The sequence below is a fragment of the Arachis ipaensis genome, chromosome B10 (assembly GCF_059453495.1).
Source record: "Arachis ipaensis isolate K30076 ecotype BB chromosome B10, ASM5945349v1, whole genome shotgun sequence".
Lineage (NCBI taxonomy): Eukaryota > Viridiplantae > Streptophyta > Magnoliopsida > Fabales > Fabaceae > Arachis > Arachis ipaensis.
The window spans coordinates 124,922,630-124,994,718 of record NC_142435.1 but is presented as its reverse complement, the minus strand read 5'-3'; the positions used below and the strand labels follow the sequence as shown (position 1 = coordinate 124,994,718).

At 33.5% G+C, this 72,089-nt stretch overlaps 3 protein-coding genes, 2 long non-coding RNA genes and 1 pseudogene across 11 annotated transcripts; 2 read left to right on the top strand and 4 right to left on the bottom strand.

Annotated features, from left to right (window-relative positions):
• Positions 1-12,571: 12,571 nt before the first annotated feature.
• Positions 12,572-17,506, bottom strand: LOC148581610 (protein FAR1-RELATED SEQUENCE 5-like; annotated as a pseudogene).
• A 4,120-nt stretch (positions 17,507-21,626) lies between these two features.
• Positions 21,627-29,016, top strand: LOC148581609 (uncharacterized). 2 transcript variants are annotated; one of them, XR_015907764.1, is made up of 2 exons: positions 21,627-26,838; positions 26,943-29,016. It is a non-coding gene; the product is annotated as an uncharacterized LOC148581609 (long non-coding RNA). The 2 variants fall into 2 exon arrangements; XR_015907760.1 differs by having other exon boundaries at positions 26,926-29,016.
• An 8,691-nt stretch (positions 29,017-37,707) lies between these two features.
• LOC110268168 (uncharacterized) lies at positions 37,708-40,539 on the bottom strand. The gene is made up of 3 exons (XR_002356268.2): positions 40,368-40,539; positions 40,223-40,277; positions 37,708-37,906 (listed from the first exon to the last, which is right to left on the bottom strand). It is a non-coding gene; the product is annotated as an uncharacterized LOC110268168 (long non-coding RNA).
• A 1,210-nt stretch (positions 40,540-41,749) lies between these two features.
• DCL3 (dicer-like 3) lies at positions 41,750-53,148 on the top strand. The gene is made up of 25 exons (XM_088510241.1): positions 41,750-42,224; positions 42,473-42,653; positions 42,762-42,875; positions 43,220-43,354; positions 43,469-43,538; positions 43,623-43,687; positions 43,802-43,933; positions 44,031-44,183; positions 44,436-44,565; positions 44,858-44,963; positions 45,079-45,271; positions 45,390-45,550; positions 45,754-45,972; positions 46,084-46,355; positions 47,656-47,927; positions 48,040-48,572; positions 48,684-48,778; positions 49,202-49,428; positions 49,539-49,748; positions 50,258-50,734; positions 50,889-51,161; positions 51,476-51,802; positions 51,913-52,156; positions 52,254-52,365; positions 52,558-53,148. The coding sequence occupies exons 1-25, from the start codon at positions 42,094-42,096 to the stop codon at positions 52,763-52,765; spliced, it is 5,040 nt and encodes a 1,679-aa protein (XP_088366367.1). The 5' UTR covers positions 41,750-42,093; the 3' UTR covers positions 52,766-53,148.
• On the bottom strand, positions 53,121-58,465 carry LOC107621512 (BRCT domain DNA repair protein). 6 transcript variants are annotated; one of them, XM_088510258.1, is made up of 11 exons: positions 58,220-58,419; positions 57,195-57,301; positions 56,466-56,557; positions 56,006-56,108; positions 55,557-55,816; positions 55,250-55,381; positions 54,922-55,044; positions 54,392-54,520; positions 53,921-54,141; positions 53,665-53,818; positions 53,121-53,531 (listed from the first exon to the last, which is right to left on the bottom strand). In XM_088510258.1, exons 1-11 carry the CDS (start codon positions 58,243-58,245, stop codon positions 53,313-53,315), a joined length of 1,566 nt encoding a protein of 521 aa, XP_088366384.1. In that variant the 5' UTR covers positions 58,246-58,419; the 3' UTR covers positions 53,121-53,312. The 6 variants fall into 6 exon arrangements, with proteins under 6 accessions (XP_088366384.1, XP_088366374.1, XP_088366377.1 ...); XM_088510248.1 differs by having other exon boundaries at positions 57,195-57,386; positions 58,220-58,361; XM_088510251.1 differs by having other exon boundaries at positions 57,195-57,389; positions 58,220-58,340.
• Positions 58,466-62,210: 3,745 nt separating this feature from the next.
• Positions 62,211-71,145, bottom strand: LOC107620896 (uncharacterized). The gene is made up of 3 exons (XM_088492807.1): positions 70,602-71,145; positions 70,446-70,520; positions 62,211-62,479 (listed from the first exon to the last, which is right to left on the bottom strand). Exons 1-3 carry the CDS (start codon positions 71,143-71,145, stop codon positions 62,211-62,213), a joined length of 888 nt encoding a protein of 295 aa, XP_088348933.1.
• Between the last annotated feature and the right edge of the window lie 944 nt (positions 71,146-72,089).

Below are 72,089 nucleotides of genomic sequence, written 5' to 3'. Positions count from 1 at the left end.
CATTCCTTCCCAACTGAAAATTCACATCTGGAATTATTTGCTTCTCAATTACCCACCCAAAGAATTGATTCGGATGGAAAAGTGAGAGAAATTTGCGTTCATTGTAGTTTGGTGCACTAAAAGTTGCTGACTCCTTTGTCTTGCTCTTCTTTAAGCTTCATGTTTTTGAATTCTTAGGTGGTGCCATTTGTGAGTGTTGCTTTGTGATGGTGAAAATAAAAGGGAAGAAAAAAAGAGGAGCAGGAAGAAAAAAGAGCAAAATGACTTTTGCTCACCAACACCAAATTTGAACCTTGTTTGTCCCAAACAAGAAGAGAAAAATGCTCGAAAGGGAAGAATGAGAAGTGTGTTGAAAAAGGGAGGAAGAGGTCTCTTTATAATGCTGGGAATGAAGGGGGTTCAGTTGGGGTGGGTCCCACTTGCGTGTATTTACAGTTTCCCAATGTGCATTTTGAATTGGCGTTTTGGCGCCCAGCGTGAGAAGAAGTGCCACTTTAAGGTGGCTTCACTTTCTGCTTCTTTCCAATGTGTACTTTACACCCTAGTTTTTGTGCCTTGATGAGAGAAGATGTATCATCCCTTAGATATTTTCCTGAAAAGTGCACAATTAGAATTTTTATTAATGACAAGGGGATAATTCATATTCCTATTATCTTTCTTGATTGGAATTTAAGTTTAGGTAGGACACCAAATTTAGTCTCTTAGCATCTTGTAACTGGCGCTTATGCGTTTCGATTGCTGAGAGCATCAAGCCAAATAGGAATAAAATTGAACAGGCGATGATCGTAAATTCGTAATTAAAATTCCAGAAATGCAAAGTGCACTTGCAAACTAATACTGGTTTAAAGTCGGTTTGGTAAGATAAAAATTAAGTACAACAACCGCTGAACAATAATCCACTCAATTGAGCTCGCAAAATTCTAAAGAACTGGTAACTTAACGTAAAGATATTAAGTCGGGCATAATCTTACTGAAGTTCTATTAAGATAAAATTAGGTTGTTCGTTCTATTAAGATAAAATTAAGTTGAACAACCGCTGAACAATAATAACCCAATGCTAAAAGATATATTGAATTCACGAAACTCCAAAGAAACTGGTAACTTCATTAACAATTCTAGCGGTAATGGTTTAACCAAGATAAAATCCTACTTCGAAGAAGGTTTAATCATTATTGTGAGGATCATCTTCCTTTATTCTTTTAATTTTATGCTATATTTATTTAATATTGAATTTTTGTGAATATCAACTGAAGTTTTTAATTAAAAATATCAAAATTTTTTATTTAAAATTACTGAACTACAAAGGAATATATATTCACATGGCGTTAATACATGAATTTATTCCAAGATTCTCAAAAACAAATCTTGCTCTTTTAAAAACTAAAAATAATGAATGATGAGGAAAAAATAAAATTTAACAATTTAATTTGTAAACATAAAGCTCTTGTAGCACCGCACTAAATCTTCGCATATGTAGCTGAAAGGGTTAGAAAAGGGGTAATAACTGAGGAGTTTTTAGTAGGGTCGGGAGAGTTAGTTAAGTCGGGATTATCACAGCTTAATTTAATTCACAGCTCAGCACAAAAATTTAGAACAATAAACAGTTATAGAAGTTCAAATTAACAAGCAATGAAAATCACAAATACACTCAAGCAATCACAAGCAATTCACAACACCGAATCAAATGTAAAACATGCAAACAGGGATGATGCATGCCTATTCCTATCGCAAGTAATGAGCTCATTTGTCGGTTTCGACCCGTATCCGACGCAATTCAACTCGCAAGTCGGATAAGGCATTCCAGCGACATAACTTCTGCAAGTTTTTACTTCTTGCAGGTGCTAATTCTCCAGCTGAAGCATATGACCCCTTCTCCTAGAAGCCATTCCATGTTTACAGGCGTCCTCGTACAATCACAAACAAAGCCCACGGCTTATTAAAATTTCAAAAAAAGTCTTAAATTTTATAACGAAATTTCGACAGCATCTCCATAAAACTCTGACTTTGTCACCCTTTTCGCGTCCTATCCAAACCATTTTTCAAATTCTTTCAAATCTCTTCTAATAAATCAAAACCATTTCTAATATCAAAAAAATTGATAAAAGTAAACCAATTAAAAATTCAACCGCTTTCAAAATCAAACCATTTTCATATCTCAAAGCATGTCATCAATTCATTTCATATTAAATTTCAATGTCATCATCAAATTTCACCAATTTCACTTGATTAATAACAACATTTTAGCTCCGAATTCATGAAAATAATTCGATTCTTAGCTGCACTTAAACTGACCGAACTCCAAACTAATCACAAATATCAATATATCACAAAAATTTAACATAAATTCAGTCAAATTCAGTTAATAATTAATCAAACGAACATTCACTTATTAAATTCACATTCAATTATTATAAAATTATCAAATCCTACATTCGTACAGAAATCACAACAACTGAAATTTTGAAGAAGCTTTTTGACCGAGCTGCTGAAGAAAAAAACGTCAGAAATTGTCTGTGCCTCCTAGAACTTCAATTGGCCGAACTCAAGGAGAAGGGAAGTTATGCCGTCGTCCATTTCTACCAAACAAAAGTAACATCAATGTGAAGAGAAAGAAGATACAAACACTTTTATCGGATTAGATTTTTTATTGGAGTTACAGATCTCAAGAAATCGAATGCCGAAGGTTTGTGGCTTCCATGGAGTTTCTCGTGCTTTCTCTCTTTTCCTTTCTTGGCCTCGGTCAAAATGAAGGGAAGGATGAGATTAAATGAGATTATATGTGTTGTAAGGGCATGTGTCACATTAGGAGACACATGTCATGTTCTTAAGCTACTGAGTTAGCGATTCAAGTTATAAATATCTTAAATGGATAATTATGAAAGTTAAATATATTAAAACACAAGTAATAATATATATGAGTTACTAATATAAATGACATTAGCAATATAACAATAAAAAATATATGATAAAGCATTAACAAAGCTATGTTCACCGAGAAGTACCAATATTTATTCATATCGGCGAATATCGAACTCGATAATAATATTATTAACTAAAATTTGTTTTTAAATTAAAAATATCAATTACTTAAATTAAAATATATATAATTTTTATTATTTATAAATTAATAAAATTATAGTTTTAATTATGTAAAAATTTTATCATAATAAAAATATATATAAGAATCTAAATTTAATCGAACTCAAATAGTTATAAAATTAATTTAATTATTTATAATAAAATAACTTTTAAAATATGAAACTCCAATTTATGAAATGAATTATAATTTTTTTATATTTATATTTTTAAAATTGTGGATCGTTACAAGAGAGGATTCTCACGCGAGAGAGAGGAAAGGGGAAAGAAAAAAGGGGTAGCAGGTTTTTGATTTTATTGTGTGTTTGGGTTGGTGTTTGTTAAGAAATTTGAATGAAAGTGATTTTATAAAATTGATTTTCGATAGAAGTGAATTTGTATCAACATGATTTATGTTTGACAATTCTATACTGAAATTAATTTTGATAAAATGAATATTACTTGGATAATATTAGTTAAGGTGTAAAAATCAAATCGGTATCGGAAAGATTTTGACGCTAATAAAATGGTATCTGACTTTTGTTATTGACAAAATGGTCCCTGAATGATTTTAAAATTTGACAATGTGCTTTTGAGTTTGTCAGAGCATATCTCTGACGAGAATACTGCTGAGCTGGCTATCGTATTTTACTGAGATGGCAACATTCCTAAACTAATTATTTAGGTGTAATTAATGATTAAATTAAAACAATGGGTAAAAATTCTCCAAGTCAAATTAAGTTTATCCTAATTTCTCCAAGTCCTCCCTCTCGAATGCATACTCTCACTTTCTAGAACCTTGAAAAATTGTCCCGAACCTGAAAAAAATTCCTCAAAAATTATCCTTAAAATGGATATCTCTTCCAGTCGCAATGACCCGTCCTCCTTGACTTCTTGAAAATTTTTCTGTGCTGGTGGATGTAGATTCTCTATTGTTGAAATAGAGATAGCAATAACAGTCTCTTCAATAACCTCAATGATTTTTGCACTACCATCATCAATGGATGGAGCATTCACCATCTTTTCTTCAACTTCAACCACTGCAGTTTCTTTCACTTCACTCCCTCAACCTTCTTGTCTATTTTCGTGGCAGGTTTAGGTTCAGAAGTTTTTTTCTTCCTCTTTCTTTTCATTTTCTTTCTCAGTAGTTATAGCTTCTTTAAGCTTGTCTTGTTGCTTGGATTGATTAGAGACAGAGAAGTGGTGGTTATTAAGAGCTTTCTGAATAATAAATCTCTTGAGTTGTTGTGTATGAATCTGTTTGCTTTTTCTTCTACATGAATTTTATTGTTATTAATTTTTTTAATTATAAATTAATCTGTAATTGGCAATTTTTAGTGAATCAAAGTTTTGAACTGATGAATTTTTTTAATCTATAAATTTGGGACAATTAGCGTTTAAGAAAATTTTCTAGTCTATAATTAACTTAATTAGAGTTCAATGAAATTATCAGGTTTGGGACAATTTTTGGGGTTTTAGAGAGAGACGAAAGTGCGCTGCGGAAGAGAGTATGTGTTAGGGAGGAAAATTTGGGAAAATTAGAGTAAACGTAGTGTGATTTAAAAAAATTCTACCTATTGTTGTTTTAATTTTTAGATAATGACACATAAGTAATTAGTTTAAGGATATTGCCATCTCAGCAAAATACGATGGCCAGCTCAGCAGTATTCTCGTCAGAGATGTGCTCTGACGAGCTCGATGGCCCGTTTTTCAAAATTTAAAATAATTTAGGGACCGTTTTATCAATAGCAAAAGTCAGATATCATTTTATCAGCGGCAAAATTTTTTGGGTACCATTTTGTATTTACCTCTATTAGTTAAAATCACTTTTAGATAAATTACTAAAAAAGACATGATATTAAATTATAATATTATTTTTTTAATTATGTTTAATTTTTTTATTTTTTCTGGTATATTTTTTATGTAGTACTTTTTTTCTAATACTCTTGGTACTCTTAGTACGTTATAATTTTTTACTATTATTATTTATGGTTAATTTTTTTTTTTAATTTATTTTACCTAATTAAACAATAAAAAAGCATAATTTGACCACTTATTGTGTAAAAATAAATAAATAAAAATTTAATTTACAGTTGGATTTATCGAGAGTAAAATATGACGGTAATTAGGCGAGAAAGAAAATAGTGGAGTGCTAAAATTACCGGCAGAATTTTTTCGACAGTTCGACGGATTAAATAAAGAAAATCCGTCGCAGAATCCGATAATACCTACCGGCGGATTGAAAAATCTGATAGTAATTAGTCACTGACAAGTAAATATATCACCAACGGATTATTTTCTCAATCTCCTGGTAAATTCGACGACACTTAGCGTTTTTTTTTTGTAGTATAATGGGATCAATAAATTATATTATAAAAAGATAATAACAAATATAATACACAAAAATCACAATTATAAAAGTGTATAATGTCAAACTAAACCAAAATTAACAAAAAAAATAAAAATAATAAATAATCGAAAAAGAGAATTCATATAAAGAGAAACAATAAAATTTTCATAAATAAAATAATAACATGTATGATAGGTAGGGTTGGAAAGAAAAAATTAAAGATTTAGAATTAATAGCTGAACGCTAGTTAGTGAACGCAAAAGCTAAGATTTTTTGCTTCATGTGAAAATGGGTTTGAGAACAAAAATCTCATCTACGTTCATAAGAAAAAAAGTAACCAAACAAAAAATTAAAGCATCTAAGAAATCTGAACATGTTTTTTACCTCTCCAATGACAAAACAAATACATCCTAAATATATTTTAGTAATTTTATTTATTTAAGTCTCTATTTTTATCTTAAACAAATTAAATATCGAGTTATCTTGTCTCTTCTTCCTTTCAAACGCTACCCTAAACGGTAAAAACTGGTCAAATCCAGTGAAAACCGGACCGAATCGAATTGCTCGGGTCGCAGTTGAAGGAAAACCTACAACGCACTAGCGTTCTGCAAGTCCATTGTGTTCCATATGCTCCAGCGTTACCAAGTGTCAAGACATGTGAATTTTGGAAAATTTTTTAAAATGGATAAAATGGAGTTCAAACCCTTTCACTCTAGAATGCAACAAAGATGATTTGTACCACCAAGCTGCAATGCTTCTTACTAATATATATACAAATTATAATACATATAGCAATTTTTTATTTTATTTATATTCAATTTATTTTAATGTTAAAGTCACTCATTTTTAAATTAATTATATTTTATTTAACTATAAATTTTATTGAATATATATAAATTAAAAAGATAAACAAAAAATTTTATTAATCGCAATTTATTTTTTCTTTTCATGATTATATGATATCTATTAATATTATTTTTTCAATAAATACTTATAGTATATAATAATAGGTAAAGATTCACATGCAATTGTCTTCATATGAAGTTGATAGTTGAAAATCGTTAGATGATATTTAGTCAAACTTATCAAATCATCTCACGATTCTTAAATATCAACTTCATATAAAGACATATGTATGTGAGTTTTTACCTATAATAACATAATCATAAAATAAATATAAACTAATTAATAAAGTATTAAAATTTAAAAATGATAATTATTTTTATAAAAACAAAATAAAAGAACTTATAATAAAAAATAATTAAATTTTATATAATTATTTAATTATACCGGATTAACCGGTTTGACTAGTAACCCACCAATTGAACCAGTGACCTAGTGATCCAGTAACCTGACCGGTTCCATCACCAGTTCGATTTTGACAACTATGCTTGCTACCTAATTCTTATTCTTATTCTCTTATGTCCTTTTGAATATTGGTAATTTATGTAATTATTAGGGGTGTAATTGATTCGGTTCGGTTTTGGACAAAAAACTGACCAAACCGACCTGTTCGGTTCTACAATGATGCCAACCGTTCAGTTTGCTGCTTTTTAGACAACCGAATCGAACTAACAGCGATTTGGTTTGGTTAGTTTTTTCGATTTTTTTAAACCTAATAATTAGAATTTAAATTACCATAAAATGAAGTTTAAAATCGTCAAAAAACTAGAATAACAAGAGTATATCCCATCCAAATTCAATACAAATTCAACTTGTCCCAACAATTAAACATAAAAAAAGACAATTAAAAAAGTCTAGCAAACAACAAAAACAAACACACTTTAAAACATACTAAAAATCAAAACAGCCACTTTAAACCAAATAAAAACCAAACAGCCACTATGCTTAATCTGAATCCACACTTGATTCATCATCATCTTCCTCAGTTGGTGTAATTTCTACAAAAATAAAACAAAAAATTCAATATATATTATAAACATAAACATAATATAAATTATAAATTATAAACATAAAATGTTGTTTTATTAAAGTGACTTGTCATGCCTTAAAAAACCATATAAAATCACAAGGTCCACATATAAATTGAAGAAGACAGATACTAGATAGATAGTATAAATTGAAGAGAGTTTTAAAGAAGTCACATCTGAAGCAAAGAAACATTGGATGCATCAAAAGCCTTAGATTTTTCCAAATATATTACTCGCTATCAAGCAAAGCTAATTTGGTTTCATATCATTTTATATCACCATACGTTGTTATCATCACTCACCGAGTACATAATTTTTTCTTCTCATTGCTTTCTAATTCTCTACATCTAAGATCCCAAATGGGTCGTTATAAACTTGGGGCTTGGTAATTTCTAACAGCTGTATTTCAGTCGTAGCAAAAAAATGTTACAGTAAAAGCAACATTAATAAAAATTCTGCAAGATGTAATTAATTCATTTTTAAAGTCAATAAACAGAATTTAAATGACCATAAACAATCAGAGACAACAACAAAAATCAGAGACAATAATTTTAGTCAAACTCGTCTTTCTAATAATTAAGCACAAACCAGCAACAATAATCCGAAACAATAATTTTAGTCAAACTCATCTCCCTAATTAAGCACAGACCAGTAACAACATACAGGGACAATAATTTTAGTCAAACTTATCTTCCTAATTAAGAACAAACCAGTAACAACAATCAGAGACAAAATTAGAAATCAAACTCATCTTCCTAATTAAGAAGAGACCAGCAACAACAATCAGGGATAAATTAATTTGGTCAATTACTTTAAAGTTGATTTATTTTGAAAATGTAAGAGGCACTTTCCATGTACAGACTACAGAGAGCGTTTGTTAACTTCTGTGAAATTAAAAAAATGGATTATTCTTCGCAAAATAGCTGAACAATATAATGATTTGTGAATTTAACTAATATATGTGCCTTTAATCAACTATAAAAATTTGAAAATCATATTCTAACCTCCGAAGAAGACATTGTTCAGTTGCTTTTTGCAGAAGAGGGCTCAGCAACCAGAGTGCTGCTTGGCGACAAGAGTGCTGCTCCGCTTAGGGTTTGTTGCCACGGCTTAGGGTTTGTTGTGACGGCTTATGACTGGATGACAGCGTGGACTCAGGACTGTACAAGGGCGCGAACTGGACGATGCTGCTGGCTACACGACAGCGCTGCTCTTTGCTATGCCTGCGAGTATGTGACGGAGATGAATGGATGACTTGCGACGGCTTCGAGCGATGATGGAGGACTTCCTTGATGGTGGAGGACTTCCTTGATGGTGGATGACACTCTCTGGCTCTCATTCTCTCAGGCATGGCCGCATGGAGAAGGAAGAATGGAAGATGGAAGTGAGCTGTGGGTGAGTGGGTGTCATTCGGTTTAATTCAAAAAAACTGGTTTAATTCAAAAAAACAAAAAAAAAATTGGTTTTTTTGCTTTTTCATTCGGTTGTTGTAATCTTCGGTTCGGTTTTGCGGTATTTTTCAGTCCATTTCGGTAACTTACACCCCTAGTAATTATTTAGTAGTTCAAATCAGATTCCCTAATGAATTTGTATGGATACTACTAGTTTTGTCCATCCGTTGAAATGAAATAGGATTATGGATGTTAAATACTAACTTTAATAATGTTTAGAGAATTTCAATGATTTCATTTCAAGCTCAATACAATACAGGAGGATAATGTGATAGTTGAAATGATACAATATGATGTTATTAAGAGTAAACTACCATTTTTACCTATGAAAGTTGAAAATGCTGATGAATCTATCCATGAAAAAATGAAATTACTAAATGTACCCATTAATAATGACTTTCGTTTGTTGAAACTACCCAATCATTACTCCGACGTTGACTCCGTTAGTAATCCTCCCTACGTGGCATGTTACGGCGTTTTTTGGCCTAGGGGGTCTTCATACGTGGAAATTATAATTTATTTTGTATTAAGATATAAATGGTAGTTAGAAATTTATTTAAAAAATGGAAATTAGAAATTATGAGTTAGAAAGACTATTCATATTTGTACGTTTCACAAAAAAGAAGTCAGAGTCCTAGCAGAGCCAAACAGTTCTTCTTCTTCACTCAAACATTACATCCTATTTCTGTGGAGGTTAGCTGTAGACAATAACCATCGTATTGAAGAGAGAGTGTTTGTTGGTGTGGAACGTCTTACCTCTTAGAAGTATGTAGTGCCATTCATAGGTAAGTAGTAATCTATCATTCCTCTGATGTCAATTTCTCAATTTTAGATGCATGGTTGTCGATTTAAGATTTTGATTAGGGTTTGTTTGTATTGGTTCAATTTTTTTTAATTAACCTAGTATGAAGATGGCATGTGATTACTTGTTATTTAGGACTGATCTAGTTTTGATATTCTTCTCTAGCTAGACATCCAATGTTTTGATTACATTTCGTTAGTAGTGTGGTTGCATCATGAATGATGTGTTGTCTGTGTATGTCTCTGTACAGATGGCTACCATCCACATTACGTTGGTTATTAGTCACAGAGAAAAAATTGAAAAGGGTGATGATGGGAAGTTGGTATATGTTGGTGGTGAGAAAACAGAGATTGAAAGAGTAAATGTGGATACTTTAAATAGGTTCTTCATAACTGACTTACTAAAGGATATAGGGTACATTGATGTGAGCGAGTTTTACTGGCTGCAACCTGGAAAGGAGTTGGATGGTGGGTTAAAGTTGCTGGGAATTGACATGGATGTTGTGATCATGTATGAAGTCAGACATTACTAATGCGAGGAGAGTTGAGTTGTTCACTGAGCATCCGGTTAACTTTCTCGATTTCGTAGAAGGAAACAAAGCTCCTAAACCAGAAGTTGAGATTTTAAATGTTAGTAGGACCCTAATTAAGTACATACCCAAATCATGTGTCAGGAGAACCCCAACTTCAACGAAGAAGAACAGAACAAAGAGAGTGTTAAAGATGAGTGAGACAGAAGCAGGTAATACTTATTACGAGGATGATGGTGGGCCTGGACTGGAGGTCCAAACAGGAGATGAGGTACAAGAAAAAGATTTTCAACCTATTACAAAAACCACACATCAACCAAAATACCCACCTAATTATCGAAACTAAGCTTCCAAGAGCCATCAACAAGCATTTAGCATCCAGATTAGCCAGCCAACCCAATTTACTTACCTCTGAATCTCCCTTAACACCCTCCTAACCTTTAGAGAAGACTCCTTCACACACTCAACCATTACAAATACTAGTTGCAAGTGAAGAAATTGGACACCAAAATCCAGTCTCTACAATGTCAGTTACTCTCACAGCTAACAATGTTACGGCAGAATTTGTTGAGATTTTTACACAATACATCCCACAACCTTGCAATGAACCAGATTCTTAGGATACTGGCATCCAGAACGATGAGGAAACACCCATTGAAAGGGGTCATACCAGTGGTTCATAGTCTGAACCAAATTTAAACCCAGAAATTGGTGGTGGGAGTCAAAAGAAGAAGAACAGAAGTCAACAGTGAGGTCTCCTCCAACAAGGCAATCCTTCATACCTAACCAGGATCCAAATAATCATCCTTCAACATTTACACATGTGGAAGGTAAAGATATGTCGAATCTAGGTGCATGGTACCACTATTATGAGTCCGAAGAATTGGATTTCATTGCAAGTGATGATGAAGAGAGTTAGCAGGTAGCATTTCCACAAGGGAATGCAAATGCTCCAATTAGGGAAGTAAGATTGGATTTAGCAATGGAGTTTGAAAATCTGGAACAATTCAAGAAAGCAGTCAGAAAGTACAACATCAACATAGGCCAAAGCATATTCTTTCCAAGAGTTGATTCTGCCAAGTGTAAGGCTATATGTTATGATAAGGATTGTCCATAGCAGATATACTATGCGAAGAGGTCGTATCCATTAAGCTTTCAAGTGAAGACGTATATCAATGAACATATATGCAGCAGAGTCAATAAGAACAAATCTGCAAATACAAAGTGAGTTGTTGATATTGAGAACAAGATCCGTGATTACCCAGAAATGATGCAAAGACAGGCAGAAGACTTTTTAAGGAGTATGATGTAATTGTCAATGAGAGAAAGATATATAGGGCTATGGTGAAGGCAAGGGAAAGGATTGAAGGGTTGGAAATAGCTCAATATACACTTCTTAGGGACTATGCAAATGAAGTTATGAGGACTAACCCTGGCTCTACTGTAAGAATCAGCACCAATTATGTAGAAGGTACTGGACATAAATTCAAGAGGATATACATTTGTTTGGAAGGTTTGTAAGAAGGGATTTTCCATTGGCTACAGGCCATTCACAGGGTTGGATGGTACTTTTCTTAAAGGTTACTATCCTGGACAGTTGCTGACTGCTTGCCAATAACCATATATATCCTATATCATATGCAGTTGTGGAATGTGAATGCAAGGATAGTTGGAAATGGTTTTTGGAACTCCTCCAAGAAGACCTTGGTGACGCATCCATCAATGGGTTCAATTTCATGTCAGACGTGCAAAAGGTAATGAATGACTAACTATATTTATTTAGATGATAATTAATAGTAATTGTCCATCTATTGTATATATTTAGTGTTGTATAGAGATGATATCAATGATGTTATTATTTTATTTGTTTACACCAGGAATTCATCCGTGCTCTGCATGAAGTAAATCCAGGAGCACATAACAGATTTCGTGCAATGTACATCTGACAAAATTTTAGGAAACAGTGGGGAGACACTGTGTTGAAGATGGCTATGTGGAGATGTGCCAAAGTAACAACATCTCAGGAGTTCAATGCTGTTATGGATAGAATCGGACGGGTTAATCCCCATGTTTGGGAGTATCTGAATAGGATACCCCCAAATCAATGGAGTAGGTCGGGTTTTAGTGAATATCTGAAGTTTGACAATTACACAAACAATAAGTATAGGATCAAGATGATGGGGAAGCCTACTATAACTATGCTTAAAGAGGTGAGGTGTTATATGATGATCATCATCGCTAGAAACAAGAAGGCATTGGTGGGATATAGGTCAGAGACAAGATCTTTTAAGCCGCTTGCAGATCTTGAAAATATAGGTCGTGTGTGCTATCAATTTAAAAACTTCAGTCAAGACATGTGCTACGTGATGAACTTCTTGCTTCAGATTGCATTGATTAAGCTATACTTTTCTTATAAATATCAAGATATGTGCATCAACGAAGAAAGGAAAAAAATTTAGAGAGACCAAAGAGAAGAACCTGAGAAAATAATAATGCAAACATAAAAAATTAGAAAAATACAAAAAAAAAAAAAAGAAAGAAACAATGAACGAGAACAAAGAGGATAAAATTTAAGAAAAAAAATCTAGAGACATCATTATTAGTAATAATTTCAAAAATAATATTTTGAAATTTCAAAACAATTTTAAATTTAACACTAACCTCAACATATATGTCCTCCTTGTTTGCTGTGCAATTTCGTCGGTCATGTCCAAAACCATGGCAGCGCCTCCACTGCCTTCCCATTTTGCTGTGGCTGCTTGACTACGGTGCACCTTTTGACTTGATAATTTTTGGATCCAAAATATCGCAACCATCTGCAATAGCATGCACAAAAGTTGAACTGTTACCCTTTGGATCTTCTACTTCAACCTTTTTTAATAGCTATGCTATCTTGGCAGCAGCGTACTCCTGCGTAGCAGGCTGTTGGGCTGCTAACAAACATATAGGGAAGCAAGCAGTCCACAACGAACCATACCGTCCCCGAAAATGCTTTATTACGATCCAAACCTCCATCAGAGTCATGGAATGATCCAAACTTAGCATCTTTGTAACACCTTTTCAGCACCAACCCCATCGGCAATGCATTCTTCTCCAACTCTTTCAAAACACAGGTGATATGACTGCATGGAATTCCTATGTTGTTCCAAAGCTTGCACGAACACTCATACCTCTCAGAGTTGCTTTCATATATACAGAGTAAACCCGATGAGGCTTACGAAACTTTCTAAACATGAACTTTTCCGTACTACCATAACTTTCCCTATGAAGAATTATCAACAAAGCCACACATTCAATCTCTTTCTTGACCTCGAAGAATATCTCTTTGGTATAGATTTGGGATATGGCCCGTTCAATTGATTCCAGCCCTGTGGTCATGACCGGTTCCGAATATAGAGATTTCTAGTTTGTAATAAACTCATTGTTCCTGTAGTCCTTTAGCCACACGCTCAAGATTCTCCACCAACTCCAACAAGCAATTCGAGGACTTGATAAACCTTTTAAGAGATGTATTAATGTCCTCGTATCTTGACGTCATTCTTAACCCAGCACAAAACTTGTCGCACGAATACGCATTCGCCTATTGTACCATCTTTTCATACGTTAACCAAATCCATTCGTTCTCCTCTAACCTAAATGCAGCAACCATGTCTGCCCAATACTAGTCGATCTCCTCAACCTCAAAATGACCATACACAGCAGTCTTAAATGCATCACAAAAATTATTATCCTTGATGTTCGAAATAGCATTCCACGCTAGGTGCCAGGTGTAAAGTCGATGCGTGGCATTAGAAAATTCTGCCCTAATAGCCTCCTTCATTGACTCGTCTCCATCTGTAACCATAACTTTGGGCTGTTTTTGATGCATTACTTCAAGAAAAGTGTCTAGCAGCCACTTATAAGATCGAATTTTCTCGTCCTCCAGCAACTCGAAACCAAAAATTATTGTCTGTCGGTGGTAATTAGTTCCAGAAAACATTACCAAAGGCAAGTTGTATATATTCTTCCTATTCGTCAAATCAAAGGCCAATAAATCACTAAAGCACTCATAGTCATACTACGACCAAAACAGGTGACCAAGGTGGTTTTCAGAACAATATGTGTACATCACAACAGCTAATGGATCCACCTCAGTTTCCTCTTCAGATAACTTATTGCTGCTGCCGCATCTCCCTAAACGATCCGAGAGTGACATACATCGTCGATATAGTTGTAAAAGTCCTTCTTTATGAAGTGAAAGTTTCGATAACCACCGGACAAATATGCAAAGAACCCCATGATCTGACTGGTCTAGAATCCTACTTTGTGCATGCTATGAATGTGGGCTTTATTACCTTCATTGATGTTGCGGTGGGCTGTCATGACATTAGTGAAAGCAGGCAATGCCAAATCACGATTGTGATCTTGAACAAATGTCTTCATCCTCCACTTGCCACTCTATTTGTCTAAAAACACAATGAACTTCGCATTGCAGTTGGTCCTAGTCTCTTCCTATCTGCCCTCTCATAATGCTTCTTCTCCCTAAAGCGTTGTCGATTGCAATAGAAAAATTTCCTCACAACATTGCTTTCATCGTCTTTAATGGAATCTTCTTTTTGAACAACAAATCTAATCGCCTTTGCATATTCCATACATTTTTCATAAGCCTCTTCAACCCCATGAAATTCAGTATCAGCCAATGCAGTCGCAGTTGAAAAGCATGGAAGTGTCCACAACATCAATTATTTGATCGCCTGAACCACCTGGTGACTCCGATGAAGGCATTGTGCCACCCTCGTCCGCTTCACCAGATACATCAACTCTCTCTACTGGCTCGCTCTCCTTTCCCACTCTTGATGGTGAGTCTAATCCCTTAGAGACCTTTTCCTCGTCGGACTCATTACTCCATCCATCAGTCCATTGACCCGAAAAGTCCGAGTTTCCTTCGCTGCCACTATCTATTCCAACGCGTTCTTAAGTACCTGCATTACACAATTCAAAATTAGACACACTAACAATACTGAAGATAACATAAAACTCCAACATTTGATTCACAACATGGATGCCAATTCAAAAAAGTATAATTTTCAATTCTCATGAGAATTTCAATTCTCTTCAAACAAAATCAGACGAATAACAGAGTACTAATTGGCTTTTCTAATGCTTTGAAGATAATTTAAAGCCTTTAATACGTGCAAAACTAATTATACAAAAAGTAACAACTTTATATATAAGGGAATAAATTCAACAAAGAAAGATACATGTCATTTTATTTGCCTCATCAATTCTTGTGATGGTTTGGTAGCCCAACCTTTCCAAAAAAAATAAGGAGAGAAAGAAGATAAATATGAGGATTTATTTGAACTCAAATATTGCAGAAGAAAGAGTAATAGTAGAACTAAAGTAAACTCAAAAGTAAAAGGTTTATTTTGTGCGAAAAAAATTAAAAATCAAAATAAAATAAAATAAAGAAAACTCAAATAGATGTATTAGATCATAGCTTGTAGTGTGGCATTTGTGGATAAGTATTCAAATCTCCTTCAACCCTTCCAACAAAAGAAGGAGAGAAAGAAGATAATCAAGGGTTAGTTTGAACCCAAGATATCGGACAAGAAAGATTACTAGTAGAACTAAAGCATAATTCGAAAGTAAAAGATTTATTTTGTGCGAAAAAAAATTGAAAATTGAAATAAACTAAAATAAGAAAAATTTAAATAGATACATTAGACATAGTTTATAGTGGCATTTGTGGAAAGTATTCAAACCTCCTTCGACCTTTCCAACAAAAAAGGAGAGAAAGAAAATAAATATTAGTGTATATTTGAATCGAGATATTGGAGAAGAAAGAGTACTAGTAGAACTAAAGCATAACACAAAAGTAAAATGTTTAGTTTGTGTGGAAAAAAAATTGAAAATCAAAATAAAATAAAATAAGAAAACCTTAAGTAGATACATTAGATCACAGCTTGCAGTGGCATTTGGGGAGAAGTACTCAAATCTTTTTCAACCCTTCCAATAAAAGGAGAGAACATAAACATGGGGTTTATTTGAACCCATGATATCGGATAAGAAAGAGTACTAGTAGAACTAAAGCATAACTCGAAAGTAAAAAGTTTATTTTGTGTCAAAAGAAATTGAAAAAATCAAAATAAAATAAAATAAAAAACTTCAAGTATTAGATCATAGCTTGTAGTGGCATTTGTGGAGAAGTACTCAAATTTTCTTCAACTCTTCCAACAAAAGAAGGAGAGAAATAAGACAAATAGGAGGGTTTATTTAAATTCAGAATATTGGAAAAGAATGGATACTAGCAGAACTAAAACATAACTCGAAAGTAAAAAGGTTTATTTTGTAGGAAAACAATTCGAAATCGAAATAAAATAAAATAAGGAAGACTTAAATAGATACATTAGATCATAACTTACAGTAACTTTTGTGGAGAAGTACTCAAATCTCCTTCGACCCTTCCAACAAAAGTTTCTAAAACGAACACTCTTTATGGTTAATGATTCTCTTTAAACAATCACTGTAAAGGCGTAAGCCATATATATAAATGGTGTGATCCATACATCTTTCCAACAACAACAAACTAACCAATTTAACCAATAATACTTTCAAAAAATAGGAAGAAAGTAAGAGAAAAATTTGATTTATGAATGCTGAAAAATGTACACACATTATTGTTAAACTTTTTATACAATCACATGCCATATTTTGGTACTCTATAAATTTATTCATGTTGGAAACCAAAAGAAATAGGGCACTTTCATTTAAGTTTCAATAATAATCCAAAGATGGCTAAGTAACATGCTTCTAAGATCCATACTTATTCAAGATACTAACAACAAAATAGAGAGATCAATAAGAACAGCAGGGAGAAATGGAAAAAGGATGATTACATACATGTGAACGTAGCAACTGCCAATGCCACTGACGATATATCTGTTGTACCAAACCGCTTTCAACACATTGATGTTCAAATCCATGCACACAACCTTTAGGGGTGTAAGTTATCGAACCGGACCAAAATTTACTGTAAAACGAACCAAAATTTACAACAATCGAATAATTTTTTCGAATTAAACCGATCGGTTCGATTTGATTTTTGGTTGGCTTAACAGAAACTAAATCGAACCAAAGAATTAGCTCACAAATACTTATTTTTACAAGTTTGCCCTTTAACTTAAACCAAACCTCCAAATCCCTAACTTCACTCAGCGCAGCCACACACAACCCCCAACACAAGGCTTCAATAAACTCACTTCCATAGTTCCATCTTTCTCCTCCATGTCTGAGACTCTGAGAGAATGAGAGCCTGAGAGAGCCAGTGAGCTGCCGCCATCCTTCATAGTTCAGTCGCAAGTCGTCCATCATCACCGTGAAGGACATCGTCGATCTCCATCGCGCCGTCGTCTAACCGCAGTCTTCACGCCGTCGTCGATCTTCGTCTGAGCCGTTCTTCTCTGTCGCCGAGCAGCAGTCCCCGTGCCGAGCAAACCCTTAGTCCGAGCCCTCTCCTGCAACTCAATGTCTTCTTCTGAGGTTAGTAACTTGATTTTTCACAATTTGTTGCAATTTATGAGATGTTCTTGTTGCTGGTCTATTCTTGTTGCTTTCATAAAAAATCATTGTCACAAGGTTGTCCATGCATGTCTGTTGGTAGGAATTTGACAACAAAATCCAATCTTTGTGATAAGATTTACCACTCACATACATACATATGCTTGGAAATTTAATATTATTTGCCATTGAATCTATTGTGAGACAAATTCCTACACAAAATCATGGAGAAATTTTCATTCTACTGCCGAAAGCACGTGTTGCATTTTCTAGGAAATCATAAATGGGGCCTTCTATGGTATTATTGTGCAAATCACTGAGAATTAAACAAGTTTAGTTAATTTACTTAGTGTTTTACAAAATTATTTTTGTAGAAAATTTTAGAACAGAATTTTAAAAAAATGGATTTATGAGTATCTCACATAGTTTCAAGTGCATCCATGGAATTGAAATCTGGAAGCTCACCTTTCAGATCAAAACCGTTGAGATACCTATTTGATTTTATCTAACACATTTATATGACAAATTAGTGTATATATATAAAATTTATTTCAAAAATTTGAGAGATAATGTTTAGAGCCAAAAGTTACCTCTGATTTGAGAGATAATGTTTAAATTAGTCACTAAATTACCAAAAAGAGAGGTTTAAAAAGTCATGGTTTAGAAAGGGTTAATAATGAATTATTCTCTCTATCTTGTAAAACGGGCAGGTTGTGATATGGAACTTAAATTGGAATTTTCAAACAATATTTATATAATCATTTAAGTAGTCTTGTTATATATATAATTTGTTGAAAATATGTTAAAAATATGTTGTTGTTGCTTTCAATAAAATATTGTTGAAAATATGTTGCTGTTGCTTTTCACAACTTGTTTATTTTGTTTCATAAAATATATTGCTGTTGCTTTAATAACCTAGTATGTTGCTGTTGCTGTTTATTTTGTTGTATTTTTCTATATTATGTTTATGTTTATAATTCATATTGATTATTTTATTTTGTTTTTGTAGAAATTGCACCAACCGGAGAAGATGATGATGAGTCTGGTGTTGATTCAGATTAAGTATGGTGGTTGTTTTGGTTTTTATTTGGTTTAAAGTGGCTGTTTCGATTTTTAGTATGTTTAAAGTGTGTTTGTTTTTGTTGTTTGTTAGATATTTTTAATTGTTTTTATTTTATATTTAATTGTTGGGACAAGTTGAATTTGTATTAAATTTAGATGTCATATACTCTTGTTATTCTAGTTTATTGATGGTTTTAAATTTCATTTTATGGTGATTTAAATTCTGATTATTAGGTTTAAGAAAATCGAAAAAACCGACCGAACCAAACCGCTGTTAGTTCGGTTCGGTTCGATTTTGTTGTCTAGAAAATAACAAACCGAACGGTTGGCATCATTGTAGAACCGAACAGGTCGGTTCGGTTGGTTTTCGGTCCAAAACCGAACCAAATCGAACTGATTACACCCCTAACAACCTTCTCTGATCCGCGCCTAACAGGTGGGACGCCAACGACCCACAACGCTTGTTCCCTTATTTCACCTCCAACTAGGGCCATTCAACGCCGCCCATGATATAGCCTCCGCTTCCGACACCTTGATAGAAGAATCCACGCAAATCACCTTCTTCAATCAATGCCTAACAGGTGCCACGCCAACGACCCATAACGATTGTCCCAGATTTAACATCTGTAGACGACCGTCGGGTACAAAAGGAGGTCAAGAGCCTTCAACATCGACTACTTAATCTGACTCACTACACCACTCTTCGACTAAGTTTCGTGTTTACACCACTCTTCGACTAAGTTTCGTGTTTAAAGTTAAAACCCTAATTGTACTTTTCAAATTTCTTTTATTTTTTTTAATAAATTTTTCTCCAAACAGAAATTTCAATTTCATAATTTTGTCATTCGTTAATATTACCAACTATTATTATTTTTATTATAGTTAGTAAATTCACTTGGTCATAATACTGATCAACCACAAATTTTTACTGCACGTGTCCACAAAAAATACAGCACACATTATATAGTCACTTTAATCTCCTTAACTTCTTGGTCACTACATAAATATTTTTATTATTGTACGTTGTTATATATACTTATATAAATAGTCATAAAAAAATATACTTATATAAATAAATATATTAATACTAATATATTAACATTAAATATAATATTAATAATTGAATATATATATATATATATATATATATATTTAAAATTTTTCTTTTCACTAAAATCAAGTATTTTTTTTAAATTTTTTAAAAAATTGAAAAAATTCTTCTTGCTATATGCGAATCGCTTTTGGAATAATTAAAAAAAGAGAAAAGGATAAATAGGTCCCTGACCTTTTGTTTCGCGGACATTTTCGTTCCTGACCATTAAAAAATACTTTTAAGTCCCTGACCTTCACAAAACTTGGACGGATCAATCCCTGACGGAGGCATTTGGACGGATCAGTTCTTGACAGAGGCATTTGGACGGAAGTACTGATCCGTCCAAGTTTTGTGAAGGTCAGGGACTTAAAAGTATTTTTCAATGGTCAGGGACAAAAATGTCCGTGAGACAAAAGATCAGGGACCTATTTGTCTTTTTCTCTTAAAAAAAAATTCTCATCCATTGCCAAGAAGGATAAACCCACCTGTTTATATCTAAAATTTAACGCGACACATTTTCATCTTTTAGAATAATATTTAAAAAAAAAATCATATCCAAATTTTTTGACCTTTTTTTTAGGCCAAATTTATCTTCTTTTTTTTTTGACAGGTAATGCTTATCTAAAAAGCTTTTATACATCAAATAAGGATGTTTTGGGTGAATTGGTTTGAATTTGTGGTAAAATGAGAATCGAACCAATTAAATTATAATTAATTTGGATTGGTTTATTTTTATATTTTTGTCTGTGTATCCAACCAAATTAAACTGAGTAAGAATGGATTAGTTTGATTAAGGTAATTGAGTATCCGATAAAATATAAATTTTAAAAAATTAAAAAAAATGAGAATTTTTTTAGAAAAATCATGTTAACATAATAAACATATAATATCAACTAATAAATTAATAATATTCTAATAATAATAAAATATCTATAAATCTACAATTATAATAGTTAGATTAATTAATGTAAAAATTTTATAAATATATATTATTAGAACTTATATTTTTTTATTTAATAAAAGAGTCATCGAATTCACATGTTAGTTTGAGTTATGTTTCTCCAAAATCAATATCTGGACCAATTATGATCAGATATCATTAAGACAGATCTAATTATATCCAATAATTCATTGGTTGTACAAAACTAATTTAATCGACTCAGACAGGTAATCATGTTCAACACCCTTAACACTAGGAATATTCATAGATTGGATCCGATCCTAAAAGGCCATCAAATTTATTTTAACTCGACTCAAAAATAATTCATAACAAACCGGATAAAACCGAATCTACCTGATGTAAAATTAACATATATAAATTTGTAAATTTTATATATTAAAATAATAAAATTTTATTTTAAAAATTATATTAATAAATATTATATTATATTTATATCAAAATAAATTATTTTAACATAAAAATAATATTATATGATATAAAAAATATTAATTAAGTATAAAAATATAATATAATATTATTAATTTTATTTTAAAATATATATTTTAATTGTAAAATATAATGTTAGACCAGATTAAATGACACAGTGTAATTCAAAACCGATCCAAAAAATTGCCGCATAGAAATTACAAAATCTAAATCCAGTAAAATATGTCTTGATTTTGGAAGGCTAACACCAAACTTTTCAATGCCTTTCCACCGCCTCAATAGGAAAACGGAAAACCGCGTGAATCAACGGGACTATTTTTTTAATCGCATCATAACCGTCCATTCTCTCACCACCGACTTAATCATAACCGTCCATTCTCACCCATCCCTTCGTATATAAAGTTATAAACACTTGCGTTTTCTAAATTCTCCTCATACTGCATTGTAGGTTATTTTGAATTTTGAATGCGTTGGTGCAGTGGTTTCAGTTTCGACTCTTTTCTCTTTTTAGCTAATGCTACTCTTCCTCTCTTTTTGTGAATATTTGCTTTAGTCTTCTCCGTGTTGGTGTTGTTCTCTTATGTTTCCGATTTCAAGATTTCATCCATGATTTAGAAGATTTGATAGGCTTTTACTGTGAATTATTATCTGATTCCGTTTATGCAACTGTATTCGGATTTGTGGATTATTGATTTGCCTCAGGGAGAAGAGAACTACGTGATGAATATATGAACGGAGTGTTATTCTTGTTTGCTGGATTGGAATTATGATTTCCTCTACTTAAGTGTGGCGAATTTTTTTGGATGATCTGTTAGTTGAATTGAAGATATTTTCCCATCTGGAAGTTTGGTTGGGCTCTTCTAATTTGTGATCTGTTCTGTTACGGTACTGTGTTGTTGAACATGACCTCCTTTTTTTCACGGAACTGTTTTCCTGATTGTTCAGGTGAGATCTCGATTGTGAACGTTTCCTTTTTGTCGGTGATTGGAGGATGATTCTGCTTCTTCCTAGATCCGGAGAAACTGAGAACTCTCGTTACCCTATCCTTTTATGAAACTTCTCCTATTCTTCAACTATTGATCTTATGTATAGAGATTTACCTACGGTTCTGCTTGTCGAACATGGCTTTTCTTTTACGGGACTGTTTTTCTGATTATTCAGGCGCGATTTAGATTGTGAACGCTTGCTTTCTGTTGGTGATTGGAGGATGAATTCTGCTTTTGCCTAGATCCGAAGAAACCGAGAACACTACCCTTGCTCCCCCCTAAAACTTCTATTCTTCGACTGTTCTTATCATTATTATTGTAGAGGGATTTAGCTTCGGTTTTGCTTTGTTTGCAGTGTATTTTGGGAGGTTGGAGATTTATAGATCGGATATATTGGAAAGAATTTTCTGCAATTTTCGACATGGACGATTAGATATCTAATTCCTTAAAACAGAACAGATTCTCTACTTTTACCCTTTTTTAAATTCAATTATAAATCATGCATGTGAATTAAAATGTGAATCTATATTCTATGCAGCGGTGTCCATCTTGAAGCGTGGTTGTTTTGAGTGCGACACATACAGAGGATAGAGATCAAGAACAGTTTTTCTAAACTTTCTTTCCCTGCATTTTTTTCCCAACTTACTTGTGGCAGCATTGTGAGTTAAATCTGGATGTGTTTCCTATGCAGTGTTGTCTGATCTTGTTACCGCGGGTGTTGAGTGCATCCTGGTCGATATGTTTCTTGCACTTGACTGGTTCTTTTGTTTAAGTTTTGCTCTTTTTTTTTTTTTTTAATTTAAATTATTGGCTGCTTTGGTTCTTTGTTGTTTCCTCCATAATTCTGTCTCTTGGAAATCGGTTTATGTTTCTCTTTTTTGCCTTAGGAGCCAATTGAAGGATATGGGATTGCACTTAGGCGATGTGTCCAAGATTCCGAAATTGATAATTCCCTCCTAACATGTGCACCAATTTTTTTTAGTATTAAATAATAGTTCGATTACGGAGTTTTCTTGTTAATGTCCTGCAATGCTTTAAATTGGTTACAGAAATCTGGAATCATGGATAGAAGATGTATGGCAGGAAGGCTCAAAATAATACAGGCTCATAATCTGATTAACTTTTCTTTTTTAACTATATTGCGTTAATGGTCGTGCAAAATTAAATCTGAACTTGTTCTCTTGCAGTGTTTTTGTTTTGGTCAAGTAATGTTGTGTAGCTGGTGACTTTGTACCTGGAGTTTGGACGCACTGGATCTGTTGTCTCTTGGTTTTTTATTTTTTTGCTAGCTCATATGCATAAGTAATCCAGATATCAATTGAATTTCGTCTGTTCATTTGCAGTGTTGTCTTCCAATCATACTTTTGGCAACGGCATTCATGTACAATGGTGACTTCTAACTGGCTTTAGTGTTCTCTGTGTCTGTTCCTGTGCATTTCATTTCTTTGATGTTCTTCATATTGCTTGGGGGGGAGTGTTCTTTGATCTGTTTTTCCTGTGAATTTCTATCTAGTTTATAGAACTATTCTTGGATTTGTGGATTTTGGATTTACTTAGCTGCTGATCAAGATGCTTCTTTCTGGATTCGATAATTTTGGGAATGGTTATAGTTTCACACAGTTTCACAGGGAAAAGAACTAGGCAATGAACATATGGACAGGGTGCTATTCTTGTTTGCTGGATTGGAATTTGTGATTTTCTCTCTTCAGGTGTAGCGAATTATGTGGATGATGTGTTGGCTTCATTTAAGATCTTTCCTGACCTGGAAGTTTGGTTGAGCTTTTCTAATTTGATGATCTGGTTCAGGGATAGTTGTGTTGTTTGAACATGGCTTTTCTTTCATGCAGCTGTTCTGTTGATTGTTAAGGCAACATTATCTGGATTATGAATGCTCGCTTTTTTGTTGGTGTTTGGAGGATGAATTCACTTTTGCCCAGATCTGAAGAAACTGAGAACTCTCTGAATCCTTGCTTTTTCTGAAAATTCTATGCAGCTGTTCTGTTCTGTTGATTGTTAAGGCGACATTATCTGGATTATGAATGCTCGCTTTTTGTTGGTGTTTGGAGGATGAATTCTACTTTTGCCCAGATCTGAAGAAACTGAGAACTCTCTGAATCCTTGCTTTTTTCTAAAATTTCTCCTATTCTGTACTATTCTTATTCCTAGAGAGATTTAGGTTTGCTTGTTTTTGCTTGGTTTGCAGTGTATTTGCCTATTTGGGAGATTGGGGATTATAGATCGGAGATATTGGAAAGAATATTTCGCAAGACCCGAGGACCATATATCTAATTCCATAAAAGCAATCTGATTCTCTATGCATTTTATTTCCTTGATCATTTAACTAAATATTTTAAAGCTTGCATTGTGAATTAAAACGTAGTTTATTTTCTATGCAGCATTGTAGCCTGGTTGTTGAGCACGATGCATACAGTGGATGGAATCTAGTTTCCTAAAACAGTTTTTCGAAACTCTTCTTTCCTTTTTGTTCATTCCAACCTACTGTGCTAGCAGCATTTGAATTAAATGTCGTTGGTTTCCCGTGCAGTGTTGTCCGATCATGGGTGTAGAGTGCATCCTGGTGATATGCTTTTGCACTTGCCTGGTTCATTTGTTTGATTTTTGCTTTTTTTAATTTTAAATTTGCTACTTTGTGTTGTTTCCTTCGTTATTCTCTCGTGGTTGGAAATCGGTTTTTGTTTCTCTTTTCCTTAGGAACCAATTGAAGGGTATGGGATTGCACCGAGAGTTCAAGATTCTGAGATTGATATGTCCTTGTTATATTATTCTTTTTTCTTTCTATCCCCTAAATATTATAAAAATAACTTGATTATATAGTTGTTTCACGTTGTTTTATGACCTCCAATGCTTTTCATTGGTGTGGAAAAGAAGATATGATTTGGGAAAAAAGCTCTGCAAAAATAATACAGGCTCATGATCTAGATTAAACTTGTCTTCTCTACTGAATTTTTCTTCCATATTTATTTTTTAGCATTAATGGTTCGTGTAAAGTTCAATTTCAACCTGTTTTCTTGCAGTGTTACGATCGTTAACATTGTCCGTGTAATCGAGATAGATGTGGAGTTGGTGACTTCTAGCTGGAGTTTGAATGCCCTGGATCTTTCCTTTTGTCTCTCTTATTTTCTTTCCATGTATTTAGTATGAACATGTCAATTCCTGTTCCTTTGCAGTGTTGTCTTCCAATCGATACTTTTGACTACCATATTCATTCATATGGTGACTTCTACCTCGGTATAGCTGTTTGTGTTTTGTTCATGATTTTGACTGATAGTTTTGAGAATGATGATAGGCCCAACCTGTTGTTCCCTCATCCTAGTAGTTGACACACTTTCAAGATAGGACCGTAGGCGTTTAATGAGCACTTATTTGTCGTCGTTGACCATATATGCTGACTGTATCATATATAATCACTTTTGCTTTTTATCGCTTTTTATTTTTGGCCGAGCACATAAAAGTTATTGGATTCGGTAACACGAATTGTATAGTTGTTTATGCTTCCAGTTATCTCTGAGCAGAATCACACGGTGTATCGGTTGTGGGGGGTTATCAGTTCTCAGTCTCACTAATAAGGATAAGAGGATTTGACTTTAGTTCTTCTTTTTTGGTGTTGTGTTTTCTTTGGTTGAGGTATTGGAATTGAATTGTGAACATGCTTTTGTGCAGTTGAACGACTTAGTGTATTGGAGATTAACTTTGGGGGTTCAGGAGCAAGATTTTGTCTACACATAGTTTTCCCAACTCAACTTTGCCATTTGTTCTCAGGTGTTTTTGTTTGATCTGGTCTTCCATCAGTTTGACAAGCTGTTTCTTTCATTTATTTTCAGCTTTCTGCATACGCGTTTGCCATAATTGGTCACACTACCCGTAATTGGAGAATTTTGCTTGAACGCTGTGAGGGGGCTGAATTATGTTAAAACTGTTGTAGATTGTTGTGCTGGCCTTAAACTGTTCTTGCATGCGAAGTATTGAAGGATTTTCTGTTATTAGCTTTTAACGTGTCTTGATTTTACTTAACTACTAAGGGAAACTGTAACCATGATGTCTTTGATTTCACTTTCTATTGGGCAAATTGCAACTATGATTTTGTTTTTTGTGCATAACTAGAAACTTCTTTTCTGTTCATCTCTTTCAATCTTCCATGTTGAGTAACCATGTGTTTGGCAGCATCTGGAAATTGTAAGTTGAGTTTGAAATATTGAAGGACCTCTTCTTGGATGGTTTAACCAGGATTTTGCACCTAAATGGGTGACTTCTGAATGGTTTTCAAATTTTCGTCCTATAGTTTTTAAAGCTTCTCCTTGTCTGGATTTTCAACTTAATCTTGTCTTTTGTTCTACGTACGCATAACTGGTGACTGGTTTTTCTGGATCTTCACCTTAATCTCTCTTGTTTCTCTACAGTTCAGTGTCTTATGTTTGGCAGGAGCTAGGATTTGCAATTGGACTTTCTATGGGTTTCAAGTCTTCAACCTAAACATCACTTTGGCGTACTGAAGGATTTAAGCATAATTTTGACTGGTTTTTAAAGCTGCTGCTTCTTTGTTTGGATTTTCAAAATTTTTCTCTTCCGTTTGGCAGTATAAGGGATTTGTAATTGGACTTTGGGTGTTAAGGACGTAAGTATAACTGATGATTTTTAACTGGTTATTAATTTTTTTTTTGTGGATTTTCACCATGATCCCTTCCATTCTTCTATGGTTCAGTGTCTTATGTTTGGCAGGAACTGGGGTTCAATTTGGAGTATCGAAGGATTTAAAGTATAACCGGGACTGATTTTTAAAGCTTCTTTGTTTGGATCTTCAACTTAATTTTTCTTCTCCGTTTTTCTACATTTGGCTTTCATATTCAGCAGGTTTAGGGATTTGTAATTGAATTGGAAGTTTCCTCTTCCGATCTTCTACGTTTGGCTAATATATTCATCAGTGTATCATAAACAAAAGAATACACTAGAACCACTCACATCTATTCTACTCTTCTACATCTGTGAATCGCCCCTTTTCTGCTTATTGATTGCATGTTGGTTTTCGTCTGGATTACTTTTACATTTATTTTCAATGCAGGATCTTAAGGTGGTCAGATATACCCGGTTAGACATGGTTATTTGTTTCGTGTTATGATTTTATGCTTCTTAGTTTGAAGATATCTTTTCAGTTCTTTATGTGATTTGTCAAGTTAGTAGAATTCTTTGAGAAAATACCTCTAAAATTCATAATATAAGTTAGCACGGTAAGCAACTGAAGTTTGAAATGGAAATGATGCTCCTATTCATCTATATTAATTTTCCTCCTCGGGGGACTTGATTGCCTCTTAACTTTGAATGCAATTTTGTTGTAGCCTCGGGTGAATTTTGGTGAGGGAATCTTTTACTAGGGATTTGGATATTACCGTGGTAGCAAAGGGTTTAGGAACTTTTTGTTATTTTAATTCATGATGAATTACGAAGGTTTTTTAATTGAGGTTTACTATCATTTTGCGAACTTGCTTTTGTGCAGTTCGCGGATCCCCTTTTTGGCTGATTTCTATCTTGGGGGAACGAAGATCACAATGGCATTCAGGAGTTGGTAGCTGTTTCTGAAATCTGAACTTTTCTGATATGCCTTTTGTATTTTCTCATTTGGGAGAATTGTGGACCAACTTCTGTGCTGTTCGAGCGAGTGCTCCGGTATGCGGAGAGAAGGGTATTCAAGGAAAGGTTGGGGTGATTGGTGATTCTACAGCAGTTATGGTGGTTTTATTTTTTTGGACGCACGATAATTGGTTTTAATTCTTTGATTCTCGTCTCTCGTCTCGCATCTATATTGTTATTTGATATCTGTAGGCTGGTGTGGTGAAGATACTTTCAATCTGCAAATGTAGTGGTTGCTGTAGGATGCCATGGTTCAAGTGCATCCCTCATCTTCTCTCTAGCAGAAGCAGTAAAAGCAGAACGATGTTTTTAAGATCTGCATTTTCCGCTCACGTGTTTCGTCTTGGAAAGCTGTTTCATATTTTTCGTGGATTTGTTTATGAAATTTGTTTTACTGGCCCTTGTAAATAGCGCTTCTGTGTGTTTATTCTTAACTTCTGACACACTACAGAATGGTTGGTCCTATTGGGCGGTTGTTCCAGGTCAACTTCTATGCCTTTGAAGTAGCATTCTTGTGCAGTTATCTCTCGCAGCTTTGCAGTAAATTTTATGTATATCTTCTATTCCAATGATTTTTTGGCATTTGGATTTCTAGATCTGGATGTTTGGTAGTGTCGCCATGCAGTTATGTGATCTAGGCCATTTTTATATGTTCCTGATGGTTTCTTTTACGGGGTGTGCGCTAGTTGATATGCATTGTTTGACTGAATGGGTACTAGGATGGTATTTCGGTGGCTCTGATCAGTGCTAAAATAAATGCTGCAATGTACGTGTTGTGTTGGTTCCAACAGTATACGACTGGTAGGCGGGTGGTGTTGAATTTTATGCGTTTGTTGTTCAACTATTGTTATCCTCATTTTGGGAGGATATCAATTAACTCTAGTTTTAATTCGTTCTTTCTGGAATGCTTGGTGACCTTTTGAAGGTGGATTTTGCAATAACTGATGCGACATTATCGAAGATTATTGATGGTTCAGTTCTGTTGCTTAGCTGCTTTGGTGTATGTGTTCGCATAACTCCATTATTTTATCGTCCTCGTGTATATGCATGCTGATCTATTCAAACGGTATATATTCTTGCACGCTGAACTTGAAATCTGCTGTTTTGACCTGAGTTGCTATTTGGATCATGTTCTTACCTAATAAAATGCGTCCGAGTTATTGCTTTACATTGCTTCTTATTCCAATGTTTTCAAGTAGAGTGGATATATGTTGTGTTCGTGTGTATAGGATGTTTCACGTATTTAATCGGAGCGGCATCATGGAGGAAGATTTGCCTACAACCCTAACCGTTTTTTCTTTTCTGTTTTCACCGTGTATTTCAAAGATTGTACTGTGGATTCTATATTTTTTATAGTGGAATGCTGTTATTATTGTTCCCGTGGATGTAGGTCATTTGACCGAACCACGTAAATTCCCTGGTCTTCTTTCCCTACTATTGGACTAGTTATTTTATGCGTTGGCTGAGAGCATCAAGTCAAAATAGGAATAAAATTGAACAGGCGATGATCGTAAATCGGAATTGAGATTCCAAAAATGCAAAGTGCAGTAGCAAACTGATACTGGTGTAAAGTCAGTTTAGTAAATTAAAACTAAGTTTAATAACCGCTGAACAATAACCCAATGGTAAGATATATATTGAATTTGCGAAGTAGGCTAAATCATTAATTTTTTTCCAAAAATGTTAAGTTTATCCTCGTTCAGTTCCTGCTGTCGGAACCACTATCTATCACCTTCCAATTCCACTTCATCTCTCGTCCCTATATCATCACTACCAGCAATAATATTACTAAAGACAAATATCAAAATTAGAATAATAATATTAACAACAATATTAGAGATAACTCAAAATCAGAATAGAAAGAGAAGATTAGAGAAGGGGAATGGATCCTCTCAATTTTGAGAGTGTAAAGTGTGATTTTTAATTTTTTATTGTTCTTTTTCTCATATTTATTTTTAGTTTCATTTATGAAATTAATGGTGAAAGATCACACTTGACTCTCTCAATTGTTAAAAAAAATTGAAAGGATTTATTTCCGAAGAGAAGAAAGGAAAGGAAATGGCACGGCAGTGGATGCTGGTGTCATTATTGCTGGATAAAGAGGAGGATACTGCCCACGCATATAGTTTAAAAAATTGGATTGGGCTGGTTTGGTCAACCAAAAATTCAGTTAATCGAGTCTCTAATCAGTCCGGTCCAATCAAAAAATCGTTCAAGGTCAAGAACCTGTAAGAATTGGTTAAGTCGGTAAAAATTGGTCAAAATTGATAAAATTTGGTGAAAAATCGGTTCAATTGAACCGTTTAAAAAAAATTCTAAAATTGATGAAAATGTAATTTGAACCTAGAAAAATCTTGTACTACATATTCTCTTTGTTACTAAGTCATATTTCTTATTATTTCATATACTAATTATTGATTATATAGTCAAATTGTCCCATAATTTTATTATATTATTTTAATTTTATATTGACTTATATTTAAATTAATTATATTTTTTATGATTTATAATTATTAATATAAATATATATAAATAAAAATATCAAATATTTTTATTAAATTCAATATTTTTATGATTATATGATATTTATTAATATTATTTTTCAATAAATACATATAGGATAAATAACATAATACATACAAAATACTTTAATATAAAAATAAAATTAAAAAATTTTAATAATAATTGTACAAATTAATTAATTTTGGTTTAAGCTGTCTTTGTGTATATTGTATAGAAGATATGAATATATTATATATTATTACAATTTTTTTATGTATTGCTTTATTTTTTCGTATTTGTTTGTGTTGTTTAATTTTTGGCAATGATTCGATTCGTTTTAAAAATAAATATATGTCAATTGTGTACTAATTTGATTACAGGCTTAATAATTATTACTTAAGTTTTAGAAAAACAAGTTAGTAGTGCTTAGTTTTCAGTATGATCATGGCGTGTTGAAAATCGGGTCGTTACAATTTGGTATTAGAGCAGTTCTTTTAGAAAAATGGATTGAATTATATTTCATTGTATACTCTGAGTTGTGTCTCGTGCATTTAGAATATCTTTGTGATATGAATTACATGACTGTTGCTATATATTTATTTCAGAGACCATTCACACTTTACCTAAAATATTCAGACTGATTACTTTAATATGGAATGTTGGGTGTGAACAGGATCTTAATGGCTGCACGAGGACGAGGATGCAGTAGGTGAGGTGAGAATTCAGGAAATATTTCGAGGAGCGGCGCGGATGCTGTTATAGCTGTCGTAAACACCATGGCTGATGCTGTGCACGAAACGGTGACTGTTACTACCCGAGCAATTGACTGTTTAGGGGAGAGGAATGGTGAATGTAATGGTGAGTGGAATGAAGATAGCAACGGTAATGAGGATACCGGGGATCACAGTTTTTCTGAAGGTGAATCCGCTTAAATTTAAGAGAACGCTTGTTGCGACTGAAGTTGACAATTGGTTCCGACTTCCGTGGTATCGAGAATAGTTGTTGCGAGTGCAACATGTGGCAGAAGGACAACATGTGGATTTTGCGACATATATGCTAAAAGGAGAAGTTGAGCGATGGTGGCATGGAGTACAACGGTTGCTACGACAGAATGCTGGAGAGATTTCTTGGGATACTTTTAAGGAAGAATTCTACAAGAAGTACTTTTCTAGATCAGTTCATGATGCCAAGGAGATGGAATTGATGCAGTTGAGATAGGGGAATATGTCCGTGGTAGAGTACACTCGAAGGTTTGAAGATCTGTGCCGATTCTCTAAGATCTGTCAAAGAATTCCAGATGATTTTGAAGAATGGAAGTGTTTGAAGTTTGAAGGCGTATTTCGTGACGAGCTGATGCATTCGCTGATTCCACTGAAAATGCAAAATTTTGCAGAGCTAGAAGAGTCAATTGATGGAAGATTGCGAGAAGAAGATGGCAATATAAAAAATGAGTCGTCCAAGTTTATCACTAAGAAATTTCAACAATTTCAATCGGTATGCGCAACGAAGAATGAATTTTAAGGCACCTGGAGCACCTGTGCAAGAGAATCAGCAAGCTAGGAACATTTCTATTTGCTCTATTATTGAAAATGGCAATAGGTTAAGACATAATGCTGACAAACGACCTCAGCATGTCCAAGTGGACATGTCGTATAAGCAGTGTGGGAAGAATCATCCTGGTAGGCCTTGACAATTTGGAACGACTATCCGTTATAACTGCGGGTAACTAGGACACATGGTGAGAAATTGTCCAAAGAAGTTTGTTCAAGAACCAGTTAGGGCCCAACAACAAGGACGAGTATTTGCTATGATTGCTGATGATACTGTATATTTGAACTCCCTAATCTAAGGTTAGTGTTATATCAAGACTCGCTTCTTAACTGTATTGTACAATTCAGATGCATCACATTCTTTTGTTTCTTTAACTGTTGCACGTGAGTTGGGATTAAATTTTTTGAAACTAAATTTTGATTTAATTGTTCATACACCCACATGCCAAAATGCTTTGACTAGCCTAGTATGCCGACAAGTAGAATTTGTTATAGACGACAGAACTTTTGCACATGACCTAGTTTGCTTGCCTTTACATGGTTTAGATATTATTTTAGGATTGGATTGGTTATTCAAGAACCATGTTTTTCTGGACTATTTTGAGAAGAATGTTATCATTTTGTCTGAAAATGTACCTACTGGACCAGTGTTATCCCATACTTTATATTTAAATTCTGTAAAAATTACCTGTAATGGGAGTAAGTGTGAGGGGTACATTCTGTTAATGGCTAGCTCAAACGACAATGGATAAAGTCTGAAATGGATCCAAATGGTGAAGGAATTTCTCGACGTTTTTTCTAAAGACATACCAGAGTTTTTTCCTCAGCGAGAGATAGATTTCGGCATTGACTTGATACCTGGAGTTGGACTGATCTCGATAGCATCTTATTGAATGTCACCATTGGAGCTAGCAGAACTGAAGAAGCAATTAGATGAGCTACATGGGAAGAAGTTTATTCGTCCAAGTGTGTCACTGTGGGAGCTCTAGTACTGTTGGTAAAGAAGAAGGATGGAGGAATGAGGTTGTGCGTGGATTATCGACAGTTGACTAAGGTCACTATCAAAAATAAGTATCCACTTCCTTGGATTGGGGAAGAAGACAAAGTCAAATGTGCTCTACTGTTTAGAATCGGTATCCTTACCAAGCTCAAGTTTTGGAAGCTTTACTCTTATATAAAATGGTAAACGGACCAGCAATTGAATTAAGGAGAATGAGCACACTATTTGGATCTTTATAGCTTTCTAACTATACCTTCTTCTCCTTCATAGTTTAACATTAAAATTTTCTATTCTTTAAATTTATCTTTCTTTGTTTCAATCAATGAAAAAAGGCAAATATATGAGGTATCCGTAAAAATCATTGAGAGAAAAGGTAAAGAGAATAAGCTTGGAGAAAAGCTAGAAATTATATTAATCTCTTTTATTATCACTTCTGTTTTGTATTTATGAATATGAGAGGTTTCTCTTGCTATGTTGGATGAGCACTTAGTGGTGAGAGTTTAGCGAGTGAACTTAGCCAAATCAAGCTTGGTTAGAAGTTTGGTTTGTCCCTGATAGGATTAGGTAGAATCCTTAGGAATTAGTATTTGTAAATCTTTGATAAAGATAGTGAAAATTTCACCACCGTTGTGGTAAAGACTGAATATAGGCCACATTGTACATGGTTGAACCAGGATATATGGCTGGGTTATTTTTTTTTTCTCTGCTCTTTTTGTTTTGCTAGTTATAAGACAAAATGAAATTATCTCCTACTTAATCAACTTCACAGAAGTCATAGCATCATAGAGTGTTAACTTCTCATCATTGTTCTGTTCCTTATTCATTCGATGAGTGACAAAATAAATGTCACCTGCATAATTAATGTTGCAGATTCTACAGTAACTTTATCTTAAATACTGGTTAAAAGTATACAAGATTAAAAGATATTATAGATTCAACCTTCTCTTATCTAAGATATTGAGAACTTGTATATTTAAATTAATTATAATTGTTTGACTTAATAAAATAAGTTAAATAAATAAAAATATCTTATAAAAATGCCATATAAAAATTATAATATTTTAAAAACTATTAATTAAACTACATAAAAAAATTAACGTAAATTAAAATAAAATTAATTCATTTATTCTATTCAAATCAAATAATTAACGTAATTAATTTTTTGTCGATCAAATAAAATAAATAATTAATTATAATACTTTTAAAAATTATTAATCAAAATTCATAAGTAAAATATTAATATAAATTAAAACAAAATTAATTTATTTGTTTCAGTAAAATCAAAATAATTAATATAATTGATTAGTTATGGTGAATGTAGTTAAACAAAATATTAAATGAATTAAATAAAATAAATTAAAAAAAACTTTTAAAAATATACCATGTTAGTTATACTATTAATCGAAGAAATTCGATTTTAATAATATATAATAGATTAAGGATGTCAACGTATATTTCTTTGAAAGATTTTAATATATGAAAATGATATTCTTAATATATGTTCTTCTAAGAAAAAAGGTCAATAATATCTGTTTAATATACTAAAATTGGATTTTTTTCTTAATTAATAAAAGTGAGGTGTTAATTTTTCATGAATTTTTTTCTTCCAAATAAAAATACTATTTTTTCTTTTAAATTTATTTAAAAAAAATATCTTTATTATAATTATATTACAATTAGTATTTAAATAATAATACATGATTATACTAATTTAAAAAAATATCTTTATTATAATTATATAAAATCAATATTTAATGCATTATCAACTAATAAAAGTAAGGTGTCAATTTTTCATGAATTTATTTTCCTCGAAAATGAAAGCACTATTTTCTCTTCTAAATTTATTTTTAAAAAAAAATATATTTATTATAATTATATTACAATATTATAATTATATTACAATTAGCATTTAATGAATAATGCATGATATGTTAATTTAGGAAAATATTTTTATTATAATTATATAAAATTAATATTTAATGCATTATTAAACTAATTATCAATCGAGAATATTTTTATTCATTTTAATTATATTGATACAATTCTAATTTTTATTCATTATGCAATCATTTTAGAGAAAGTCTAGCGACCAGCACTTTTAATTTTATTAGTAGCAAGTTGTTATGTTAATGGTGATCCATTTATAATAATAATAATAATAATAATAATAATAATAATAATAATAATAATAATACTAAAACAATTGCCAAACATTATCTACCTAACTTCAATTAGTTAACAAATTTAATTTTAGTTGTTATGTTTTATTTTTTACATAATTATATTAATTGTCAATCATTATACATCAAATTAGCATTTAATACATAATTATGTTAATATGTTAATTGTCAATAATTTTTTTATAATTATACTTCAAATCAGCATTTAATACATAATTATGTTAATTGTCAATAATTTTAATTTTCAATTACTGTAATATAATTTTAAATTAATCGTAATTTCTGGCAGGTTGATATTGATATCTACCTTAAAAAATTAAAACAAAAATCTATGATTCTAATCATGATAAAAATGTATATGATATGATAATGACTTATTCAATCACAGCAAATATATGATGTATGATGTAAATAATAAAAAATTAACTTAATAATAACTAATTTATATAATTATTTTTGTTCTAATAAAGGTTATATATAGTATTTTTTGTGGTTCGTGAGTCTACATTTGAAAGTCAATTCATATTTTTTAATTTATTATTCTTCCTTGACTACTTTATAGAATAAGAATGTATTTTTTGTTTTTCATCGAAGTTGATTCTTTTAAGGTATAATTTATAATTTTTTATAGTATTTTTTATATACTCATTCTATTATATTATTCTTTTGATAATTTAATGATTGTTCTTACTCCAACTTATTCTTTTCGTGTAATATTCTAGTGCGATTGTTTTTTACCGCAATCATTTACAATGTACCACATCCATCAAATATCATCTCAAGTTGTATTCACTGATTTGGGTTCTAATTACAGCGTCCAACAAAGGGGCAGTAAATTCTATTTTACCGAAAAATGATTAGATCTACCCATATATTATGACCAACCTAATGGAATGTAAATAAAGTTAGTTTTCATTGAAGGAGCTTGATTTTTGATTGAGGAATTGTTTCCACAGAGCTTTGTAGGCCAAGTTCAAGTTCCATCCCCTCCATATTTTTTCTACGTCTACCTGAAAATCTTTGAAGTGGAGCACATAATGAGATTGAATTTCCTCAATTTAAGTTCAGTTTTGATAAATTCATGTCAAACTCGGAGATGCAATTTCAATGATTGGTAATATATTCAAATTTTCTTATTTTATGCTTTTCGTAATTAACATAATTTTATAACATATCTATGTTTTTTTAGAAATTACTGGCCTTATTTTGCATCAATGCAATGCCATTGAGCGGAATAAATGTCAGTTTAGTTTTTTGGTATGACACTCCTATACCTTATTGCATTGTAGGGATAGCGGATAATGAAACTTATTTAATAAGAGAATGGTCTGGATTTGAACGAATTCTAAATGTTCGAATTTATGATGTTTTAATTGGTTGTCATTACGAGAATAACTCTGATCTATACATGTCTAAGGACTAGAATAGATTAAATATTATTTATTCATATGCAAAATTTTTTATCTTTTTTATGATATATTACTACTTATTTCTCTTAATTCTCGCTTTTAGAAATGAGGAAAAAATAAGGTGCACACTGTAGGATTAATTTGCAACCCAATTACTTAATTATCTACGTGATCACCAAACAACTGAATACATATTTATTTTCTAATTTGCAAAATTTAACAAATACATTGGTAAGCATATTGGTTTAACTTTTTATTTAATATATTTATTTATGTTATATCTTGAATCATATTATATCTATTTTACGTATATATCTTTTTAAAAAATACTTTTAGTATTAGCACATGGTATATTAAATAAATATTTTAAAATTAACTGTAACATATGATAAAAATAAAAATTAAACTAAATAGATATTACAAATACAAACTCAAGCACAACCCATTTAACCCAGCTCCAAACACAATCACAACAAAGAACTTACTAACCAATCTATTTAACTACCTCACCTACTTTTATAGATCTACCTAGCAATTTCCCTCTTTCTCTTACTAGGATCATAAATCTCATCATAATTGGGGTCTAATTGCTATTTGTTACAACCAATCTCACAAACAACCCTAAATCCAAATAAGTGAACAAACCTAGCGGCTATTCAATGACATAAAGAACAAACCCGTCGCGCCGCCACGTGCTCGCTATTAGAGTAGATTAATAAAAACGATTAATAACTATATTAGAGTTGATACACTTAATACCAGATTAAGAAAAAACAAACAACGCAAAACATGTTACTTTTTTATTAATCTAATGATTATAATTCAAATCAATTTTAACAAAACAACTTAAAATTATAATTTCAATTTTATCAGGTGCATAACACGATTATTGTAACACCCTACCACACAGAGTCTTATGCTTAAGTCATAAAACAGAAGTGGCGAGATATTACGACATCTAAAAATAAAATTTATTACGTATAGTAGTGTGAAAAGATTTGTAACTAGGAGCCTTTGAAGAAAAATGGGAGTAAATCAAAACCGTTAAATTAAAACGTGCAACACTCCGATCGATAACGTAAATAAAACAGATAAAGAGTAGGCTGATGCTAGGAGATATACAAAAGAGTGCCAAAATACATATATCAAGACTCGGGACTTGGCCTGTGAAGATAACCGGCCCGAGCATATAAGTAAATATATACATATATGTGAGGTAATCCCAAAAGAACCCAAAAGGTAATATACAAGACCTATTTCTCCAAAATAACCTCTAAGAGGAGATAATACAAAATACATATACAGTGGAGAATGTAAATATCTAAACAAGTATATAATAATCAAAATAAAATCACAAGATACAAGGATCTCCGCCAAAAGGAAGTCTCCAGCATGTCTCAGCGAGGAGCCTCACGTCCTGCATCCGAAAACCACAAAATTCGCATAGGTGAGAACCAGAGGTTCTCAGCATGGTAACAGTGGCTAAATATCTAACATGTAATGTCCTAGGAAAGCCGAAGGCAATCCTAGAACTTCCATATATAATCAAAGCGTATGAAATATAACTAAACCATGAGAATAAAAACAGGCGACTAACTTAAAAATCTTTAGACTAACTAAATATCCCCTTTCCAAATTCTGCAAACCTCCCAACCGCCAAAAGTGATTCAATATGCAAGCACAATTATATCAAGCAAAGAGATGCACAAGTAGGAAGCAAATAAGACAATTAGGCAATTAGCAAGTAATGATGCAGTCAATTAGGCAATCCAAACAAATCACATATAATGCGTATGATACATGCCTGTCCTAGTGGCTGATGAGTCTCATCTGTCGGTTATAAAGCCAACCCGACAAGTCCTGGTAGCTAACCATTGGACTGTCCCTCTGTCGTGCATCCCCAACTCGAGTTATTCTCAACATAAATCATAAATTCATATATATCCAACACCCTCATTGGTGTATGTCTACGGGGGCGAGCTCATCCGAAACTTTCATAGTGTCTGGCCATACTTACGACATAGGGTCAGCAGAGTATCGAGTCTCCACCTGGAGCACATGGTGGCTAGCCACTGCTTTCACCCAAGAAAACTCGTATCTCCGATAGGTGGAATGCAACAATCCCAATAATCATAATTAAGCATATATGCATATAAATCACGGCCATATATCAACATTCATCTCAGCTATCTGGCTTACAAATCATAATCTCATACCCAGCCATAATCATCATCACACACCGTCATTCGACTCATATTATACTTAGCCATTTGGCTCATATCATATACAGCACTCTACCATACCCCTCAACAACTCATATCATCATCTTTCATTATACTCATCATAATATCCCCTTTCTTCCTCCACAAGTTACCCTTTTTCCTAGCTTACTCTCATTCAATAGGCATTTTACATTAATTTAAGATTTAGAAGATGAAATTGGGGGTTTATAAGTATGAAATAACATCTCGGAAGGCTACAAGCTTGTTGGAAATGTGAAAGACTTAAAACAAATAGCTTTAGAAAAGAACCGGGTCGCGTGCGTACGCACAGGGGTGTGCGTGCGCACGCCTAGAAGCATTTTTAAACGTGTGTGCGCGCACATATCTGTGTGTATGCACAGCTCGCGAGACTCCCTTGGCCATGCGCGAGCATAGAGCGTGCTAGCGCTCCTAGCAGCAGCCCCGTTCCTGCGTGTGCGTACGCACAGGGCTGTGTATGCGCACAGGCTCAAAATTCCGCGGGGTGTGCGTGCGCACAGGGCTGTGTGTACGCACACAACCCATAAATCACAAATTCTGCAGAAGTTGTAGAATTAAGATTTTTTTGGCCCGAACTTCCAACGATCATATCTCCTTTCACAAAATTCAGATTTCAACCAAGTTTAAACCATTTTAAAGCTTATGAAATTATCTTTCAATTGATATAAAAACATCAAATTCCGAAAACAATAACTCAAGATATGATCCGTTAAGACTTGAAGTTCATCAAAATTCCATTTTCACCAAAACTCATAAACTCCCCATTTAAAAACATACACTTACCAAACTCATTCAAAAACCAGCCAAACTCAGTTTCAATACCAATACTTCCATCCACTCATTCAATTATCAACCCCCCCCCCAAATTGTCCTTCATTTAACTAAATCTCAATTCAACAAATTCCACATCATAATCAACATTTCATACTTCAATTTTCAATCAACATTCAAATTCACTAATTACCATATATTTTCACATGTCAATATCATACTCCAAAAACATGCTCATCAACAAGAGCTTCAACCTTTTCATCAACAAAGATATCAATCCATGTATCTATCTCAATCCAATTCATTCATCAAATATATCAACATATCACAACCTACCAAGTTCATGCATAACAACACAATTTACATCATTCATCAACTACCTCATTATTTCGAAATCCTATCCTAAGGCCACTAGTCGACGTTTTCACACCACATTACATTTTAGATACAGAAAACCAAAACTATACCTTGGTCGATTTTCGTTCCACTCGGAACACCTCTAATATCAACCTTCCAAGGTTTCCAAACTCCATCAACAGATTTTTCTAACACAAAGCTCCTTTCCAAATTTTCCAAAATCACCAATCAAGGACCAATGCACACATATATAATGTCTAAGCCATAATATCACATCAATACACAATAACTCAATACCCAACACCTCAAATTTAACATTTTCACTGGGGTTTGAAATTCCTTACCTTACCCAAGGATCAAGGGAGTAAGAACAAGCCTTCTCCTCAAGTTAATGTGATCCTATAACACAAAGGAACTCACAATTTCCACATTTTTGTCCAAGATTTTCGAAAATCAAAGCTGAGAGAACAGAGGTGAAACGTGGCTTACCTCAAGAATCTTGGTGTGGGTTTTGTAGAGCTCGACGCTGCGGTCGCGTGGCCGCAAACGATGCGTCAATTGGAGCTCCGGATCAAAAGTTATGATCAATGAAAGTTAGGAATGAATAGGAGCAAGGGTTTCACACTTTCCCCCTTCTCCAGTTCTCCTCTCTTTGTTTCAGCGTGTGTGGTGTTTAGGTGGGGGAGAAAGGGCTGTGCCCTTCATTTAATTGGGTATTGGACTGAACCAAGGGCCCAATATGGTCCAGCTGGTTCGATTCGGTCCGTTCGACTCAATTTTGAGCTGATTTTTTTAAAATTGGTATTAAAATTCTCGTTTTAAATTTCGTTTTCACATTAAACCATAAAAATCTCATTTTCTCATTTTTTATAATATATTTTAATTTATGAATTAATTAACCATTAATTAACCGGATTTTACAATTATTATACTGATTTTAAAAAAATTTAAAGACGTCCAATATCAGAATATCCAATATTTCAATAACAAATATGATTTTCTGATGTTACATATATCTTTAATGATTCATCCCCCATACCACATAGCATATATCTTTAATGATTCATCCTCCAAACCACATAAATAACCATTCAGAGGTGATTTTCAATATTGGAGATTTTATGTCCCTTCTCACATTTACTTTTATTTTTCAATTTTATTCTCGTTAATTTATTTCAAAGAATATTAGGAACTAATATTTTTACTTAAAAAATTAGTTAATATTGACACAAATTCAAAGTGAATAAAAAATATATTAGTTTATATATCGCACAATGCAATTAAGTTCTATATACTTAATTATGTCTTATTAATTATGATATTTTTCAAACCAAATTATGATTAATTTTAATTAGTTACAAATCTAAATATTTAATTAGATAATTTCACTATTACATGCATATCAGTTTTGACTATCATTTATCAAGATTTTAATATTATATATTTTTTGCATTCCTAAGTATCTCAAAATTAAATTTTTCAAAGAAATATAAAATTTTAATGAAAAAAATTACTAAAATAGTACCCAAAAATTTATATCACTTAAAAATAATTTTAAAAAATATTAACGACAAATTTTTTTTAGAAAGCTTAAAAATACAAAAAAAACTAAATATTAAATTTGTATCAAATGAATAAACTACTTGTTAAGTTTTAAATTTTTTTATCACTTATAAAAAGTATAATATTTATTAATTAATTTTATTATATTTTTAAATCATTCAAAAATGATTTTATTGATAATATATTAATATGTTTCAAAAACTTTTTTGGGGTGCTGAATCTTTGGGACCAAATTAGAAGTTAATTCTTTTAACGAAATAGTTCAGACTTCACGCACAAATCATCGTATATCACGTGTTTGAGATGACAAGGACAATAATTTGTTGTTCATGTTTTTTCTGCTTCAACAACAGAAACACTTGAAAACAACTTTGACCTCTTTCAGTTCTGTTTCACTCTCTCATTCTTCTCTTATTTTATCTTAATTTTTAATTATTTCTATAAAGAATTGATTGACACGTGGTCAAGTGAAGGCGTTCACTTCAGTTCAGTTTCTTCACACTCCTAAGCTCACTGCTCTCTTTTCTGTTTGGGGTGATCGCGTCGACAATGTTGCTTCTTCCCATTACCCCATTATTGTTGTACTTATAAAGGTCCAATCTTTTCTTGTTTTCACTGCCAAATTTTCTTCCTTTTTCATTTTTTCTTCAACATGGATTCATCAAACCAGAACCAACCTTGTCCCAACCGAACTTTTAATCACTTATACACAGAACCTTGTGCTGAGGAATCAGAATCAGGTTCACTCCCTTCCGAGACACCCCAGACCATGGACCCTAGAGGGTACCTCCTTTTCTTCTCTCTTTCTTGGGCTTAATTTTTTTCTTCTGTTTAATTAAATAGTTAATTTCATTCCTGTTTGTTTCGCCCTTTTTTTTATTCTGGTGTTTCATGTGTGGGTAATGCCGCAGAATGATCATAATTCATTAAAGTTTGAGTCTTTGTTGTTCCTTGCAATTTCTTTATTTTGGATGATGGTAATATAACCTTGCCTATATTTGTATTATTGTGGTTAATTGTTTTCCGTACAGGTATCAATTAGAAGTATTTGAAGTTGCAAAGAAGAGGAACACAATAGCAGTATTGGATACAGGTGCTGGTAAGACCTTAATAGCTGTGTTGCTTATGAAGAACATTGGTCAAGCTATCAGGTCCAGTGGCTCGAAAAAGTTGATTATTTTCTTAGCTCCAACCGTTCATCTTGTCAACCAGGCTTGTTCCCCGAGATTTTTCTCCCCTTTTATGGTTTTTCTTTTTTTCTCTCTTGGTTTGACTACAGTCGCAGGTTAAATTTATTTGCTGTTTTGTTTCCCCTTGCAGCAATATAAGAATATAAAAGATCTTACAGATTTTCAAGTTCAGGAGTATTATGGGGCAAAAGGAGTGGACGCATGGGATTTAAGTATCTGGGAGAAGGAAATTAGTGAAAATGAGGTATGTTTTTATGACATGCTCCTAATAATGCTACTTATGTTTGTCTTCCTTCAATCATGGTTGATTTCATTTTCATTAATTATTATGGTCTTTTTTGCTTTTGATGGCTTTGTTGGCAAAGATTAGTTATTTTTATATGAATTATCTGTATATGCTACTATAATTACTTAAAGAGTCTATGAATTTTTATATCAATGTGAATCTTTGAATGGCTTTTGGTGTGATCTCAAATCTAAGTGACATGTTTTACAAACAATTGGTTTGGTTAATTATGCTGATAAACTCATGAATATTCTTGGCCTAGCTCTATGGTTATTATAACCGTGATATTTGATGTTTAATAGGTACTGGTTATGACACCCCAGCTTCTTTTGGACGCTCTAAGAAAGGCTTTCTTGAAGATGGAATCAATATGCTTGATGATTATTGATGAGTGTCATCGAGCAACTGGTAACCATCCCTATGCAAAAGTAATGAAGGTGAGTTGTATTTCCTTCATCATACACTTTTTTCTCTTTTTGGCCGTTTTTGGTTGCTCTTTATTAGGTAATCAGAATATATTTACATATGATTTTATTGCCTGTGCTATGAAGGAATTCTATCACAAGGCTGATGAAAAGCCTAAAATTTTTGGAATGACAGCATCACCAGTAGGTAAAAAAGGTAACTTTTTTGTGTCCCTAACTATCCAGGTATACTGTTAGTAATTTCTTGATGTTGACTCATTATGTATTACATATTTGTTAGGTGTTTCCTCTTCTGTGGATTGTGAGGGTCAGATATCAGAACTGGAAAGTATCTTGGATTCTCGGGTATTAGTGATTTCTAGATTTTGACTCAATAATTTTTTTCCATGAGTGCACATGACTAAGTATCTTTTCAACAAAAAAGGAAGTTTAATAGATTTTCATTTTTTATTTCTTAAGAGATATACTGTAGAAGATAGGACCGAGATGGAGGTATATATACCTTCTGCAAAAGAAAGTTGTAGATATTATGACCAGGCACAATTCCCTGATTTGAATTTGAAGCCAAAGATTGAAGACTTGTGGTCCAAGGTATTTTTGGTTCATGTTACATGTATATGACTATGTTCCCCCTCAATTAATCTTCCTACATTAATGGATACTGACAGAAGTTATTCTCTTTGGACAGTCTGGTGCATTGTTATCGGAATTACAAAGCTCAACTGATGGTAACTCTAAGGATGTGGAGAATAAATTAAATACGCTGCATAAGCGGATGTCCAATGAACTTGCAAGAGTCTTGTATTGCCTTGAAGATCTTGGCCTCCTATGTGCTTATGAGGTGCTTATCAAACACTGAAATTGTGTAAACTGTAAAGAAAGATTATGCCATAAAGGAAAAGAAAAATGGAACAATGTTCTCTTTCTTTTTTCTAACATTTTGTAAATGTACTAAGAGTCCTGTAATTGATGGTCCTAATCTTTTTAATGACTGATTCTCCGTAGCATATGGGAAATGTACAAATTTATGTACATTCATCAATCATTTCCATTGTTTCTTATATTTACTAATAAATCGTTAATATGTACGCAGGCTGTTAAAATATGGCATGAAAATTTCTCCAAAGTCGAAGGAGAGTGTGAAGTTTACCGAAAAGGTTTTAGTCAGTGCAAAGCATTCATTGACGTAGTCATGCAAATAGTTGAAGAATCCCTCCATCTTGGTATGCATTTTGATATAATTCATTTGCTTATGACAAACTCACTTTTATACTAATATAGTAATTGTATTGACATTGTTATACTAATAAGATTTTATATACTAATATACATTTTTCTGTTTTAGAATAAATAAATCCTCTAAAGAGCTCATTAGTTTCTCGTCCAGTCATTCTCTATGAAAAATGATATGTTACGTTTTGGACAGCATTCGAATAAATGATACCATGCAATATTTGTTTGTGCATTGCCATATATATGGTCTCTGCATCTAATCTTTAACTATTGTTGCTTCAGATGATAACAAGATTCCAGAGCTTGATCTTAATTTTTCAAAGGCAGTAGACCTGGGATACTTATCTCCCAAATTACTTGAACTTATTAAACTCTTCCAGTCATTTGGGTATGGAACAATGGATCCATTTTACTTGTCATATAATTAGTTTTCTTTTGCATTTAAGTTGTATCACCTATCTATCATAAAAATGTTGATAATCTATCATGCTTTATGTTTGCAGACATTCATGTGAGGTATTGTGCCTTGTTTTTGTCGAAAGAATCATCACAGCAAAGGTGATTGAAAGATTTATAAAGAAAGTTCCACAGATATCTCATTTTACAGTTTCCTATTTAACCGGAAACAATACGTCAGCTGGTTCACTGACTGCTAAGAAGCAGAAGGAAACATTGGATTCTTTTCGTTCTGGAAAGGTACTTGTTCACTGCGTCGTATTAATCAAGTTGTAGCAAAGCCTCCTCTATTTTCAGTAAAATTCTCATAAATGTTGGTTTTGAAAGTTCATAATAGGTTATTAATCATTTTGTTTAGGTCAATATATTATTTACAACCGAGGTAATTGAGGAAGGAATTCATGTGCCAAAGTGCTCATGTGTGATACGTTTTGACCTACCGAACACATGTCGCAGTTATGTCCAGTCTCGGGGAAGATCTAGGCAGGATGACTCCCAATTTATTGTGATGTTGGAGAGGTGTGTATTCCAGTTTTTTCGGCTCTCCATGTGACATACACAGAAGTTATTTTGTTTCGGGAATTTCCTTTTTTCCCTTGAACATACTTTTAGTGCATCCTCCTTAGCAATTTCCGTTTAAATCGTTAATAATCCTTTTGTAATTTGAGGATCTCTAGTCTTCCATACCTTTTGTAACATCTTTCTCTCTTTTTGGTGTACAGGGGAAACATGGATCAAAGAAATAAACTGTTTGACATCATCAGGAGTGAGCGATCCGTGACTGAAGCGGCTATATATAAAGAAGATCATGCTTCTAATTTAAGGGTGATTACGGAAGTAAAATCAAATATATATTATGTTGAGTCTACTGGAGCATCAGTCAACTTGGACTCAAGTGTTAGTCTTTTAAATCGATATTGTGAAAAGCTCCCATGTGATGAGTATGGACCTATCCTATTCTGTGTTCTATTTTTTGATTTCTCGAAGCATAGTATCAAAAAAAAGAGAGAGAGAGAAAACTTATGAATACAATTTGAATTTTATTCTCTTAGGTACCCCCGTGCAAAGCCCAATTTTGAATTCCTGCCTTTTGAAGGGGCATACAGGTGTAAATTAACATTACCACCTAATGCAGCTTTCCAAACAATAGTCGGTCCCTTGGGTAAAGATGTCCGTTTGGCAAGGAATCTTGTCTGTTTAGAAGCTTGTAAGAAGCTGCATCAGATGCATGCCTTGAATGATCATCTTGTCCCTTTCACTGAAAAGCCTCCAGAAGCTGAACATAGTGTGCAAAACCAAGAATCTGGTACAGGATCAGGTGCAGGTATAAATTCTTTGCTAAATAATTTACTACCTTTGAGGGTAATTCTGCTGGAATATATTTCTAATTTCAATTTGCAATTACAGTTAACATATAAACTTACAAATATCCTTTGCAAGTATGTATTTGGTAAAAAAAAGGAAAATATTATATCATTGTCGCCTGCATACATGTTTTGGATATCCTTTACAGGATTTAACGATGTAGTGATGCAAAGAGAGCTACCTTTATGAAGCATCTTCCTATGGTGGCATGGAAGTAGTAGATACTGCAATAAATATATTATTTATGAAATTGTCATGATATAGATGTTTACTGGGAACAATGCAGTGACACCTCTGAACCACAATCCTTTTTGAAGTAATCACCATCAACTTTCAGATCTGATGGTCAAAGTGTTGTGTTTTGCAATCTATATGCAGACCCTACATTTACAATTTAGTATGTGTTTGGATTAACTGGGAATAAAAAAAAAATTAGTTTACAAAAATCAGCTCTGTGCTTAGAAATGTGTGTTGAAAAGGGACTAAGATTTTATATTTTATTTTGAATGTATAAAATAAGACTTTTGTCCGTGAATTACGAAAAGTATGAGATGTACTGTATTATTTGTTGAAGTGGGAGAAAGCTCAAGTAATTTTATGGTTAACTTTTGAACCTATGAATTTACCAAGAAATAGCTCAAAATTGTAGCTTTTAGAAAGATGCTATTTTTACCCTGTAGAAATTCAACATCGCTTTTTTATACCAAAAAGCTTTCTGCAATTGAAAGCTGCATTTATGATGGAGAAAGTTATCCAAATTAATTAGGCGCTCCCTTATCGGACACCTAAAAGTTGTTCATCATGTGACATGTACTTATTTTTTGATGTATGTGATAATGTATCATGTCTCCGTACTTTTCATTTTTGAAAAAGATATTTCAAATATTATGGATAAATGAGATACTAACTTATAACTATTCGACACTTGATGAATGTTTCCTGTTTGATTTGGTAAACTAAAATGCAAACATGTCAAAGTTCTACAATGATGTGTTAGTTGCATTTATTAAAGCATACATATATTTTTGCAAAAATACTATGAACACAAAAAATCAGTCATCATGTATTGTGTATATTTATGTCTTCTTGTTTCACACATTTTCATCTGAATTTCCTATTCCAACATGTATTTTACGTGGGTGACTGATTTTTGGTATATATTTTTGTACTGGGACATGCAAATTTTTGTTTTACATCCAAACTATTTAACTGCTTAATCTGCCTTATTTTAATCCTGCTTTGCTTTTTTGCATTTGCAGGAACCACAAGAAGAAAAGAATTACATGGCACAGCCAGCATTCGAGCTTTATGTGGTACAATTGAAGACAAACTAGACGGAGCCAAATTTTATGCCTATAGATTTGATTTCAAATGCAGCATTGTCGGTGAAATCTTCTCAGGATTTGTTCTCCTGATTGAGTCAAAGTTTGACGATGATGTTGGAAATATTGAATTAGATCTTTATTTGATAAAAAAAACCGTAAAGGCTTCCTTATCTTTCTGTGGACAAGTTTATTTGAATGCTGAACAGGTCTGGAAATAATGTCTTATCCATTGTAGATTGTAGAATAGATCACTGATAATAGTTTCTTCTGAAGGTTTAACGTGACGCTTTCATTGCTTTGTTGTCTGTTATCTACCAGATGATGTATGCAAAATGCTTCCATGAGGTTTTTTTCAATGGTTTGTTTGGGAGATTGGTTCATAAGTCCAAATCAGTAAAAGGAGAGAGGGAATTCTTGCTTCAGAAAGACACAAAATCACTGTGGAGTCCACACTTCTATTTGCTTCTACCACTACAAAAAGGGGATGATGAATCTAAAGGATCTTTGGAAATAAATTGGTCTGGAATAAGTTCTTGTGCTCCTGCAGTTGAATTTTTAAGGAACAAGTTTTCACTGGTTGCTGGAGATTATGATGGGGGCAGTAAAATTGTGTCACCTTGTGATGCTAATTCATCAAAGGTGGCCTGTGAAGGCACAGATAAAATTCACTTTGCCAATTGTGTAGTTGATGCTAACAGTATAAAGAATCGGGTAGTTTTGGCTATTCACACTGGAAGAATGTATTGTATTCTTGAAGCAGATAACAAGCTATGCGCTGAAAGTCCGTTTGATGGAAACGATGAGAAGTCTCCAGAGAACCACATGACCTTCGCAGAATACTTCAAGAAAAGGTGCCTGATTTGCTTTACCATACACCCCATATTTTCTCTTTCCCTTGCTTTTATTGCTTTGCCATTCATAGATTATTCATGTAGTTACCTAAACATCTTGATCATTGTCAGCTATGGGATTGCTATGAAACATCCAGGACAACCTTTATTACGTTTGAAGCAAAGTCATAATGCACACAATGTTCTTTTGAATTTCTATGAGGAAGGTCGGTTAATTCTATTCGAAGTTTATCTTGCGCCACTTTGCTTGTGAGAAATCTTCATTCAAAATTACATTATATACCAGCATTGCACATTTTTACCCTGACAATTCAAATGAGCTCTCATCCATGAAATTTTGAACTCCATATAAACCACAAGGGGGGAAAGCTTAGGTTCTTTTTAATCATATTAATGCTAAATTTCAAAACTTTTTGAGGTAAATTGCAAAATCATGAAATTTTTTATTAGAGTAAATTCAAATGTGGCACTTGTGGTTTTGTATACAACAGTAATAAAAAGAAAAAGGTCCTAAACCGCAAATCTTCATATATTTATAATGTTGTACCAAATTAAAAATGTGCTAGCAATGCAAGTGCGCTATGTTTAAATTTCTGAATTCTGATTATAATATATTCTGAGTTCCACAGATGAGAAGGATAAGTCATCGCAAATTGGCCCAGCAAACACCAAAATGCCTGCGCATGTTCACATTCCACCTGAGCTTTTATTTATTCTTGATGTTAAAAGACATGTTTTAAAGTCAATGTACTTGCTACCATCATTGATGCATCGTCTTGAATCTCTCACGTTGTCCAGTCAGCTTAGACGAGAGATAGATGGTCAGAGTAGCAATATCAGCATACCTAGCTCTCTGGTTTGTCCAACATGATTGGATTATGAGGATAAGATACTGAGTTTAATTTCTTCTTTTTCATTATGATAATCATATGCCTTTTTCTTTTCTTTCCTTTTTTCCAATGATAGATTCTAGAAGCACTGACAACCTTAAGATGCTGTGAAAATTTTTCAATGGAACGTCTTGAGTTGCTAGGAGATTCTGTTCTTAAGTTTGTAGTGAGCTGTCATCTCTTTCTTAAATATCCTAAGGAACATGAAGGAAAATTATCTGATAGACGGAAGTGGGCTGTTTGTAATTCAACTCTGCATAAACTGGGAATAAATCGCAAATTACAGGTACTAAGATTTTTACTAAGATTTTTATTACTTTGAATCTTTGATAATGTCAATGGAGTAGTGTACTTGAAAGCTTAAGCTGTTTGGTACAAGTTACGGATAATTTTGTACTTCACTTGATCATGATAAGCCTCAAAGAGACTTCAGGCATGGACATTCTCTACCAGGGTCAGTATTTAACTCTCAGCTTCCTTTGTTTGAAAACCACACTTTCGAAAGAGGGAAGTAAGAAACGGTGGAATACTTTATACAAGTAATTAACTCTTCAGATCCTAATCCTATGACATAAAATTGAACACAGGCACTGTGATCTTTTTTTTTTGTTATTTTTTCTCCCATGATTAATTTATTATGTAGAAATTTCTTTTATTATACGGTTAGTTTAATAATTGTGTGTCTTACATTCTGGGGATTTTTTATCCCAAAGTAAACTTGTTATGAGGCTTTCAATAAGTGGCCAAGCAATCAATTGAGTTAATTTCATATTATTGTGCTGTTTTCTTGAGTAGGGCTATATCCAAGATTCTGCATTTGAACCACGCCGTTGGGTTGCTCCAGGACAGCGTTCTATACATGTTGTTTCTTGTGAATGTGGGGTGGAAACCCCAGAAGTTCCTGTGGATGGAAAATTCCAGACTGAAGATCCAAAAGTTGTGGTCGGAAAGCTTTGTGACCAGGGTCACCGCTGGATGTGTTCAAAGACAATTTCTGATTGTGTTGAAGCTCTTATAGGAGCATACTATGTAGTTGGCGGATTGATTGCTGCACTACATGTCATGAAGTGGCTTGGCATTGATTCTGAGCTAGAACCGTCCTTGGTTGAGGAAGCCATTGCTGCTGCATCTCTCCATACATATGCACCAAAACAAGACGAGATTGCAACCCTTGAAATGAAAATTGGGTATAAATTTTCTGTTAAGGGACTCTTACTGGAGGCAATGACACATGTATCTGAGGCTGAACTTGGGATTGGTTGCTGCTACGAGGTAATGTGAAGTTTCGTGAATTCCATTCATAATTAACTCGCATAGATTAGTTATTTATTTACCGTCTAATATGCAAGTTCATTTATGGTGGTGTTATACACATTAGATATTATCTATTCGTTTTCTCAATTCCCACTACTTGACTTTCTGGCAGAGGCTTGAATTTCTCGGCGACTCTGTATTGGATCTTCTTATTACATGGCATCTTTATCAGAGCCATAAAGATATTGATCCAGGAGAGCTGACTGACTTGCGTTCTGCTTCTGTCAATAATGACAATTTTGCTCAAGTTGCCGTTAGACGAAACCTTTACCCACACCTTCTGCTCAGCTCTGGAGATTTGGTGAGCCAGATATCAGAATATGTTAAGGTCATTTCTGAATCAGAGAGCAGTACCAGATCACTCCCAGGCATTAAAGCCCCCAAGGTTGGTTCCTAGAGTGATCATTCTATGTTTCAAACTCGAGATATGGTTGCAAACTTGCAATTGATTTCACATGGCTTTTTTTTTTTTTAATGATTTGATATATTACTCTGACTAAGAATAGGTAAAATGAGTGAAGTAGTATACGCAAAAATAATCAAATACTTAAAAGTAGACTTAAAATTTACTCAAATTCAAGTATCTTTTGGTGGATTTATACATGCACTTGAATCAAAGGAATTAACCAAATCAATTTTAGTATTTTCCTGTTAGTTTTGTTAGAGATGATTTTAATGATCATTTTCTACGCATGATAGGCACTTGGAGATCTAGTGGAAAGTATTGCTGGGGCTATACTAGTTGATACCAAGCTCAATCTTGATGAAGTGTGGAGAATTTTCAATCCTCTGTTGTCTCCCATTGTTACCCCTGATAAACTTGAATTGCCTCCGTTGCGTGAACTAATTGAATTATGTGGCTCTCTTGGATATTTTATCAAAGAAAATTGTAAAAGGAAGGGAACTACTGTGCATGCTGAGCTTAGTGTACAACTGGAAAACACACTCTTAGTTCGGAAGGGAAACGGAATGACTAAAAAAATAGCAAAAGGAGAAGCTGCATTTCACTTGTTGAAAGATCTCAAGGTCGGTTCTTTTGTCTGAATATATTCTGAGATATGATATGTTCTTAATTTCTAATATATATTATACAGCCTCTTGTGGTCATCTTTCTTTCTTTATCTGTGATTGTACAGAAGAAGGGAATTTCACATGGCAGTAGCGTGCCAAAGAGAAAAAGAGAGAATCCTGACTATCTATGCGATTCGTCTAATCCAGAAACCAATATTGGTATTTGCACTGCTCTAACAGATGGACATTCGTCAAAGACAGTAGCGAATAAGAGGGCGAAAGTGGATGAAACTAACACAGAAGAAATTGCATCTGCTGTTTCTTTGCCCCACAAAGACTCATCTCCTGAGGACTCTGATTCCATTCCAGGTTTGTGTCATTGTTTTCATTCTTCATTTTTGTGCTTTTATCAGAATATAGACTGATGCTTAGATTTCTCACTTCATTGCTGATTCATCTTCTACAGTTATTGCATCTATCAATATGAAGAAAGGAGGACCCCGAACCACACTATATGAACTGTGCAAGAGATTACAGTGGCCATTGCCAGAATATGATTCAACAGAGTATAAAGATAGGTGAATCCACAAATTAATTTGTACTTCATCACTCATTCCTCATACTTTTTCTAATCATTTTTAGCATTCATATATGCATATTAGCTTGGTCCAAGTAATGACATGGACTGTGAAAAGAAAGAGGGAAAAAAAATAAAAGAAAGTTCTGCTCCGGAATACGGCATTACTTCTTACCAGTGTCTTTTTGTACAGATCCCTGTTTGAATCCAGCGAAGGCCTGGAAGGAACAAAGGGAGTCAACTGCTTTGTGTCAAAAATAACCTTGTGCATACCGAATGATGGTAATATAGAATGCACAGGAGAAGCTAGAGCTGATAAGAAGAGTTCATATGACTCTGCTGCAGTTAAAATACTTCATGAGCTGCAACGACTGGGGAAGCTTAAGATTGATGATGCTTAGTCTCTCTGCCTCTTGTATAAGATAATAGTAGTACCACGACTTTGTGGCCACAACACATAAGACACTATTATTTTGTGCCATTGATTTGACAAACTCTCTCAAATCAGTGATACAAGACCATGGTTTTTTTATGTATTGTGGGTGTAAAATTGTGGCACTATATTACCAATTTGGGGTGGAGAAGGACGAGTCCTGGGAAACAAAAAATGTCTCTTGAAGAAGTCCTCCCTGAGAGAACTGGGAGTAAAATAAATCACTAGATAAAAAGAGTAGGAAACTCAACACAGGAACACAGGAAGTAGGGTTATAATTTTTGTTGTATAACTTAACAATTTGATGTGAATTCAATTTATCACTTGAGTACGAAACAGTTATTATTCCTACACCTGAACTTACACTTGTTCCCATATACATCTTAACAACATTCAAATAATTTGGCAACACTTAAAATTCTTAAATGCCATCAAGACTAATTATACATTGAAAAAAAAAAAAAAAAAACTTTGCATGCTACCTGAACTGGCCATTCTAACTTGGTTCATATACCTTAAGCCCTAAGTAATAGCTCATACACATTGGAGTTGTTGTCCCCAGTTACACGCTTCAACATTTCAAAACTAGTGCGACTTCCCAAAAATTCAATGCGTTTGAACAACACAAAGCCACGCTCTGCAGTTTCTTTACTGCGGTACACTGATCTAAGCCTATCAGCATGTCGTGAATCGGTATGAATTGCAGCTTCTATTTCTTGGTTTGACATATTCTCCTAACATAAAAGTAGAATTTACACAATCATTGTGGAGTCAGCGACTCAGTGCAAATATAAACAATAGAAACCAAATTGAACCAGAAAGCTAAGAAAACATGCATGCAAAATTTCAAGAGAATAAATATTGCACCTGATAAAATGCATGGATATGATCCAACACCTGAAGACATGTAAAACCATTATGGCTGAAGAAAGTTTGTGAAGAAGGACCCATCTCGGCAAATCGGTCGATTGGGAAGAGTATGGTGAGAAAATGGCTTTTAAATATCAACTCTGATTTCTCGCTGGAAAAAGGCAGGGAAATTATTAAGATTACAAGAATCTAAATAATGTCACATGCACCACAATGAAAATATAAACCTTATGGCATAGAGGGAGCCAACAACCTTTCGGTCAGATGACGAGTGGAGTTTGAAAATGAAGCTTCTGAGTCCTTGCCATCCCCTTTTGCACCAAGAAATATTGAAGTATTATGATTTTCAGTATGATCTTCAACACTGAAAGAATCTGTGTAGATGGAAGCAGCTGAAGTTGGCTCGGATATAGACCAGCTGATAGAGTCTAGAAGGTTGTTAGGAGTTATAGGACGAATTGGAGTCTGACAAGTCTGAAAAGCAAAGTCATGGATCCAATGTTTAGTCATATATAGAACACGATGAATTCTTACAGCTGTGTCACTTAGGAATCATTTATGCACATGCCTAAAACTCTCAAATTCTTCCAGTACTGGCTTACAAAATTAATCAGTTGATGCTCTTCAGAAAAAAAATTATAAAACATCAGCAAACTGGTATTCTTAGAGGCCCTAACAGGTAGGTTCAGGTCAACTGTCGTATGACTTTGCAACAGAGACTGACCTGCATTTGCCTACCACGGCGACTTCTTACACCAATTTTTGCAGCATTCACTATTTGTTGCCTCTCGTGGTAACTATATTCACTTTCACTGCCCTGATGAACTTCATTGTCTTTTTGCTTCTTTATTTCCTGATATATCAATGAAAAACATGTCATGATTCCATGATCAAAGAAGCAAGTGGGCGGGCAAAGAGAGGGGGGGGGGGGGTGTTGTTTAACATCTAGGGCTTTAGAACTTCATAATATAATAAGTGAAGCCTTTAGCATCAGTTATAAGGAAAAAGTGTCAATAATCTAATGTATTAAACCCCACAACAACTTATTTAAGTATTTCATCACCCAATATATCAAGGTTCACGTCTTTGTAGATACAACAAACAGAATGTTATCAATAATAGTACTACATCTTCTGCCAATATGTTGATAATCCGTGTTTACTGTCTAATCACACACGACTAGAGATACATACAAGCACAATAGAAAATGGGATAGTGAATTCAAGGTTTTAAAGGAGTATAATGAGAAATTACCTCCCTTAAAATGCCATTATGAATGTCTTCAAGCATCAATCCAACTTGCTTTGCCAAATCAGCAGACATATGAACAAGCCTTTGTGCATATTTCTCCTTGGCTGTTTTGAGAATCCACAGTGGCTGAGACAAATCATATATCAAAGAACTTCATTGTGATATAAATAATACTTCTAATGTGCAATATAACATTAATGTCTTCCAGAATACTTATTGGCACTTTTAAATAAGCAATGTAGTAGAGCAAGCCTTCAGACACAATTGCATGCCTCCAAAAAGAGTCATTCCCATTTTTCAGATTAATATTAAAACACAATTTAGCACATACTGTGATGAGGTTACTCGAATATCCAAGATATCTTTGTACGAATGTCCCTTCAGTCACTACATGACTAACATTGCAGCCAACAAACCATCGTTCCGTCAGACTAGCACCTTCTCTCGTGGCAGTATCAACAACCTATCAAATGTGCAAAGCATCTAAGTTTATTGGACATGCACTAACTTAATTGAAACACGGAACTCATGATGACCACCCTATGAATAACAGACTCCATATAATGTGGAAAACATCACATACAGCTAGTATGAGCAGAAAATCTCTGGATTTTTACTTTTAGGATACATCATTTTACCTTGTTCCTCAATTCACATGAAATTCCTGGATCAATATAGATGGAGTAACCAGATAAAGTGAAGTCCACACTTCTATTAGATTTTCTACCAGAAGATCTTTGAAATTCTTCAACATTATCAACGTTCTTGGTCTCACGTAGACTTGCTGGAAGACAAGAATTTTCGGCACCGGTATACCCAGGAAGCAGTTTAAAGTCATCCAAGCGTGTGTTATTGTCCACATTACTCTTCACACTGTAATGGGACTCACTCAACCTCACTGCAGCAGATAAAATCTATTTCAGTTCATAACAATTACAGCTAAACAGCTCAATTTTGCTATCTAATATTTGATTACTTATCATCATCAAGACAAAAGCATTCGTTTTGAGAATACAGTCTTGACCGGTTGCTTTTGTAGATTGAAAATTATGGACTATTTGACTGAAAAAGAAATGAGCTCAAGTACCATTTTTCCTGACACTGTCCACGAACCAACCCAGTGTGACAACAAAGAGACCGTTTTTTGCTCCATGCTTTAGCGCATGCTCAAACTTGCGTCCTCCAAAACTGTACTGATTGTTAAGGATTTAATGGCAGCACCAAACCAGTGTAAATACAAAATGAATAGAAGATATGAATGCCAGGGAAAATTGATACCATGAAAACAACACGATCAAGAGAGGCCAACTCTATGTATCATGTAATAAGGTCTTTCTGATTCAGTAGAATCAAATTCAAGTAGAAGGCTTAATAAAATACAATATAATATTTTCTCCTGAAGCACATGAAAGCTAGAAGAAAAAAAATTGGATTATACAGTTTTCTTTTTCAGTGTGTGACAATATACAAAAATGCCTAATCCTACTAAACCATTGTGCTATCATCACATAAGAAAATTAATATGTTTCAGAAAGAGGAAAGGATATCTGAACCACCAAATGGGTACACTGTGGATGCAAATTGGGGCTATACTGGCCACCTAATCTTTCTGTTGCCTCCATGACTTGATTCCGTGCTTCTGCCAAAACAAAAGCAGCAGGGATTACTCCACAACTTGTGACACATTGAGAGAGAGAGAGAGAGAGAGAGAGAGAGAGAGAGAGAGAGAGAGAGAGAGAGAGAGAGAGAGAGAGGGGGGGGGGGAGGTGGAGGAGCATAGGAATCAGGATATTTATCTACTCTCAAATATCAAATGATATACAACTTAAGTTAATCCTTCTGAACAAGTTATATATGAACATTTTTTTCCAATAGAAACGGCTTATATCAGCAGTCTTGATTTGCATATACGCTGTTGGAAGACTTCCAGATTTACTTGACATCTATTTTACAATTTATATTACAAGAAGCACAATCATCAATCCCCTTCTCTCTCACCCCTTCCTCTCTTTCACAAAACAACAAAAAGGGACAGAGAGCCTGTTCACTGTTTCAATAAACAAATGATTCTTTTCCTTTTGTCTCAAGGGAACAGTATCCAGACCTTATTACCAAAACTCAACGAATCAGGCCAGACTCTGAAGAGAATATGGATCTCTTAGTTTATTTATTTATTTTTTCATTAAATGCATGAAATTGAAAAAAAAAAAAAAAAAACTGGACAAAATTGAAACCAAATTCAATACACCAAAGATGAAATTGAGACAAACTCTCACCTTTGGATAGCCCAGTAACGCATATAACAAGACCAGCAAAAGGAGCATTTGATCGAATATGTGGGGAGGACGAAACAGAAGACATTGGCTCCAATGGCTGCAGAGCTCTGAACGAAGATGAAAACAGCCTTGAGCATCCCTTGCCACTCACAACATCAACTCTACCATTACCACTACCCATAATAACAGCTACTGCTAAAATGATCAAGAAGATTTTCACTATGCAGAAATTTCAAAACCAAATTATATTCCAATTACTGGGCAATTGAGAATCCGGAGAGGCATATACATACTACATAACTTGAAATTCAGAAAGGAAAAAAACCCCCATTAGCCAATAAGAAAAGAAAAAAGATAATGAAAGAATTGAAAATTAGAGGTGGGCTAATTTAGTGCAAACCCATATCACGTTAAAGTGATCAAACAAGCCCAAAATTGAAAATTTCAGCAAGTTAAAGAAGGTTCTGACTTCTGAGCAACAAAGACGGAAACAAAAGGAATCTGAGGTTATGGAGTTGGAGACAAAGAAGGAATTTTTAAGAAGGAAATGATGTGTTTGTTGTCTTGTTTTGCAGAGTGCAAGGACAAGAAGAAAAGGGGAATTTTTTTGAATGCGGTGCTCTCTCTCTCTGACGAAGTGAAAGTAATGTCTCGGTCAGAGTTTTATTTCTTTCTCCTTTTCTTTTTCTTCCTGCGAATGTACGCAAAAGAAAGAGTTTTCTTCCATTTTTAAAAAATCTCTGCTTTTGTAAAATGCATTTGCATCATGTGAAGAGAGAGAGAGTGTGTGAGTGTGTGGGGCTTTGTTGTAGCAACACAAAAAGCGGGTCAAAGTGGTGCTCAACCAAATTGAAATGGAACAACGTAACACAATCACAATTAACCCAAAGCAGGGTTTGCTATGAAGAAAAAGGTTTGGAAACTTGGAGCAGAACCCTTTTCTTAAAGTGAGCGCAAAGGTGCTATTGTCATTAGTGTAGTGCACTTTACTGCAGAATGAATATGATTATTGGAAGAGGAGTTACCTTCGTGTGGTGTTGCTGGGGATCATGGTCACCGGAGAGACTCTTATTTGATTTACTGTTTCAGAACAGAAAATTGAGAAGAAGGGTCAAGCTTAATCACAATGATTCTTGTGTCAGACATTTTATCGAACACCTTAGCTACTATTCTTTTGCCTTTCACTGAAGAATACCGTGTGCACGTATAGAATTTGAGTTGGCCCAATCTTAATTCTTATGCAGTGTGAAATTATTATAGAGGGAAAATTTAACATTCTACCAAACTCACTGGCATGTTTAAATAATAGTTGGAGCGCCTCCTTGTTTATTTTGACTTTATTAGCGGCTATTAATTTTTTTTATGCCTTACTGTTTTCTAATTACTTTTCTTTATTTGATAAATAAAGCCACCTAAGATTATTGTTCTTACAGAACCTTTTTCTTTTTCATAGACAATTTTATCTTTTGTACAAATAGAATTTGTGAACTATGCTTAATATTATTATCTTTGCTGTTTGATTGCTTAATATTATCATTGCTGTTTGAATTTCTTTGCGGTAGTTTGAAGGCATTGATTACTGATCACTGAATTGACACAATCTGTAGAAAATGCCAACTTTTTCCCCTCAAATACAAAGCTATGATGAGTGGGTTATATATAATTTACAATAAAATTTTCTTACACATATTATACATTCTCTATAATCTATATGGTCATGAGTTATGTCAGGTAGACAATGAAAAGTGCGAATAATGTGAATAATAGATTGCATTTCAAGTTCACCAAAATAACAAATATTCCATCTCACTTATCCGTCACAATCTTAATTTTTTACCTTTCATCTTTCTCCATTGTATCGTCACCAATGCACCTTACTGCGACTGCTACCGTCTAAAGAAGCAACGCACACTGCCATTACACCTTCTTTTTCCATGCGTCGTACCGCTTTTGTGCCCCCTGCAACTGACGCCGTCACTACACCTTCTTCTTCCTTGCATTGCGCCTCCTACTCTCGACGCCATTGCTGCACTTTCTTCTCCTATGCATCGCGTCACCCCTGTTCTCTCTGCAAGCGACGCTGCCGCTGTGCACCTTCTTCTCTCCTCGGTAACGTCACACCATTGTCATCATCTTATCATATTAAAACTAATTCTAACTCAATAATTTATTTAATTTTTAAAAATAAAATTTTAAGATTTTATTATTAAAATATAGAAACAATTTTAGATTGGTGAAATAAATAAATTTTATTTATATTCATAAAATAGTTATTAAATAATAATAATATATGAATAAAATAAAAATATCTAATAAATTAAATATATTATAAGTCAAAGTTTAAATTTGATAATAAAATAATAATATTATCTTATATTATACAATTTGAATTAAGTTTTAAAAAAACAGATTTATAATTCGATTCGATCTATGTAGTTTGTTAAAAAAATAAAAAATCTAATCAAATTTAAATTAATACAATTTTCGTCGATCGATTTTTGATTTAAATTAAATTAAAACATTAATTTTATCTAAATCAATTTGGATTTAAACCCTCCATTCTTTTACCTATAATACAAGACACATCAATGACAAGATATGAGATAAAGAAAGAAAAAATAGAATGAAACTAATTTTGCAAAGCATCAAAACTCACGATGTTCTTTATATAATTTTTTTAATTAAAGCAGCTATCCATTAATATATAGGACAAAATTGTACATTTTTTCAGAAGTTTTATGCCATCTTTTCTTTTTCTTAAAAAAAAAAAGACCTGACAATTCAATATATTATTCTTATTCCATCCTGTGAATATCCGAATGAGACTTTGGATGCAAAAGCTGGTGGATATGATATGTATGTAACTAGAAACCTATAATCAACCTCTGCCATATTTGGTTAACCTCTGCCATATTTGGTTAACCAGTTTCTTTGAGTGTAGTCAATTTCATAGTTCAACATAAACAAATCAAGCTGGCATCCGTATCATCTTATTAATTCTGTTATTATATATATATATATATATATATATATATATATATATATATATATATATATATATATATATATATATATATATATATATGCTTTCAAAAAGTTTCACCTTAAAAGTCACCACATATGGTTTCGTGTAGTTACGTATGATCACAATCCTTATTATGCATAAAACTCTATTACAGATGTGTCTTTGTCAACTACTCGAAGCTCTCTTCAACAAACACCACACCCCCTTCACCTTGGATAGAGTAAATATATAATAACAGGACCACCTTTAAATAATACAACTTTATCATCCACTTATTACTTATTATTTTTTTTTCATCTTATCCTCCAAACTAACAAGTTAATAATTAATTTATTATAAATTTAAATTATATTAAAAAGTCTAATTTAATAAATTACTGCATACACTAAATAAAATTTAAACTCTAATACTTATTTAAACGAACGAGTAAAATTATTCGACTAACTCAGGTTATTTTATTAGTACTTATTATTTGATGTACGCATATACTGTAACTTTACAAAAAAATAAAGGTGAGTTTTATTCAATTTCCTCTAAAACAACATGTAAATTACTTTGTATGACAATGCACATTTTAATTAGATGTTTAATTTTAGTTTGAGTTAATTTAACCCACTAAGAGTTAATATCTTAACTAAAGTAGTAGGGCCATTTTATAATTAAATAATTTTATAAGATGAATGATTATATAATTTCTGTAAATATTAAAAAGTAAATTTATGTCTTTTACTATTGTTCTGAAACCCAATACATCACAGCTCCCATTTCTCTCTGAACTTGAAAGAAAAAATCAACTCAAGCCCTACCCACCCATTGACCCAGTCCCGCCGCCTGCAGCCTCCGCAGCCACGCCAACCACTGCAATCAACTCAACCCCGCAGCTCCGCAGTAGCTTTATGAAGGTATGGTGTTTGATATAACTAATAAAAAGTTACTATTGAATAAAAGATTATTATCTGCTGCTATTTTTTTCATTAGTTTCCTGGTGCCATTTTTCCTTTCTATAGAACATATGTGATTGCGTGGTGAAAGAGTTGGAGACATTAGGTGTTTCAGGGTCTTTTGGCTCTAAGATGTCTGATTATTTATAAGTAGCCAATAAAGTAAAAGGGTATGACTTAAGAAGGTTGAATGAATCCACTGAATTGGCAAGTGATGTTGGGCCAACAAGCATTTTGATAAAGGATCCAAGAAAAAAAAGAGGAAAGCATAATTTGGGGGAAGAAGAAAAGATTCAGTTTTTAGTATTTTAGTAAATTATACAATTATCCATTTTGGGATATAATTTAATTTTAAAATAGTTTAACCATAGTTAACATAACAACCAATTAAAAAGTGACATATTATAGAGGATAATTTAAATGTTATTATAGGAAAGGTAGAATAGAATTTACCAAAAATAAAACTAAGATCATATAACATTACTATGTATATATTGTCTTTCTCTCTATTTTGTATTATTATCTAATATTTTCAAGTTTAAATTAGATAGATAAACGTGGTATGATGCTAATAATGTTATTTTATCTTTTTTTGTAAAACATGACGCAAATTTATCCTATAAATATAATTTTAAAGATATCAATGTGAATATATATAAATCAGAAATTATTTCGATATCTCATTATTAGAAAATTATTTATTATAGATAGATATTTTCGACAAATTTTATCCCACAGAAATACAGATAGATTTTGCGAGAGAATTTTTGTCTGAAACAAAAAAAAATGAATTAACATGAATTACAGACGGAAAAGAGAATCTGTCGATAATTCTGTCAAAAAAATTAAGTTTTTTTATGGAAAATAATTACCGATAGAAAATCTGTCTGTATTTAAATAAACAAAAATACTGTATTTTATTAAATTATTATAATATTCTGTCGAAAATATTAAAATAAAAATTGGCATTACGAGCTCCTCCTCATTTCACATCTCTATCCCCCGCGCTTCCACACCCATCCCCTCTAAATGCTCTATCGATGGCGCCTCTCAGCCTTGCACTGCCATCGCACCTTGCGCCGCCATCACACCTTGAAACTCCGTCACACCTCTTCCCGACTCTTCTCTGTGTTGCTCATGTTGTTCCCTTTCGAACCCTAATGTGCATTTTCCTGCCACCGTCTTCGTCGCCTCCGTCTTCGTCGCCTCACCTTCTCCTGCGTTCACTCTTTCTACCTTCCCAGTGTTGCCCTTCGAGATTTTCAAACCGTACGTCTTCCATTTCTCTATCCCTTTCTGAGATTCGCACTGTCCTTTCCCTTATTTGAATTTATGTGTATAATACCCTAATATGCAGATCCTTATACTCGAGTCATAAGCCAATGATATTACGGTAATACGATTCAATGTAGAATAATAATAAGAATATATATGTGTGTGTTTAATGAAAGAATTAGTAAACAAGAAGCTTGAAAAGGAATAAAATAAAACCGCGAACGAAAGACACTCTCGTACATAATTAAATAGTCACTAGTCGCGACTTGCAAAGTTTAGGCCGGCTAGGGTACAGAAATTTAAAACTAGTTTGACAACAATATTCCTATCTCTCCCAAAGATACATCATCGCTTCTATAGCAAGTTACAAATTAAACATTTACATACATCATATTGAAGTTTTTTCAACATAAAAAAGAGAGATTCTAAAGTACAAAACAGAATCAAATAAACTTCGCCGCCGTCCAGACGAATCCAGCTCACTACTGAGCACCAGGAGCTGCATTTGAAAAACAGAGAATATATACGGAATGAAAACTCCCGACTCATGGGTTTTCAGTACGGTAAAAGTGTCAAATAAATACAATGCACTATAACATAAATTTACTAAGCATATTAAACTTCTTATCTCTTCATATCCATCCTAAGTTTTCACTAATCCATAATTTGGCAACTATCATAAGAGATTCTAATTCTAACCCAATATTCTTCATACTTTCACTACCTTCCAACCGAATAATCCAAGAACCGAACCATCCCTCAAGTAATTCAGCTTTTATACAAATACAAATAATACAGACAAGTAATACACAAGTAAGGCAAGTAAGACAATTAGCAAATAATCATGAAACATGTACAATTAGGTAAACCAAAGTAGTTAAATAAATTCAAACAATTCAAACATATACATATGATGTATGTCTGCCTTATGACTGATGAGTCTCATCTGTCGGTTATAAAGCCAACCCGACATGTCCGGTAGCTAATCCTGGACAGAACACCACAATATGGAACATGTATTACTCGTCTCTCCATGCCGGTGTTTCACCCAACCCATAATAGGTATTACTCGTCTACTCAGGTAGGTGCCTCAAACCATAACCCAGGTAGGAATTACTCGTCTATCCACAGGCCATGACTCAGATAGGAATTACTCGTCTACCCATCATCTCGGATAGGGATTACTCGTCTATCTTCAAAGCCTCATATCGAATGGGAATTACTCATCTATCTATAAAATCATAACTCGGATAGAGATTACTCATCTATCTACAAAATCATAACTCGGATAGGGATTACTTGTCTATCCCTAAAGCCATTACTCAATATCTCATCAATTCGTGTATCTCCTTCTTCAACTCCTCCGATACCAATTCTATCTTCTTTCACTCACTAACCCTTACTTCGTGACTCAAAACCTTACTAATAAATTTCAATAAGAGTTTTTAGAGGTTTGGAAAATCAGAAGAATGTTTAATAGTTCAAAAATAGTGAATTTCCATCAAATCAATAGTTTCAGGGGTTTGAAAACTTGTCAGAAAGGTCAAACGGTGTAAAATAGAGTTATTGTGCAAAACAGGGTAGTGTTCGTACGCATAAGTGTTGTGCGTACACACCCAACAGAATGACCTTCCTAACCTGTGCGTACACACACACACACACACACACACACAAAAGAAATTATGGTTTTCTGCATTTAGAAAAATTTCAGTTTTCTACACCTAATTTTCGATGTCCATAACTTCCTCTAAAAAAATTCCGATTTTCACAAATTTTATACCGTTTTAAAGCTCTTGAAATGATCTTTAATTTGAAATAGGTTTCATTCAAATCCAAAATTTGAGGCTCAAGTTATGAATCACCGAAGTTCATTAAAAATCAAATTTTACCCAAAAAGTTCAAAACATCTATTTTCCAAATCCTCATTTTCAAACCAGACCATTATCAACCAAATCAATTACAAAATACTCAAAATCAGTACTAAATACTTATCAACCATTTATCAATCATCCAACCATTTGAACTATTCAATCCTCAATTCCTCAACTCATTCAAAGTTCTCAATTTAATATACTTCAAGTTAATACTCATCAATAATTAACACAACAACATTTGTTCATATATCAACTCATATTCATTCAACCAATTCATACTCATACCCCCCACAATACCCCTAATCCTCATCATAATACAAGCATCACTCACCTTTCTTACCTTTTTCTGGCCTCTGACCCAAATTCACGGCCTCCGACCCAAAATTTATCAATTCAATATATATATATATATATATATATATATATATATATATATATATATATATATATATATATATTACTCATAAATATATAATCATTATCCAATCTCAACATTATCTATACCAACATCAATTCCATAATACCATATCAATTCCCTCCATACTAATATCAATCTCGTCCATACATCCACTACACATATCAACATATTCAAATATGCTATTCAAGTTTATTCCTAGGGACATCTAACCTAGGAATTCACATTACACCACACGATACTTAAATGAAATTTAAATCGTACCTTAATGACAGCGGTTTATACCCAACATATCACAACTCAAGCTTCCAAGGCTCTCAATCAACACCAATAAGCTTTTAGCCACCAATACCTTGTTCCAAGTGCTCCAAATTCAACCAACAACACTAATATAACTAAGTTCACATATACATAAATCTAGGGTTCATAAAATTGATAAATCATAATGGTTGGAGGGTTTCTTACCTTAACCCATAAAATTTGTTGATGAAACTCATCAATTGACTCATACTAAAGCACCCTTAAATAACCAAATCTATTTTTTTTGAAAGCTTGTTTCTTGTTTCGATTGTACCCCAGTAAAAATGGATTTCTCCTCATTATGTATGACTGAATTGAAAATCATTTTTGGGGTTAGGATTTTGTTCATATTGACTAATTTTTTTCGGTAATACAAGATTGATCCATGGCTCTGTTTTTATTTTATTTTAAAGCAATTTGTTTGTATTATGTCAATGAAGTTCATTATTTCTGCTGAATTTTTATTCTAGTGTTGGTTTAAGATTTTTGCATTTTATTTGTGAAATTACCTTATACCTTAGTTTTCCTATTGACTCCATACCATATGTGAAGAATGGTCCCTTTCATCTATATTTGGAAGTAATTAAAGCTGAGTTTCATAATGTCAATGTTTAAAGCGAGTGGTTAAGGGCATCCAACAATCATCTACCTCATTTGCTCTAAAGAAAATCCATAATTCTTAAGAAAATCAATTTGTTTTAGAATATGTCTTTTTGTGAGGCTAACTATCTGTAGCATCTTCTCAACAATTCTTCCAAAATCATTAGGATTCAGTACAGAGTTGAGTAAACTTCTCTAATTCACAAGCTTTGGCTGAAGGAACTACTGCAATTTCATTTAAAAGAAAAGAGATATATATGCACTAGTTTGGAATTACAGTTTATTATTTAAGGATTAATTTGATTAAATTTTACAAAATTATCATGCTGGGGACCAAGTAGGTGTCACTTGTGTTTGCTGACATGTGACTTAACGTGCTAAGTCAGATTATGTTAATATTGTCAATAAGAGAAGTGACAGAAGGACTAACGTAGCTAACTTAAATTTTTTTTAGGAATGAATTTGATTAAAAAAATTTTTCGAGGACCAAAATCGAGATCGCAATATCTTTCAAGGATCAATTTAACTATTTATTCTAATAGTACGAGAGTAATTTTTTGTTGATGAGTATGAATTTAGATGAATTTTGCGTTTTTCTTAGTATTTGTTTGGGCGCCGTTAAGTTAATAAAAATAATTTTTTCAATGAAAAAATATTTTTTATTTTTTAGCGTGTTTAATAAATTTTTAGTAGTACAAATAAAATCACTAGAAAAATTTAAAAAAATATATTTTTTGAAAAGTTACAATTTATATTTTTTTAAAAAGATATTTTTTACATAATAAATAAACAAACAATATTTTTATATTATTATATCCAAATATAATTGATAAATAAAAAAATAATTTTGTAAGAGATATTTAACTATAAAATTATTTTTACCTTTTCATAAGATCTTTTAAAAAAAGATAACTCAAAAAATATTTTTTCTTAAAAGCTCACCCAATCAAACCTTAAATATTATTATTAGAAAAAGTTAGGGTTCAAATATGTTGAAAATGATGTTAAAGGAATAATATTGAAATTTAATGTATTTTTTTAATGAAGTAAACAAAATTTTAATGACGGTGTATTTTTGTTTAAGGAAATTCATCTTTTATAAATATAAGATTAATTAAGTGTTTTGCAGTTAATTTTACTAGTGTTCAAATTTTTTATAAAATGGTAATTTACTCTAATTTGGTTAGCAAACTATAGATGAAGATATATTCTTTTTAAAGTGATTGAAATAAATAACTAAGGAAGATATAATAAATATAAAATAAATATAATAAATATAAAATAAAAAAGTGTAAATAGAAAACACTAGTATTAATATTCACTACAATTAATATTTCGATATAATAGAAATGATTTATATATATATATATATATTAGTAACGTATGAAAGAGAGAGGGAAAAAACTTTTGTATATAGGTAATAGAGAGAGAGAATTGTTATTGATTGTGTAAGAAAAATAACAGTGTGTTATTGTTGTACATCAATTCTCTGAGACCTCACTATTTATAGAGATAAAATATTGACTTTTCCAAACTTCATTTAAGTTCAGTTTGGCTTGGGAGTTTCATTCTTTCATAGGAAAAATCAGTCATCCATATAATGAATGAGCATCCACATCATCATGTTTATCACAACACTCCTCCTTGTGTAACACCCTAACTACCAGAGCTCGCGCTTCTGGCTGCGCTACTCTGATAGCTCGGACATTACGACGACTTTTATACTATTTAATACTAAAATATGAGCCTGTTTGAAACTTTAAACCGCAAAACCGCTCCCGAAAATTACTTTCGTTCGATAACGTACATCCATAGATACCATACAACTTACAAAAACTCATAAAGAGTACATCCATATATATACATACATATACATAAATAATATTACAAACATTAACCAATACAATTCCTATCCCTCTTACAGAATAAATCAAGATAAAGGCGATGGTACAAAAATAATAATCTAAAGCAACATAGAGCATCTCAATAACAAAATAAACTCTTCATGACTTCTACGCCCATATCCTGAAAGGGGGAAAAATGTAGGGGGGTGAGAACATCATCCTTGAAAGGGTTCTCAGTAGAGGGTTTTTGGGAATTACTGTAATAGGATACATGAAGATAAACCGTACCAGTGATTCATAACCGTCTTATGCCTCTTTTCAAAAATAACGGTTTACAATGAAAGTAAAGTCGGAAACCTTTTCGGAAAGAAGAACCGTTCAATTCTCAAAAACTCAAACGCCTTTCAAAATGGTTTATCTATGCAGAACCAAAATAGCATTTCATAATTTTATTCCAAACCAAAAACACAAAACCGAAATCAACCATCAGTTCATCTCTTTCCAACCACGGCCCTAGGCCCAAACAATCCAACCAACAACCAATCACCACAATCCAACAGAGTCCCAGATGCAAACACAGATAGGAAGTTCAAGCACAAACAAACAGTTATTACAAGTAGAACAGTTAGCAATTAATCACATAGGCAAACCAAGTATAATATGCACACCCAACCAATGTCACACAAATGCATATGATGCATGCCTGTCCCTAGTGGCTGATGATATCATCTGTCGGTTATAGAGCCAACCCGACAAGTCCTGGTAGCTAACCATTGGACTGTCCCTCTGTCGTGCATCCCCAACTCGAGTTATACTCATCATAAACTTGATCATAATCATGATCCATATCCATCACCCTCACTGGTGAATATTTATCCATCACCATCACTGGTGAATATTTATGGGGGCGAGCTCATCCAGGCCTTTCACAGTGCTCGGCCACACTTACGACATTGGGTTAACAGAGCTTCGAGTCTCAACCTGGAGCACATGGTGGCTAGCCATTGCTACTACCCAGGAAAACCCTCATCTCCAATAGTGGAAGTGCAAAAATCACAATTATCAATAATTCAGCATATACATGCATTCATTCTCATCCATGGATCAACATCCATCTCAGCCATCCGGCTTACGGTTCAGTCCAGAACCAGCCAATATTGATAATCACACACAGCCATTCCGGCTCACGGTTCAATCCAGAACCAGTCAATATTCATAATCATACATAGCCATTCCGGCTCATAATAAAACAGCACTTCCACCATTCAAAATCATCAGATTTATGAAATCGGCATTTAAGCCATAAATCATTTTCTCAATTCATTTCACTTTGAAATCAAGTTTCAACTCTTTTCAGCCTTGGCTTTAAAGATCTCATTTCTCAAATCATCTCAGGCTCATAAGCCACTTTTACTCAAGGTAAATTCCCCTTTTAAAACAATGCCACTCTCGACATCCTCTTTCCAAAACTTCCATAATCATGGCAAGTTAAAAGCCTCTTTGAGATATTCAAAATCACCCATCCAACAATGGGATTTTATAACAAAAGTTTCTCGGCGGAGTCCCAAGTCTTTAGGGGAGAATAACATAACTCATTTCGCCAAATTCATTTAAAATCATTAAAACATTGGCTTTCCGATTTGAGTAATAAAATAGGATCTAAGCCAAACCGAGTCACATAATCATTTACTTCTTTCAAAGCCATTTCCTTTACTTAAACAAAACCGGCTTCAATTCCATAATTAAATCTGAAGCGTTTCAAACTGATAAGAGAATCATTTTTGTTGTGTTAAACTAGAGTTCAAAGGGTGCTCTGAATCTTATTCAAACGTCAAAATAAGGAGGTTCGTCAATCGAAATCCAATTCCTTTTAAAATCACGAAAACTCTTCCAATGGACACTCTTTATGTTTAATAGAGAAAAACATAAACCCGTTTTACCTCTTAAAACAGCCTCAAGGCAAAATTCTCTTTCGAATAACTTGTACCCAAAGACATACTATTCTTCTTAAAAAAATAAGGAGAAATCATGATTCTCTTTTCAATAATTCTTTCAAAGCGTAGCTTCATCGTTTTCATAATTGTTCTAAGTAAAGGTAATAAAAGAAGCCCTAAATTCACAATCCTCCAAGTAAATAGGAAAGACATTAAACTCAAAATTTCCCAAATAACATTTCAAATAAAGCCTCGATTTTTATAGAAATTCCGGCAGCATCTCCCCTAAAACTTGGACTTTGCCACCCGATTCGGGTCCCAACTAAACCGTTCCTCAATCCTTTTCAACAGTCAAGAACCCAAAAATCAATTCAAAATCACGCTAAATCCAACAGTCGCCTCAGTGGCATATCTCAAGGAAACCATTTCAAAATCAAATCAATATCCACCGATTTAACTCATTTCCAAAGCTTTAAAGAAACGGCTCAATAACAAATCATTTGTCCAAAACCAAGTCAATTAAAGTAAACCAGGCTGAATTCAAAAGTGCGTCTGACTTTTCACATTATCAAAATAATTGACTCAATTCAAATCAATGCTCAACGGATCAAACTCAGATTTCAAATCTTTAAAGAATCAACTTCAAAACATTATATTTCACAAGCTGCACAATAATTCAGCCAAACAAACATCCACAACCATTCGAGACAATCCAATGACACACAAGGCAGATACAATCACCAAATACCAATTGTCTCACATCAGTATCCATATGTAATAATTCCAATAATAAACCATAGTTTTCGGAAAGCGCCCCTACCTCAGAACGCAAAACCACAGTCCAAACGCGTCACAGGAACCTTCTCTCTTAACCCAAAATTACCGGCCGCTTGAATCACAGCTTTGTTCACTTTGCAGTAACCACATCAACTCTAATCGCAACACGTAACAAACGAGATTAACTCCCATAACAACGAATGTTACAGCACCTCAACGTTTAACAGGATAGCAACTAAAGGGATTACCGGAACGTAAACGCTTACCGCAAATAAGAAGTGACTGAACCATGAAGCGGCAGCCCTGGTAGTGATTCCGGTAGCGGCAACTTGCAGCAACTCCTAGCACACAGCCGCATCACAACTCTCATGGTAAAGATGAACTTTAATGGAGAAGGAAACTAAAGATGGGTTAAAGCTTACCAAACGACACCAGTTCCAGTGGCAATTTCCGGCAGCAGCAGCGGTGGCCCTTCTCGGCGACCGGAGGCACAGCAGCCATGGCTGACGACGATTCAAGCTCCATCAATGGCGGCTGGGACCACAGGATCCCAGGCAGCAGCGGCGGAAGAAGGTCCCCCTTCGCGCATCCCCCTCTCTCTGTGCGCGAGAATGTGAAGGTGGCCGCGCGGCTCCTCTGCAACGACGGCGGCCACTCCCTCGTTTGGCGCGGCGGCGACCAGGGACTGAGTGCGGCTCCCTCCTTCATGACCTCCTCTCTCTCGCCTGAGTTCTGACCAGCGACGGCGTCGTCTTCAACGGGCAGCAGCGGAGTTGGGAGAAGCAGCGGCGACAGCAACGCCGTCCTCCACCCCCGCGCGTGTGCTCTCGGTTCGTGGGTCACCAAGGATGGTGACGCGGCTCGAAGCCCCAGGGGCGGCAGCGACAAGGCGCGAGTTCGGCCCCTCTTCGACGCCTCTTCTCCGTGACGGTGGTAGCAGCAGAAATGGGTTCGACTGCGAGGCATGGTGGCACGGAGGCGAGGCAGCAGACGTGATCGACCGTGGCGGCAGCAACTCCTTCCCCTGGCCGGCGCGCTTCCTCCCTTCTTTTCCCCATTTCTGTTTTTCCCTTTCTACTTGCCTTGATTTCTGGTTTCACCGTGGATTTGGGTGATAGGAGGGAAAGGGATAGTGACGGCTAAGGGTTAGGGATTAGGGTTTCACTTTTGAAATTTAGGGTTAGGGGCAATTCGGTAATTTCATATAAGAGTAGGGGTAATATAGTAATTGAAACTCAAGTTAAATCCAACACTATTCGTACTTAGAAAATACTATTTGCTCATCAACTTTACAAATTATTTTCAATAAAATGTCCAAATCTAAAAATTAGAAATAATATAATTAATTTCTCTATTTTCTAAAATAACAGTATTAACATTTAAAATATTAATTATTTAATCCAAATCATATAGAAATCCTTATTATTTCACAACTACCAACTTTATAACTTGAATATAGAAAATAATCCAATAATTGTAAAATTGGATAATAATTACCTTAATTATCTTTAATAAAATAATTTCTGAAATTAAGGCTATAAATAACCATATGATTTGAGACTTGATCATAATAAGACTTTTCAAAGGTTCTGGGTCTTACACCTTGGATGACCATTTAGGATTATGCATCGTTAAAACTGTTGGGTTTTTTTCTCTCCTTTGTGAGGTCCAAGCCCAATATTTTGATAGTGTTTCTTTGCACCCATTGTGCCACAATCATAATCATATTTTTAGGGTCTTTTGAGAGAGAGAGAAAGAAGCCACCAAAGTGAGAGAGAGGAGGGAAAACAGAATTCCTATTTTTATGCAAAGTAGTAAATTTTAAATAGCAGTTTCTCATTCGTTCACCGTTAGATCGGCTTGAAATTTAAACTGCGTATTTTTCTCATCTTATTTTTCATTCTGATCGG

Excerpts from the sequence above, each read along its gene's own strand:
- LOC107620896 (XM_088492807.1), bottom strand. The coding sequence starts at position 71,145 with ATGCCTCGCAGTCGAACCCATTTCTGCTGCTACCACCGTCACGGAGAA. Across the intron at positions 70,521-70,601 it reads ACTGGAACTGGTGTCGTTTG|GAGTTGCTGCAAGTTGCCGC; the intron begins GTAAGCTTTAAC and ends GCTGTGTGCTAG. Across the intron at positions 62,480-70,445 it reads TCAGTCACTTCTTATTTGCG|GGAAAGGACAGTGCGAATCT; the intron begins GTAAGCGTTTAC and ends AATTCAAATAAG.
- DCL3 (XM_088510241.1), top strand. The coding sequence starts at position 42,094 with ATGGATTCATCAAACCAGAACCAACCTTGTCCCAACCGAACTTTTAAT. Across the intron at positions 44,566-44,857 it reads TGAAGAATCCCTCCATCTTG|ATGATAACAAGATTCCAGAG; the intron begins GTATGCATTTTG and ends TTGTTGCTTCAG. Across the intron at positions 49,429-49,538 it reads TCAGCATACCTAGCTCTCTG|ATTCTAGAAGCACTGACAAC; the intron begins GTTTGTCCAACA and ends TTCCAATGATAG.
- LOC107621512 (XM_088510248.1), bottom strand. The coding sequence starts at position 57,375 with ATGGGTAGTGGTAATGGTAGAGTTGATGTTGTGAGTGGCAAGGGATGC. Across the intron at positions 56,558-57,194 it reads CGTTACTGGGCTATCCAAAG|AAGCACGGAATCAAGTCATG; the intron begins GTGAGAGTTTGT and ends TTGTTTTGGCAG. Across the intron at positions 54,521-54,921 it reads ATAATGGCATTTTAAGGGAG|GAAATAAAGAAGCAAAAAGA; the intron begins GTAATTTCTCAT and ends TTGATATATCAG.